The following is a 72,089-nucleotide window of genomic DNA, read 5'->3' as shown; positions in this document are numbered from 1 at the left end:
CGGCCACTTCGGCCGGCTTCGATGAGCATTCATTGTCCACTTCCAAACGATTAAGAAATTCCAGAGCGAACGTTTGTCGTGGTGGCAGGTCGGCAGGCAGCAGATGCTGACCATGGGCATTTTTGAATGGACAGCAATGCAGGCTGTTTCGTAGGCTTTTATGCTACGCGCTCGCAGACATGTCCAATGTTCGAGAAATTCCCCGTGCACTGCATGTTTTCACACCACCAATCGACCCCTCCTGCAGTGCTGTTGCCACATCTTCGACAGAAGTTGGATCAACTGCTTTCCTCTCTCTGCCACAATGTACTTCAGAAGAACCAGTCTTTTCGAATTTTGTAATCATTTTCTCCAGGCCCTTAATACAGTAGATTCAAATGGTTCAAATGGCTCTGAGCACTATGGGACTCAACTGCTGTGGTCATTAGTCCCCTAGAACTTAGAACTAGTTAAACCTAACTAACCTAAGGACATCACACACATCCATGCCCGAGGCAGGATTCGAACCTGCGACCGTAGCGGTCGCGCGGTTCCAGACTGCAGCGCCAGAACCGCGCGGCCACTTCGGCCGGCTTCGATGAGCATTCATTGTCCACTTCCAAACGATTAAGAAATTCCAGAGCGAACGTTTGTCGTGGTGGCAGGTCGGCAGGCAGCAGATGCTGACCATGGGCATTTTTGAATGGACAGCAATGCAGGCTGTTTCGTAGGCTTTTATGCAACGCGCTCGCAGACATGTCCAATGTTCGAGAAATTCCCCGTGCACTGCATGTTTTCACACCACCAATCGACCCCTCCTGCAGTGCTGTTGCCACATCTTCGACAGAAGTTGGATCAACTGCTTTCCTCTCTCTGCCACAATGTACTTCAGAAGAACCAGTCTTTTCGAATTTTGTAGTCATTTTCTCCAGGCCCGCAATAGATTCAAATTGTTCAAATGGCTCTGAGCACTATGGGACTCAACTGCTGAGGTAATTAGTCCCCTAGAACTTAGAACTAGTTAAACCTAACTAACCTAAGGACATCACACACATCCATGCCCGAGGCAGGATTCGAACCTGCGACCGTAGCGGTCGCGCGGTTCCAGACTGCAGCGCCAGAACCGCGCGGCCACTTCGGCCGGCTTCGATGAGCATTCATTGTCCACTTCCAAACGATTAAGAAATTCCAGAGCGAACGTTTGTCGTGGTGGCAGGTCGGCAGGCAGCAGATGCTGACCATGGGCATTTTTGAATGGACAGCAATGCAGGCTGTTTCGTAGGCTTTTATGCAACGCGCTCGCAGACATGTCCAATGTTCGAGAAATTCCCCGTGCACTGCATGTTTTGACACCACCAATCGACCCCTCCTGCAGTGCTGTTGCCACATCTTCGACAGAAGTTGGATCAACTGCTTTCCTCTCTCTGCCACAATGTACTTCAGAAGAACCAGTCTTTTCGAATTTTGTAATCATTTTCTCCAGGCCCTTAATACAGTAGATTCAAATGGTTCAAATGGCTCTGAGCACTATGGGACTCAACTGCTGTGGTCATTAGTCCCCTAGAACTTAGAACTAGTTAAACCTAACTAACCTAAGGACATCACACACATCCATGCCCGAGGCAGGATTCGAACCTGCGACCGTAGCGGTCGCGCGGTTCCAGACTGCAGCGCCAGAACCGCGCGGCCACTTCGGCCGGCTTCGATGAGCATTCATTGTCCACTTCCAAACGATTAAGAAATTCCAGAGCGAACGTTTGTCGTGGTGGCAGGTCGGCAGGCAGCAGATGCTGACCATGGGCATTTTTGAATGGACAGCAATGCAGGCTGTTTCGTAGGCTTTTATGCAACGCGCTCGCAGACATGTCCAATGTTCGAGAAATTCCCCGTGCACTGCATGTTTTCACACCACCAATCGACCCCTCCTGCAGTGCTGTTGCCACATCTTCGACAGAAGTTGGATCAACTGCTTTCCTCTCGCTGCCACAATGTACTTCAGAAGAACCAGTCTTTTCGAATTTTGTAGTCATTTTCTCCAGGCCCGCAATAGATTCAAATTGTTCAAATGGCTCTGAGCACTATGGGACTCAACTGCTGAGGTAATTAGTCCCCTAGAACTTAGAACTAGTTAAACCTAACTAACCTAAGGACATCACACACATCCATGCCCGAGGCAGGATTCGAACCTGCGACCGTAGCGGTCGCGCGGTTCCAGACTGCAGCGCCAGAACCGCGCGGCCACTTCGGCCGGCTTCGATGAGCATTCATTGTCCACTTCCAAACGATTAAGAAATTCCAGAGCGAACGTTTGTCGTGGTGGCAGGTCGGCAGGCAGCAGATGCTGACCATGGGCATTTTTGAATGGACAGCAATGCAGGCTGTTTCGTAGGCTTTTATGCAACGCGCTCGCAGACATGTCCAATGTTCGAGAAATTCCCCGTGCACTGCATGTTTTCACACCACCAATCGACCCCTCCTGCAGTGCTGTTGCCACATCTTCGACAGAAGTTGGATCAACTGCTTTCCTCTCTCTGCCACAATGTACTTCAGAAGAACCAGTCTTTTCGAATTTTGTAATCATTTTCTCCAGGCCCTTAATACAGTAGATTCAAATGGTTCAAATGGCTCTGAGCACTATGGGACTCAACTGCTGTGGTCATTAGTCCCCTAGAACTTAGAACTAGTTAAACCTAACTAACCTAAGGACATCACACACATCCATGCCCGAGGCAGGATTCGAACCTGCGACCGTAGCGGTCGCGCGGTTCCAGACTGCAGCGCCAGAACCGCGCGGCCACTTCGGCCGGCTTCGATGAGCATTCATTGTCCACTTCCAAACGATTAAGAAATTCCAGAGCGAACGTTTGTCGTGGTGGCAGGTCGGCAGGCAGCAGATGCTGACCATGGGCATTTTTGAATGGACAGCAATGCAGGCTGTTTCGTAGGCTTTTATGCTACGCGCTCGCAGACATGTCCAATGTTCGAGAAATTCCCCGTGCACTGCATGTTTTCACACCACCAATCGACCCCTCCTGCAGTGCTGTTGCCACATCTTCGACAGAAGTTGGATCAACTGCTTTCCTCTCTCTGCCACAATGTACTTCAGAAGAACCAGTCTTTTCGAATTTTGTAATCATTTTCTCCAGGCCCTTAATACAGTAGATTCAAATGGTTCAAATGGCTCTGAGCACTATGGGACTCAACTGCTGTGGTCATTAGTCCCCTAGAACTTAGAACTAGTTAAACCTAACTAACCTAAGGACATCACACACATCCATGCCCGAGGCAGGATTCGAACCTGCGACCGTAGCGGTCGCGCGGTTCCAGACTGCAGCGCCAGAACCGCGCGGCCACTTCGGCCGGCTTCGATGAGCATTCATTGTCCACTTCCAAACGATTAAGAAATTCCAGAGCGAACGTTTGTCGTGGTGGCAGGTCGGCAGGCAGCAGATGCTGACCATGGGCATTTTTGAATGGACAGCAATGCAGGCTGTTTCGTAGGCTTTTATGCTACGCGCTCGCAGACATGTCCAATGTTCGAGAAATTCCCCGTGCACTGCATGTTTTGACACCACCAATCGACCCCTCCTGCAGTGCTGTTGCCACATCTTCGACAGAAGTTGGATCAACTGCTTTCCTCTCTCTGCCACAATGTACTTCAGAAGAACCAGTCTTTTCGAATTTTGTAGTCATTTTCTCCAGGCCCGCAATAGATTCAAATTGTTCAAATGGCTCTGAGCACTATGGGACTCAACTGCTGAGGTCATTAGTCCCCTAGAACTTAGAACTAGTTAAACCTAACTAACCTAAGGACATCACACACATCCATGCCCGAGGCAGGATTCGAACCTGCGACCGTAGCGGTCGCGCGGTTCCAGACTGCAGCGCCAGAACCGCGCGGCCACTTCGGCCGGCTTCGATGAGCATTCATTGTCCACTTCCAAACGATTAAGAAATTCCAGAGCGAACGTTTGTCGTGGTGGCAGGTCGGCAGGCAGCAGATGCTGACCATGGGCATTTTTGAATGGACAGCAATGCAGGCTGTTTCGTAGGCTTTTATGCTACGCGCTCGCAGACATGTCCAATGTTCGAGAAATTCCCCGTGCACTGCATGTTTTCACACCACCAATCGACCCCTCCTGCAGTGCTGTTGCCACATCTTCGACAGAAGTTGGATCAACTGCTTTCCTCTCTCTGCCACAATGTACTTCAGAAGAACCAGTCTTTTCGAATTTTGTAATCATTTTCTCCAGGCCCTTAATACAGTAGATTCAAATGGTTCAAATGGCTCTGAGCACTATGGGACTCAACTGCTGTGGTCATTAGTCCCCTAGAACTTAGAACTAGTTAAACCTAACTAACCTAAGGACATCACACACATCCATGCCCGAGGCAGGATTCGAACCTGCGACCGTAGCGGTCGCGCGGTTCCAGACTGCAGCGCCAGAACCGCGCGGCCACTTCGGCCGGCTTCGATGAGCATTCATTGTCCACTTCCAAACGATTAAGAAATTCCAGAGCGAACGTTTGTCGTGGTGGCAGGTCGGCAGGCAGCAGATGCTGACCATGGGCATTTTTGAATGGACAGCAATGCAGGCTGTTTCGTAGGCTTTTATGCTACGCGCTCGCAGACATGTCCAATGTTCGAGAAATTCCCCGTGCACTGCATGTTTTCACACCACCAATCGACCCCTCCTGCAGTGCTGTTGCCACATCTTCGACAGAAGTTGGATCAACTGCTTTCCTCTCTCTGCCACAATGTACTTCAGAAGAACCAGTCTTTTCGAATTTTGTAGTCATTTTCTCCAGGCCCGCAATAGATTCAAATTGTTCAAATGGCTCTGAGCACTATGGGACTCAACTGCTGAGGTCATTAGTCCCCTAGAACTTAGAACTAGTTAAACCTAACTAACCTAAGGACATCACACACATCCATGCCCGAGGCAGGATTCGAACCTGCGACCGTAGCGGTCGCGCGGTTCCAGACTGCAGCGCCAGAACCGCGCGGCCACTTCGGCCGGCTTCGATGAGCATTCATTGTCCACTTCCAAACGATTAAGAAATTCCAGAGCGAACGTTTGTCGTGGTGGCAGGTCGGCAGGCAGCAGATGCTGACCATGGGCATTTTTGAATGGACAGCAATGCAGGCTGTTTCGTAGGCTTTTATGCTACGCGCTCGCAGACATGTCCAATGTTCGAGAAATTCCCCGTGCACTGCATGTTTTCACACCACCAATCGACCCCTCCTGCAGTGCTGTTGCCACATCTTCGACAGAAGTTGGATCAACTGCTTTCCTCTCTCTGCCACAATGTACTTCAGAAGAACCAGTCTTTTCGAATTTTGTAATCATTTTCTCCAGGCCCTTAATACAGTAGATTCAAATGGTTCAAATGGCTCTGAGCACTATGGGACTCAACTGCTGTGGTCATTAGTCCCCTAGAACTTAGAACTAGTTAAACCTAACTAACCTAAGGACATCACACACATCCATGCCCGAGGCAGGATTCGAACCTGCGACCGTAGCGGTCGCGCGGTTCCAGACTGCAGCGCCAGAACCGCGCGGCCACTTCGGCCGGCTTCGATGAGCATTCATTGTCCACTTCCAAACGATTAAGAAATTCCAGAGCGAACGTTTGTCGTGGTGGCAGGTCGGCAGGCAGCAGATGCTGACCATGGGCATTTTTGAATGGACAGCAATGCAGGCTGTTTCGTAGGCTTTTATGCAACGCGCTCGCAGACATGTCCAATGTTCGAGAAATTCCCCGTGCACTGCATGTTTTCACACCACCAATCGACCCCTCCTGCAGTGCTGTTGCCACATCTTCGACAGAAGTTGGATCAACTGCTTTCCTCTCTCTGCCACAATGTACTTCAGAAGAACCAGTCTTTTCGAATTTTGTAATCATTTTCTCCAGGCCCTTAATACAGTAGATTCAAATGGTTCAAATGGCTCTGAGCACTATGGGACTCAACTGCTGTGGTCATTAGTCCCCTAGAACTTAGAACTAGTTAAACCTAACTAACCTAAGGACATCACACACATCCATGCCCGAGGCAGGATTCGAACCTGCGACCGTAGCGGTCGCGCGGTTCCAGACTGCAGCGCCAGAACCGCGCGGCCACTTCGGCCGGCTTCGATGAGCATTCATTGTCCACTTCCAAACGATTAAGAAATTCCAGAGCGAACGTTTGTCGTGGTGGCAGGTCGGCAGGCAGCAGATGCTGACCATGGGCATTTTTGAATGGACAGCAATGCAGGCTGTTTCGTAGGCTTTTATGCTACGCGCTCGCAGACATGTCCAATGTTCGAGAAATTCCCCGTGCACTGCATGTTTTCACACCACCAATCGACCCCTCCTGCAGTGCTGTTGCCACATCTTCGACAGAAGTTGGATCAACTGCTTTCCTCTCTCTGCCACAATGTACTTCAGAAGAACCAGTCTTTTCGAATTTTGTAATCATTTTCTCCAGGCCCTTAATACAGTAGATTCAAATGGTTCAAATGGCTCTGAGCACTATGGGACTCAACTGCTGTGGTCATTAGTCCCCTAGAACTTAGAACTAGTTAAACCTAACTAACCTAAGGACATCACACACATCCATGCCCGAGGCAGGATTCGAACCTGCGACCGTAGCGGTCGCGCGGTTCCAGACTGCAGCGCCAGAACCGCGCGGCCACTTCGGCCGGCTTCGATGAGCATTCATTGTCCACTTCCAAACGATTAAGAAATTCCAGAGCGAACGTTTGTCGTGGTGGCAGGTCGGCAGGCAGCAGATGCTGACCATGGGCATTTTTGAATGGACAGCAATGCAGGCTGTTTCGTAGGCTTTTATGCAACGCGCTCGCAGACATGTCCAATGTTCGAGAAATTCCCCGTGCACTGCATGTTTTCACACCACCAATCGACCCCTCCTGCAGTGCTGTTGCCACATCTTCGACAGAAGTTGGATCAACTGCTTTCCTCTCTCTGCCACAATGTACTTCAGAAGAACCAGTCTTTTCGAATTTTGTAATAATTTTCTCCAGGCCCTTAATACAGTAGATTCAAATGGTTCAAATGGCTCTGAGCACTATGGGACTCAACTGCTGTGGTCATTAGTCCCCTAGAACTTAGAACTAGTTAAACCTAACTAACCTAAGGACATCACACACATCCATGCCCGAGGCAGGATTCGAACCTGCGACCGTAGCGGTCGCGCGGTTCCAGACTGCAGCGCCAGAACCGCGCGGCCACTTCGGCCGGCTTCGATGAGCATTCATTGTCCACTTCCAAACGATTAAGAAATTCCAGAGCGAACGTTTGTCGTGGTGGCAGGTCGGCAGGCAGCAGATGCTGACCATGGGCATTTTTGAATGGACAGCAATGCAGGCTGTTTCGTAGGCTTTTATGCTACGCGCTCGCAGACATGTCCAATGTTCGAGAAATTCCCCGTGCACTGCATGTTTTCACACCACCAATCGACCCCTCCTGCAGTGCTGTTGCCACATCTTCGACAGAAGTTGGATCAACTGCTTTCCTCTCTCTGCCACAATGTACTTCAGAAGAACCAGTCTTTTCGAATTTTGTAGTCATTTTCTCCAGGCCCGCAATAGATTCAAATTGTTCAAATGGCTCTGAGCACTATGGGACTCAACTGCTGAGGTCATTAGTCCCATAGAACTTAGAACTAGTTAAACCTAACTAACCTAAGGACATCACACACATCCATGCCCGAGGCAGGATTCGAACCTGCGACCGTAGCGGTCGCGCGGTTCCAGACTGCAGCGCCAGAACCGCGCGGCCACTTCGGCCGGCTTCGATGAGCATTCATTGTCCACTTCCAAACGATTAAGAAATTCCAGAGCGAACGTTTGTCGTGGTGGCAGGTCGGCAGGCAGCAGATGCTGACCATGGGCATTTTTGAATGGACAGCAATGCAGGCTGTTTCGTAGGCTTTTATGCTACGCGCTCGCAGACATGTCCAATGTTCGAGAAATTCCCCGTGCACTGCATGTTTTCACACCACCAATCGACCCCTCCTGCAGTGCTGTTGCCACATCTTCGACAGAAGTTGGATCAACTGCTTTCCTCTCTCTGCCACAATGTACTTCAGAAGAACCAGTCTTTTCGAATTTTGTAGTCATTTTCTCCAGGCCCGCAATAGATTCAAATGGTTCAAATGGCTCTGAGCACTATGGGACTCAACTGCTGTGGTCATTAGTCCCCTAGAACTTAGAACTAGTTAAACCTAACTAACCTAAGGACATCACACACATCCATGCCCGAGGCAGGATTCGAACCTGCGACCGTAGCGGTCGCGCGGTTCCAGACTGCAGCGCCAGAACCGCGCGGCCACTTCGGCCGGCTTCGATGAGCATTCATTGTCCACTTCCAAACGATTAAGAAATTCCAGAGCGAACGTTTGTCGTGGTGGCAGGTCGGCAGGCAGCAGATGCTGACCATGGGCATTTTTGAATGGACAGCAATGCAGGCTGTTTCGTAGGCTTTTATGCTACGCGCTCGCAGACATGTCCAATGTTCGAGAAATTCCCCGTGCACTGCATGTTTTCACACCACCAATCGACCCCTCCTGCAGTGCTGTTGCCACATCTTCGACAGAAGTTGGATCAACTGCTTTCCTCTCTCTGCCACAATGTACTTCAGAAGAACCAGTCTTTTCGAATTTTGTAATCATTTTCTCCAGGCCCTTAATACAGTAGATTCAAATGGTTCAAATGGCTCTGAGCACTATGGGACTCAACTGCTGTGGTCATTAGTCCCCTAGAACTTAGAACTAGTTAAACCTAACTAACCTAAGGACATCACACACATCCATGCCCGAGGCAGGATTCGAACCTGCGACCGTAGCGGTCGCGCGGTTCCAGACTGCAGCGCCAGAACCGCGCGGCCACTTCGGCCGGCTTCGATGAGCATTCATTGTCCACTTCCAAACGATTAAGAAATTCCAGAGCGAACGTTTGTCGTGGTGGCAGGTCGGCAGGCAGCAGATGCTGACCATGGGCATTTTTGAATGGACAGCAATGCAGGCTGTTTCGTAGGCTTTTATGCAACGCGCTCGCAGACATGTCCAATGTTCGAGAAATTCCCCGTGCACTGCATGTTTTCACACCACCAATCGACCCCTCCTGCAGTGCTGTTGCCACATCTTCGACAGAAGTTGGATCAACTGCTTTCCTCTCTCTGCCACAATGTACTTCAGAAGAACCAGTCTTTTCGAATTTTGTAATCATTTTCTCCAGGCCCTTAATACAGTAGATTCAAATGGTTCAAATGGCTCTGAGCACTATGGGACTCAACTGCTGTGGTCATTAGTCCCCTAGAACTTAGAACTAGTTAAACCTAACTAACCTAAGGACATCACACACATCCATGCCCGAGGCAGGATTCGAACCTGCGACCGTAGCGGTCGCGCGGTTCCAGACTGCAGCGCCAGAACCGCGCGGCCACTTCGGCCGGCTTCGATGAGCATTCATTGTCCACTTCCAAACGATTAAGAAATTCCAGAGCGAACGTTTGTCGTGGTGGCAGGTCGGCAGGCAGCAGATGCTGACCATGGGCATTTTTGAATGGACAGCAATGCAGGCTGTTTCGTAGGCTTTTATGCTACGCGCTCGCAGACATGTCCAATGTTCGAGAAATTCCCCGTGCACTGCATGTTTTCACACCACCAATCGACCCCTCCTGCAGTGCTGTTGCCACATCTTCGACAGAAGTTGGATCAACTGCTTTCCTCTCTCTGCCACAATGTACTTCAGAAGAACCAGTCTTTTCGAATTTTGTAGTCATTTTCTCCAGGCCCGCAATAGATTCAAATTGTTCAAATGGCTCTGAGCACTATGGGACTCAACTGCTGAGGTCATTAGTCCCATAGAACTTAGAACTAGTTAAACCTAACTAACCTAAGGACATCACACACATCCATGCCCGAGGCAGGATTCGAACCTGCGACCGTAGCGGTCGCGCGGTTCCAGACTGCAGCGCCAGAACCGCGCGGCCACTTCGGCCGGCTTCGATGAGCATTCATTGTCCACTTCCAAACGATTAAGAAATTCCAGAGCGAACGTTTGTCGTGGTGGCAGGTCGGCAGGCAGCAGATGCTGACCATGGGCATTTTTGAATGGACAGCAATGCAGGCTGTTTCGTAGGCTTTTATGCTACGCGCTCGCAGACATGTCCAATGTTCGAGAAATTCCCCGTGCACTGCATGTTTTCACACCACCAATCGACCCCTCCTGCAGTGCTGTTGCCACATCTTCGACAGAAGTTGGATCAACTGCTTTCCTCTCTCTGCCACAATGTACTTCAGAAGAACCAGTCTTTTCGAATTTTGTAATCATTTTCTCCAGGCCCTTAATACAGTAGATTCAAATGGTTCAAATGGCTCTGAGCACTATGGCACTCAACTGCTGTGGTCATTAGTCCCCTAGAACTTAGAACTAGTTAAACCTAACTAACCTAAGGACATCACACACATCCATGCCCGAGGCAGGATTCGAACCTGCGACCGTAGCGGTCGCGCGGTTCCAGACTGCAGCGCCAGAACCGCGCGGCCACTTCGGCCGGCTTCGATGAGCATTCATTGTCCACTTCCAAACGATTAAGAAATTCCAGAGCGAACGTTTGTCGTGGTGGCAGGTCGGCAGGCAGCAGATGCTGACCATGGGCATTTTTGAATGGACAGCAATGCAGGCTGTTTCGTAGGCTTTTATGCAACGCGCTCGCAGACATGTCCAATGTTCGAGAAATTCCCCGTGCACTGCATGTTTTCACACCACCAATCGACCCCTCCTGCAGTGCTGTTGCCACATCTTCGACAGAAGTTGGATCAACTGCTTTCCTCTCTCTGCCACAATGTACTTCAGAAGAACCAGTCTTTTCGAATTTTGTAGTCATTTTCTCCAGGCCCGCAATAGATTCAAATTGTTCAAATGGCTCTGAGCACTATGGGACTCAACTGCTGAGGTCATTAGTCCCCTAGAACTTAGAACTAGTTAAACCTAACTAACCTAAGGACATCACACACATCCATGCCCGAGGCAGGATTCGAACCTGCGACCGTAGCGGTCGCGCGGTTCCAGACTGCAGCGCCAGAACCGCGCGGCCACTTCGGCCGGCTTCGATGAGCATTCATTGTCCACTTCCAAACGATTAAGAAATTCCAGAGCGAACGTTTGTCGTGGTGGCAGGTCGGCAGGCAGCAGATGCTGACCATGGGCATTTTTGAATGGACAGCAATGCAGGCTGTTTCGTAGGCTTTTATGCAACGCGCTCGCAGACATGTCCAATGTTCGAGAAATTCCCCGTGCACTGCATGTTTTGACACCACCAATCGACCCCTCCTGCAGTGCTGTTGCCACATCTTCGACAGAAGTTGGATCAACTGCTTTCCTCTCTCTGCCACAATGTACTTCAGAAGAACCAGTCTTTTCGAATTTTGTAGTCATTTTCTCCAGGCCCGCAATAGATTCAAATGGTTCAAATGGCTCTGAGCACTATGGGACTCAACTGCTGAGGTCATTAGTCCCCTAGAACTTAGAACTAGTTAAACCTAACTAACCTAAGGACATCACACACATCCATGCCCGAGGCAGGATTCGAACCTGCGACCGTAGCGGTCGCGCGGTTCCAGACTGCAGCGCCAGAACCGCGCGGCCACTTCGGCCGGCTTCGATGAGCATTCATTGTCCACTTCCAAACGATTAAGAAATTCCAGAGCGAACGTTTGTCGTGGTGGCAGGTCGGCAGGCAGCAGATGCTGACCATGGGCATTTTTGAATGGACAGCAATGCAGGCTGTTTCGTAGGCTTTTATGCTACGCGCTCGCAGACATGTCCAATGTTCGAGAAATTCCCCGTGCACTGCATGTTTTCACACCACCAATCGACCCCTCCTGCAGTGCTGTTGCCACATCTTCGACAGAAGTTGGATCAACTGCTTTCCTCTCTCTGCCACAATGTACTTCAGAAGAACCAGTCTTTTCGAATTTTGTAATCATTTTCTCCAGGCCCTTAATACAGTAGATTCAAATGGTTCAAATGGCTCTGAGCACTATGGGACTCAACTGCTGTGGTCATTAGTCCCCTAGAACTTAGAACTAGTTAAACCTAACTAACCTAAGGACATCACACACATCCATGCCCGAGGCAGGATTCGAACCTGCGACCGTAGCGGTCGCGCGGTTCCAGACTGCAGCGCCAGAACCGCGCGGCCACTTCGGCCGGCTTCGATGAGCATTCATTGTCCACTTCCAAACGATTAAGAAATTCCAGAGCGAACGTTTGTCGTGGTGGCAGGTCGGCAGGCAGCAGATGCTGACCATGGGCATTTTTGAATGGACAGCAATGCAGGCTGTTTCGTAGGCTTTTATGCTACGCGCTCGCAGACATGTCCAATGTTCGAGAAATTCCCCGTGCACTGCATGTTTTCACACCACCAATCGACCCCTCCTGCAGTGCTGTTGCCACATCTTCGACAGAAGTTGGATCAACTGCTTTCCTCTCTCTGCCACAATGTACTTCAGAAGAACCAGTCTTTTCGAATTTTGTAATCATTTTCTCCAGGCCCTTAATACAGTAGATTCAAATGGTTCAAATGGCTCTGAGCACTATGGGACTCAACTGCTGTGGTCATTAGTCCCCTAGAACTTAGAACTAGTTAAACCTAACTAACCTAAGGACATCACACACATCCATGCCCGAGGCAGGATTCGAACCTGCGACCGTAGCGGTCGCGCGGTTCCAGACTGCAGCGCCAGAACCGCGCGGCCACTTCGGCCGGCTTCGATGAGCATTCATTGTCCACTTCCAAACGATTAAGAAATTCCAGAGCGAACGTTTGTCGTGGTGGCAGGTCGGCAGGCAGCAGATGCTGACCATGGGCATTTTTGAATGGACAGCAATGCAGGCTGTTTCGTAGGCTTTTATGCTACGCGCTCGCAGACATGTCCAATGTTCGAGAAATTCCCCGTGCACTGCATGTTTTCACACCACCAATCGACCCCTCCTGCAGTGCTGTTGCCACATCTTCGACAGAAGTTGGATCAACTGCTTTCCTCTCTCTGCCACAATGTACTTCAGAAGAACCAGTCTTTTCGAATTTTGTAATCATTTTCTCCAGGCCCTTAATACAGTAGATTCAAATGGTTCAAATGGCTCTGAGCACTATGGGACTCAACTGCTGTGGTCATTAGTCCCCTAGAACTTAGAACTAGTTAAACCTAACTAACCTAAGGACATCACACACATCCATGCCCGAGGCAGGATTCGAACCTGCGACCGTAGCGGTCGCGCGGTTCCAGACTGCAGCGCCAGAACCGCGCGGCCACTTCGGCCGGCTTCGATGAGCATTCATTGTCCACTTCCAAACGATTAAGAAATTCCAGAGCGAACGTTTGTCGTGGTGGCAGGTCGGCAGGCAGCAGATGCTGACCATGGGCATTTTTGAATGGACAGCAATGCAGGCTGTTTCGTAGGCTTTTATGCTACGCGCTCGCAGACATGTCCAATGTTCGAGAAATTCCCCGTGCACTGCATGTTTTGACACCACCAATCGACCCCTCCTGCAGTGCTGTTGCCACATCTTCGACAGAAGTTGGATCAACTGCTTTCCTCTCTCTGCCACAATGTACTTCAGAAGAACCAGTCTTTTCGAATTTTGTAATCATTTTCTCCAGGCCCTCAATAGATTCAAATTGTTCAAATGGCTCTGAGCACTATGGGACTCAACTGCTGAGGTCATTAGTCCCATAGAACTTAGAACTAGTTAAACCTAACTAACCTAAGGACATCACACACATCCATGCCCGAGGCAGGATTCGAACCTGCGACCGTAGCGGTCGCGCGGTTCCAGACTGCAGCGCCAGAACCGCGCGGCCACTTCGGCCGGCTTCGATGAGCATTCATTGTCCACTTCCAAACGATTAAGAAATTCCAGAGCGAACGTTTGTCGTGGTGGCAGGTCGGCAGGCAGCAGATGCTGACCATGGGCATTTTTGAATGGACAGCAATGCAGGCTGTTTCGTAGGCTTTTATGCTACGCGCTCGCAGACATGTCCAATGTTCGAGAAATTCCCCGTGCACTGCATGTTTTCACACCACCAATCGACCCCTCCTGCAGTGCTGTTGCCACATCTTCGACAGAAGTTGGATCAACTGCTTTCCTCTCTCTGCCACAATGTACTTCAGAAGAACCAGTCTTTTCGAATTTTGTAATCATTTTCTCCAGGCCCTCAATAGATTCAAATTGTTCAAATGGCTCTGAGCACTATGGGACTCAACTGCTGAGGTCATTAGTCCCATAGAACTTAGAACTAGTTAAACCTAACTAACCTAAGGACATCACACACATCCATGCCCGAGGCAGGATTCGAACCTGCGACCGTAGCGGTCGCGCGGTTCCAGACTGCAGCGCCAGAACCGCGCGGCCACTTCGGCCGGCTTCGATGAGCATTCATTGTCCACTTCCAAACGATTAAGAAATTCCAGAGCGAACGTTTGTCGTGGTGGCAGGTCGGCAGGCAGCAGATGCTGACCATGGGCATTTTTGAATGGACAGCAATGCAGGCTGTTTCGTAGGCTTTTATGCTACGCGCTCGCAGACATGTCCAATGTTCGAGAAATTCCCCGTGCACTGCATGTTTTCACACCACCAATCGACCCCTCCTGCAGTGCTGTTGCCACATCTTCGACAGAAGTTGGATCAACTGCTTTCCTCTCTCTGCCACAATGTACTTCAGAAGAACCAGTCTTTTCGAATTTTGTAATCATTTTCTCCAGGCCCTCAATAGATTCAAATTGTTCAAATGGCTCTGAGCACTATGGGACTCAACTGCTGAGGTCATTAGTCCCATAGAACTTAGAACTAGTTAAACCTAACTAACCTAAGGACATCACACACATCCATGCCCGAGGCAGGATTCGAACCTGCGACCGTAGCGGTCGCGCGGTTCCAGACTGCAGCGCCAGAACCGCGCGGCCACTTCGGCCGGCTTCGATGAGCATTCATTGTCCACTTCCAAACGATTAAGAAATTCCAGAGCGAACGTTTGTCGTGGTGGCAGGTCGGCAGGCAGCAGATGCTGACCATGGGCATTTTTGAATGGACAGCAATGCAGGCTGTTTCGTAGGCTTTTATGCTACGCGCTCGCAGACATGTCCAATGTTCGAGAAATTCCCCGTGCACTGCATGTTTTCACACCACCAATCGACCCCTCCTGCAGTGCTGTTGCCACATCTTCGACAGAAGTTGGATCAACTGCTTTCCTCTCTCTGCCACAATGTACTTCAGAAGAACCAGTCTTTTCGAATTTTGTAATCATTTTCTCCAGGCCCTCAATAGATTCAAATTGTTCAAATGGCTCTGAGCACTATGGGACTCAACTGCTGAGGTCATTAGTCCCATAGAACTTAGAACTAGTTAAACCTAACTAACCTAAGGACATCACACACATCCATGCCCGAGGCAGGATTCGAACCTGCGACCGTAGCGGTCGCGCGGTTCCAGACTGCAGCGCCAGAACCGCGCGGCCACTTCGGCCGGCTTCGATGAGCATTCATTGTCCACTTCCAAACGATTAAGAAATTCCAGAGCGAACGTTTGTCGTGGTGGCAGGTCGGCAGGCAGCAGATGCTGACCATGGGCATTTTTGAATGGACAGCAATGCAGGCTGTTTCGTAGGCTTTTATGCTACGCGCTCGCAGACATGTCCAATGTTCGAGAAATTCCCCGTGCACTGCATGTTTTCACACCACCAATCGACCCCTCCTGCAGTGCTGTTGCCACATCTTCGACAGAAGTTGGATCAACTGCTTTCCTCTCTCTGCCACAATGTACTTCAGAAGAACCAGTCTTTTCGAATTTTGTAATCATTTTCTCCAGGCCCTCAATAGATTCAAATTGTTCAAATGGCTCTGAGCACTATGGGACTCAACTGCTGAGGTCATTAGTCCCATAGAACTTAGAACTAGTTAAACCTAACTAACCTAAGGACATCACACACATCCATGCCCGAGGCAGGATTCGAACCTGCGACCGTAGCGGTCGCGCGGTTCCAGACTGCAGCGCCAGAACCGCGCGGCCACTTCGGCCGGCTTCGATGAGCATTCATTGTCCACTTCCAAACGATTAAGAAATTCCAGAGCGAACGTTTGTCGTGGTGGCAGGTCGGCAGGCAGCAGATGCTGACCATGGGCATTTTTGAATGGACAGCAATGCAGGCTGTTTCGTAGGCTTTTATGCTACGCGCTCGCAGACATGTCCAATGTTCGAGAAATTCCCCGTGCACTGCATGTTTTCACACCACCAATCGACCCCTCCTGCAGTGCTGTTGCCACATCTTCGACAGAAGTTGGATCAACTGCTTTCCTCTCTCTGCCACAATGTACTTCAGAAGAACCAGTCTTTTCGAATTTTGTAATCATTTTCTCCAGGCCCTTAATACAGTAGATTCAAATTGTTCAAATGGCTCTGAGCACTATGGGACTCAACTGCTGTGGTCATTAGTCCCCTAGAACTTAGAACTAGTTAAACCTAACTAACCTAAGGACATCACACACATCCATGCCCGAGGCAGGATTCGAACCTGCGACCGTAGCGGTCTCGCGGTTCCAGACTGCAGCGCCAGAACCGCGCGGCCACTTCGGCCGGCCCTTAATAGATATATTCGGAGCAACGCTTTTTTTTCATACCGTAAGAGTCCGGAACTTCTGCAGGACTGCTGGTGCACAGTCACCGTTCTCGTAAACGAGCTTTACCAGCAGTGCCTGACCCTTCATGGAGTCAGTCATTTGGGCGTTTCGAGCGCAATCTAAGGAATAGTCGTCTCTCGTCTTCCCCATGACTGTTGATGTGCATATTCTGATGCTTAAAGCGCCATCTATTGGTCAATTTTTGGTTTTTTCCATGACGTTTCCACCTACGTCAGTAATATGCTGTTCAATTTTAACGTCAATCTGAGCAGTGGTTCTCTTTCTACAAAGTTTTGAAACAAGAACCTTAATTACGGCCAACTCTTAAATCAATAGGCGTATGTACACTGAACTTATAAATAAGAAAAAGAGTTGTCGTATGCTACTCGTAGATGAAGAAAAATCATTACGAAAATCCTTTTCAGGAAGCTGCACTGAAATCGGTGATTACTAAGTTGCCTTCCGTACTTTGCAAAGAGGTCCACGTACTAGTCTTGACGGAGGCCTTGATGCTATGGAATTCATAGCAATGTCGCCAAAGTTCCAAACCGCTGCAACTCAGCAACCTACTGCGTTGTGTTAACAGGATTACTATTGTTGTCCCTTCGTGTTACTGGTGCGTTAGAGCTGCTAGTATACTTTGTGAGTCAGGTATAGTCTAGATTTTGTTCCCTCCGAGTGTCTAGCGCAGTGCAGAGACTGTGTGAAACCCCTACCTCTTTAGTAAACACCAACTTCTTCTGAGAGAGCTAGAATTTCCGTTCCGGTTGAAGATCAGGAAAAAAGAAGCGCTACCCACATACCGACGATCAGTTATCTTTAATCCGTCAGTGAATATTTTAATTTCCATCTGATCGTAGCATTCACGCGATTATATTGCAGATGTCCATTTTTTGAGAATTCATGTCCTCTCGTTACGCAAATAACTGTTCTTTTTTACGCCCAGACATCTTTCGGCAAGATTATTTCAAGATCAATTGAAGACATAAGGTCTGAAAATGAGTCCGTGATCATATTTTTCAGGTCCGACTTGATCGCACATTACCGGTTTCGGCTACGGCCATCTTCAGATCTGTTACTAGCAAAATCAGTGTTTAACTAAGTTCTATTTGCTGACGCTAAATCTATACAAGTCCTGGTGCTACATAAGAAAGATGAAAAGTGTTTACATGATTAATAGCCATGTATACCAGCCATACCTACCCTAAAATATACTGATGTATAAGCTAAACATGTAGGTACATACACTCCTGGAAATTGAAATAAGAACACCGTGAATTCATTGTCCCAGGAAGGGGAAACTTTATTGACACATTCCTGGGGTCAGATACATCACATGATCACACTGACAGAACCACAGGCACATAGACACAGGCAACAGAGCATGCACAATGTCGGCACTAGTACAGTGTATATCCACCTTTCGCAGCAGTGAAGGCTGCTATTCTCCCATGGAGACGATCGTAGAGATGCTGGATGTAGTCCTGTGGAACGGCTTGCCATGCCATTTCCACCTGGCGCCTCAGTTGGACCAGCGTTAGTGCTGGACGTGCAGACCGCGTGAGACGACGCTTCATCCAGTCCCAAACATGCTCAATGGGGGACAGATCCGGAGATCTTGCTGGCCAGGGTAGTTGACTTACGCCTTCTAGAGCACGTTGGGTGGCACGGGATACATGCGGACGTGCATTGCCCTGTTGGAACAGCAAGTTCCCTTGCCGGTCTAGGAATGGTAGAACGATGGGTTCGATGACGGTTTGGATGTACCGTGCACTATTCAGTGTCCCCTCGACGATCACCAGTGGTGTACGGCCAGTGTAGGAGATCGCTCTCCACACCATGATGCCGGGTGTTGGCCCTGTGTGCCTCGGTCGTATGCAGTCCTGATTGTGGCGCTCACCTGCCCGGCGCCAAACACGCATACGACCATCATTGGCACCAAGGCAGAAGCGACTCTCATCGCTGAAGACGACACGTCTCCATTCGTCCCTCCATTCACGCCTGTCGCGACACCACTGGAGGCGGACTGCACGATGTTGGGGCGTGAGCGGAAGACGGCCTAACGGTGTGCGAGAGCGTAGCCCAGCTTCATGGAGACGGTTGCGAATGGTCCTCGCCGATACCCCAGGAGCAACAGTGTCCCTAATTTGCTGGGAAGTGGCGGTGCGGTCCCCTACGGCACTGCGTAGGATCCTACGGTCTTGGCGTGCATCCGTGCGTCGCTGCGGTCCGGTCCCAGGTCGACGGGCACGTGCACCTTCCGCCGACCACTGGCGACAACATCGATGTACTGTGGAGACCTCACGCCCCACGTGTTGAGCAATTCGGCGGTACGTCCACCCGGCCTCCCGCATGCCCACTATACGCCCTCGCTCAAAGTCTGTCAACTGCACATACGGTTCACGTCCACGCTGTCGCGGCATGCTACCAGTGTTAAAGACTGCGATGGAGCTCCGTATGCCACGGCAAACTGGCTGACACTGACGGCGGCGGTGCACAAATGCTGCGCAGCTAGCGCCATTCGACGGCCAACACCGCGGTTCCTGGTGTGTCCGCTGTGCCGTGCGTGTGATCATTGCTTGTACAGCCCTCTCGCAGTGTCCGGAGCAAGTATGGTGGGTCTGACACACCGGTGTCAATGTGTTCTTTTTTCCATTTCCAGGAGTGTAGTATGTGCTGGAGATGATCAGAATGCGTCTGGTATTTATGCAAGGAAACTGAGGCTAGCGGAGAACTCTATAGTTAAAGTACATGATTAGGCAGTATCGCAAATGTAATGGTTAAAATGCGGTATGCGTAGTCATTAATTATAATTACTCCAACTTCACACGCCTCACACCATTACAGACCTTCCACCAGCTTGAAAAGTCTGCTGCTGACATGTAGGGTCCATGGATTCATGAAGCTGTCTCCATAACCGTACACTCCATCCGTGCGATAGAATTTGAAACGAGACTCCTCTGATCACACAAGATTTTTCCAACCAGCAACAGTCCAATGTCTGTATTGACGGGCCCAGCGGGGCGTAAAGCTTTGTGTCGTGCAGTCATCAAGGGTACACTAGAGGGCTTCGGCTCCAAAAGCCCAAATCGATAATGTATCGTTAATTGCTTCGTACGCTGACACTTGTTGGTGGCCCCAACATTGAAATCTGCAGCAATTTGTGGAGTTGCACTTCTGTCACGTTGAACGTTTCTTTTCAGTCCTTTTGGTCCCTTTCTTGTAGGATCTTTTTCCAGCCGCAGCGATGTCGGAGATTCGAAGTTCTACGGGATTCCTGATATTCACGGTACATTCCTGAAATATTCGTATGGGAAAATTCCCACTTCATAATTACCTCGGAGATGCTGTGTTCAATTGATCACGCGCCGAATATAACACCACGTTCAAAATCACTCAAATCTTGAAAACATGACCTTGCAACAGCAGTAACCGACCTAGCAACTGCGCCAGACACTTATTGTCTATAGGCATTGCCGACTGCAGCGCCGTATGCTGCCTCTATACACATCTCTGTATTTAAATACGCATCCCTACACCAGTTTCTTTGGATCTTCAGTGTATAACAGCACCATAGCGTACAAAGGATCGCACCGAAGTTCGTGCTACCTCCGCCTTTATGCTTATCTTCAACCTCCAACGTGTGTGGCATGGCAACAGTAACTTTTTCAACAATTTATAATGCAATTGGTAGTCTGCCTCTCCCAGGAACAAGTCCCAAATTTCCAGTTAATTTGAGCTTCCGAATCATGTTCTTCAACCCAGTGAAAAAAAAAAAAAAAAAAAAAGGTTCAAATGGCTCTGAGCACTATGCGACTTTACATCTGAGGTCATCAGTCCCCTAGAACTGAGAACTACGTAAACCTAACTAATCTAAGGACAGCACACACATCCATTCCCGAGGCAAGATTCGAACCTACGACCGCAGCGGTCGCGCGATTCCAGACTGAAGCGCCTAGAACCGCTCGGCCACAACGGCCGGCAAAATCCAGTGCAGAAAGAGGCTTTTTATGGCGTCGGTACTTGCGAAGTGTCTCAGCGCTACCGATGTTGTTTTGATAAGACAGCTTTACGAGTGAAACCCTGCTGGCCTCGTTCAGGCCCATGTTCACTGTCTGCAACTGTAATGCCCTCTGATGCTTGTGTTTCATCGCTACGTCGCCGTACCTACGAGCAGCGACACCTAACGTCAGGTCATGACACGAACATTACTAATAACGCAAATCCTGGAGCGCACAGTGTCAACATTATTCCTACAATGTTGGGTACCTATAGGGTAAGCATTTCTCCGTCTATACTGGTTCAAGTAGCAAAACGGTTCAAATGGCTCTGAGCACTATGGGACTAAACTGCTGTGGTCATCAGTCCCCTAGAACTTAGAACTACTTATACCTAACTAACCTAAGGACATCACACGCATCCATGCCCGAGGCAGGATTCGAACCTGCGACCGTGGCAGTCGTACGGTTCCGGACTGCGCGCCTAGAACCGCGAGACCACCGCGGCCGGCTTCAAGTAGCAAAATTTTAATATTAGATCTTGTAGATGTAGAGGTAGCTTTTAAACGATGCTATAGTTATTTTTCAGTGCTTTCGCAACATCGAACAGGAATATTTCTGACAGTGTGAGGAGAGGGAGAGGGTATGAAAGAAGAGATGTTAACACTGCGGCGTGTCAACGGCAGGGGACGTAGTGCACGCACGGCGGGCTGCATCCGTGCGGAAAGATGGTCTGACGTGCCGCTATTGGCTGACAGGTCACGTGAGCACGTTCTCCAGTCGCAGCACACCTTGTGTCGGCCGGCTGTGTTCGTGTTTTGAATCTGAATCTGTAATAGCAAAACTGGACGCCACGGCGCTGGGATGGTGCGGCCGGGCTTCGATCGGCACGCAGATAATTTGCCGGCACCCTGGGCAGCTGACCAGTGTTTTCTCTGGCCTCTGGCCATTATAATTGCAACACAATGCAGGCGGCTTACAACAAACGTCAGACTGTTACGAACTGTACCACCACATGCTTGGATATGTACACTGAGGTGACAAAAGTCGTGGGATAGTGATATGCACACATACAGATGGCGCAGCTATCATTTGTACTTGGCTGATTCATGCGAAAAAGTTTGTGACGGCAATTAACAGGCTTTGAACGAGGAACGGTAGTTGGAGCTAGACGCATGGAATACTCCATTTCGGAAATCGTTTGGGAATTCGATATTACGAGATCCACAGTGGCAAAAGTGAGCCGAGAATACCGAATTTCAGGCATTTCCTCTCAGCACGAACAGTGCAGTGGCCGACGGCATTCACTTAACGACGGCGTTTGCGTAGATTTGTCAGTGCTCACAGACAAGCAACTGTGTGCGAAATAACCGCAGAGATGAATGTGGGACGTACAACGAACGTATCCGTTAGGACACTGTGGCGAAATTTGGCGCTAATGGGTTATGGCAGCAGATGACGAACGCCAGTGCCTCTGTTAACAGCACGACATCGCCTGGGCTTGGACCCTGGACGATTGGAAAACCGTGGCTCGGTCAGGTGAGTCCCGTTTCAGTTGGTAAGAGCTGGTGGTGGGGTTCGAGTGTGGCGCAGACCCTACGAAGCCATCAACAAGGGCTGTGCAAACTGGTGCTGGCTCCTCAACAATGTGGTCTATGTTTACATGGAATGGAGTGGGTCTTCTGCTCCAACTGAACCGATCATTGACTGAAAATTGTTAGGTTCAGGTGTTTCCACTGGTTTGAAGAACATTCCGGACAGTTTCAGCGAATGACTTGGCCATCCAGATCGCCGACATGAAATGAATCCCATCGAACAGATATGGGACATAATCCAGAGGTCAGGTCGTGCACAAAATCCTGCACCGGTAGTACTTTCGCAAATATGGAACGCTGTACAGGCACGATGTCTCAATGTCTATGCAGAGGACTTCCAGCGGCGTTTCGAGTCCATGCCACGTCGAGTTGCTGCAGTACTCTTGGCAAGAGGAGATCCGACACGATGTCATGAGGTGCGTCATAACTTTTGTTACCTCACCGTAAATGATCAACGTTTCAGGGCACTGCAGAAGGTGGATACACCTTACAGGGTGTTTAAAAAAAGTGTCATATGTTCTTAGAAAAAGTAATATCGGTCAAAAGCAGAACCTCTTGATATATAGGCCTCATTCCCATCTCTGTATTATGTAGAATCCGATACTGTAGGCACCGTACGTGGCCACCACTATCCTGTCACATCCTTCCACATCGCAGTGAGTCGCGTACTATTTCAGATATACCTGATATTGCATCACATGAATTGGTCACACGCACCTGTAACGCCTGCACATTGTCGATGGGTTTGACATATACTTATGCCTTCAAATGTCCCCATAATCACAAATACAATAGTGTCAAGGCCGGTGAACGAGGAGGCCATGGACGGCCGGAGTGGCCGTGCGGTTCTAGGCGCTACAGTCTGGAACCGAGCGACCGCTACGGTCGCAGGTTCGAATCCTGCCTCGGGCATGGATGTGTGTGATGTCCTTAGGTTAGTTAGGTTTAAGTAGTTCTAAGTTCTAGGCGACTGATGACCTCAGAAGTTAAGTCGCATAGTGCTCAGAGCCATTTGAACCATTTTTGAGGAGGCCATGTTACCGAACCTCCGTGATCAGGTCATCGCGCATGAAACGCTGCAGTTAGGTATTGTAATACGATCTGTACAAAAGAAGGTCGTGCCTCGTTGTTATAAACCGCAGTCGTTGTCTTTCTACAAAGGTAACTTTGTCCAGGAGAGCTGCTAATTTATCGCGCATAAATCGGTGGTACACAGCACCTGTTAATCTGTTTACTCAAGTGTATGCCTATATCAATCTGTCACCGACAATTTATGTCCACACACTGTTATTGAAGCGATCCTGAAGCTCTTCTACATGACAGCTCGCAAGTGTGTACTGTGGTAATTTACTGTGTCGTCTCTTGTGACGGCCCACACCACCAAACTCTACACAATACCCGTCAGAAGTAAAAGGGCACATATCTCAACATGTATTGATAACCGGATTCATAATTATCTGAACATTTCTTAGAGTTTTGATCAATATTACCTTCTATAAGAATATGTGACACTTCCCTTTTAAGAGACTGTGCTTCAATCGCTAAAAATGGAACCCTTATAGGATCACTTTGTTGTCCGCCCGTCTGCCTGTCCGATTGTTCAGCCGGCCGCTGTGGCCGAGCGGTTCTAAGCGCTTCAGTCCGGAGCCGCGCTGCTGCTACGGTCGCAGGTTCGAATCCTGCCTCGGGCACGGATATCCTTACGTTAGTTACGTTTAAGTAGTTTTACGTCCAGGGGACCGATGACCTCAGATGTTAAGTCCCATAGTCCTTAGAGTCATTTGAACCATTCGACAGAATTTTCAAAACCCTTTTTTCCCATAAGGGCAAAAAGCTGAAATCTGTGTTATACAGGGTGAGTCACTAACTATTGCCGCCAAGGATAACTCCGAAAGTACGATAGGAGCTGAAAAGTTGTGGGACAAAAGTTGCATGGAACAACGGGGCAATAATATGACGTTGGTTTTTTGTTGCTAGGTGGGGTGGCTTCAGAGATATGAAGGTCAACTTTGTTCTTTTAAATGGGATGCTATAGTTTGGTACTTATTTTCTGGTAGCGACTATCGAGGCGAATTCAATGATGTGTAACAGTAAGGTCTTTGAAGGTCGTCGGAGGCCACAAAGGTGGCTAGAACGTCCATTTACAGAAGGTGTTCGAAGTGATGACCATTAGTGTGAATGCAGTGTTGCAATCTTCTTATAATGGATTGAGTGATATCCCTTATCACTTACGCACTTATTGAAGCACATGCTCTGACGATTCTCTCTCTTATAACGTGCAAATAGTAAATATTGACCTAATATGCCGTATCCATCTGACTCTCGTTTCAAAAGAGAACAGGAAAATGAGACAGGCAAAGGTAAAAATGAGTAGAGATCCGTGCGACTGTAAAAAGATCGATGCGCTAAGTATACAGTTGCCACCGTCATGCCTTACCGAAAGATCTTGCCGAGAATTCGAGAAAATTCTGGTCCAGCGTAAAATCACTAAGTGGGTCGAAGGCTTCCTCAGTATTTTCCGAATTTTATTATTTATCCACGGTGGGTCTTTTCCGTCCTTAATCCACTCACTCAACATCTATTTCTCCAGCGAGTGATACAATCCGTTTAAATTTTCCCATAAGTCAGAGGTGTGCACATTCTGCTTTTAACATGGCCGTGCTAGCCTGTTAGCCAGGCAGGCAAGCTGCTACGCGTTATCAGCAGAACGGGCAGGCTGTTTTACTCCCGTCCAAGCCAAGCTATGCCCATCCCAAGCACGCAAGGTCAAACTTACAAACATGTAACATACTCAAGGATCCCAAATGATGGCTTAGTAACTTTTTACACAATTTGCACTGCGAAACACCTACTGATTTATTTGAAGCTGCCTCATAAACGCTTTTCCCACAGCTTTTCCCACGCTTAACTTGTGCTCTGTTCTGTGATTTGCATACACTCTCCAATTCTTAATATCTCCTCAATCTCCTTTAAGTTTGGTTTATTCATTTTGCTACAACAACTGTCACGATAAATGTGCTGCAGTGAAAATTGCTACGGAAACATATAGCTCGCTCGTCACGTTGGATTGATAGCGCAACCTGTTGTGAGGTGCAGCAGACTGAACGAATGCTGTGAAGCTTTTCAGGCTAGCGGAAACCCAGTTTGGCCTGCTTTAACCGCTGTGGTTCACTATAGATGTACTCTTGTCCCTCCGCTGCGGCAAGTTGAGCTCCTTTAATGGCGACGACGAATATATGGGCAATCAGGCTGAAACGTAATTTGTACACCGTACACCGCAATTCCTCTACGTCCATCATACTGTAAATAGGTGATGAAGATGTATGATCTAAGTGGGATGATGAAAATTGTTTATCTGCTCTTTTTAGTAAAAGTACTGTTGTGGAAACATGATCTGGTGGCTGAAACGGGCAGGTACTGCAGGATGCCCAAAACGCTGCACCAAGGATGGATGTTGCGTTTTAGGCATCCAAGCCACGCAGTTCCCAGACGCGAGAAAAAGCAATACCTTGACTGGGGTGCTGCAATAGTGTCGGAAAACTTACTGTGGAGCGCTTGTTCTATATCACAAAGTGTGATGGAACTGGAGGAACGGATTTTACCTGTCTTCTGGAGGGAGGCTGTACTAAACACAGAGGTGTGTGAATGCGCTGCGGTTTTTGGTTGGCGATTTTGGCTATTGGAGTGTACTCCACATGGAATGTTTTCCAGAAATAATTGTAGAGTGACGAAGAAGGCGTTATTGGTTTGGCCACGAAGCGAGGCGGCTGTGAAGAAGGACTAGCTAGAGGATTCAGGCTGTGGCCATGAAGGAGGACGAAGTAGAAGTTCCGGGCCTTGGTCGTGAAGCAGGTCTCATCAAATATTCGTTGTTTTTTTTTCTTTTTTGGAAAAACGGATGAGAAGTTGACGATTATGCTTATTAGCGCTACTGATTATGTCAGAGTAATGGATGTTGTCGCACATGAAGAGATTCCATGTTATACGCTCCCGACAGTGAAGCCAAGATAGATCAAGGCTGTGCCGGCCGCGGTGGCCGTGCGGTTCTAGGCGCTGCAGTCCGGAACCGCGGAACTGCTACGGTTGCAGGTTCGAATCCTGCCTCGGGCATGGATGTGTGTGATGTCCTTAGGTTAGTTAGGTTTAAGTAGTTCTAAGTTCTAGGGGACTGATGACCTAAGATGTTAAGTTCCATAGTGCTCAGAGCCATTTGAACCATTTTTAGATCAAGGCTGTCATCAAAGCCGCCCCCAAATCTATTCCTCACGGCTATGTAAAAGCAGAATGGAAAAAGTGAGATATGCTTCCACAGTCGACAATTGGACCAAAATTCTAGGCTCACAGAAAATCGCGCTGAGGGAGTCGTTATCCTCACGGATCAGAGAAGCGCAGACAATTTTCCACATGGAGAGATTTCACAGCGTAGTTAGTACTGTCGAAAAATTACGCTCTAGCAGACGTATAGTCCAATGCTACAACTGTCGAGAATTTTATCATGCGGCACGTCATTGTAAAATGCCGACAAAATGTATGAAATATAGCCAAGGACACATCAGAGAGTAATGGCCACTACAACGGGGATCTGCAGCGGTCTGTCGCCACTGCAAAGGCAGCTACCTGGCCTGTTACAGAGGCTGGATCAAGTGTAAAAACACCAGATGTGTCTCCCACCATTGAAGCTCAAGGATATCGCCCAGAAGGCAACGTCCAACAACAACGAGCAGCCTCAAATCATCTTCGCACCACCGCGCCAATAACATAGCAACCAGTAAATCAAAGCCCCCACTTACGGAGCGACTCTCTGCCTCCTCCACACCGCGGCTCCATCACCCGCCTAACACTGGAGCTCCCAACGACAAGCATACCCATCGTCTGCACTTGTTCGGACTGGGCAGGAAAACAGGTCGCTGGCCAAACAGGAGAGGCATCCCGTGCTGGCTCAGAGTTATCAAAACTGGATAGATTTCGTACCTGTTGCTAAGCCGTAGAGAGCCAGCCGCGCGACCTGCTCTCTCTTTCGCCTTCTGCCCAGTGACACGCAAACCCACCTCTATCTGCCACTTACTTTCGAGTGAGGACGGACCGGTCAGATGTTGTGTATCTGAAAATACAGCGACACGCGGGTCACCAGAGTTTCCAACGGCACCAAAGGTGTCGCAGGTCTGGCCCCCAGCGCCCCGATGTCGCCTCAACTTTGAGCATTATCCAGAAGCATGTCAACGGTAGCCAGCGCAGCTTCCAGCTGTTTATGGACAGCAGCCAAGTTCTCCTTGTGCCCGCTCACAACAAGCACAGTACCTAGCCATATCGTACTGTGTAAAACGAGGTAAAAGTTCTCAAATAGCGCTACTGGGTTTGGAATGCACGCTAAATATAACGAGGAGAATAAAGAAACACTAAAAACTGCTCTGCAGATTTTACACTGCGCCCTGAGAGACAAGCTCTTAAACAGAAATAAATTTCTCTACTGAAGTGGATGCATCTACAACTTGTTACTAGAAACTCTGCTTGCCCGAAAGCTACTGCACGAGATAAGTATGCAAACTAGAATGTACCGATCACAACTGCATGCTGTGTACCAGCACGAGATTTAAACATAGTGGCGTGACTTGATCTGACAGCGAGTTTTTTTAAAAACGCAAACAACCAATCTTAGCAGAAATCACATATGGTGCAAGCACTTCCCCATATTAAATGCTTGTACCTCGATACAAATCAGCCACGAAATCACGAAATAATAGCAGACGTAGAAAGCTGCTTCTCGCTGTACACAGTCGTCTTCAGACAACCCGCTTCAGTCCGGAACCGAGCTGCTGCTACGGTCGCAGGATCGAATCCTGCCTCGGACATGGATGTGTGTGATGTCCTTAGTTTAATTAGGTTTAAGTAGTTATAAGTCTAGGGGACTGAGGAGCTCAGATGTTAAGTCGCATAGTGCATAGAGCCATTTGAACCATTTCTGACAGATTGAAGACGAACGAAGAGCAATTAAATCAGCTATGATAAAAAATTTTGCAAGGCTACGTCAGTCACACGTTTTAGTCTAAGACACCGTGATGTCCACATCTGCGATACATGATGCGAACCTATAGCAGAATCATATTCTAGCACGCCATGGGTATCGAGAGCAAAATATCTACTGTCATCGTTGGAGCTCTTTGCCCACCACTTAATAAGAGATCTGCCCTATCTGAAGACTGAGTGAGAATCTTCAAAATGGTTCAAATTGCTCTGAGCACTAAGAGACTTAACATCTGAGGTCATCAGTCCCCTAGTAGAACTACTTAAAACTAACTAACCTAAGGACATCCCATACATCAATTCCCGAGGCAGGATTCGAACCTGCGACCGTAGCAGCAGCGCTGTTCCGGACTGAAGCGCCTAGAACCGCTCTGCCACAGCGGCCGGCTAGTGAGAATCTTGCAAATGATGACACTTGAAATGTAGATAATATCTGTCGTGTATGGGGATATACAAATAAACTCACATTGTTAAGTCCAATGCGTCCAGCGTAAAGTGCTCCGGCATATACATCACATCCCCAGTAATTTTCAGGTTTGCTGTATTTACAAAGTTGCAGGAGAGGAGTAAGTGACTCAGAGATTCAAGGAGCACACAGACCATTTGTACAGTATGCTCTCATATAGAGTTTAGGGCAGTGAAGACGCTGACCCCTTTAAGAGGCCTGTGACCTTACTAGACAGGCAGCAGAAGTAAATAAGACCCTGATGTGTAGCGCACACTGACAGGTGTGTTGTGGGAGTCGTATCGACCTACTTTATTGAACTTTACTGCAGGGGCTACACATGCTGATGAACATGATCGGGGATCGATTGAGATGGATAGTGGAGGGCATGTGCAAAGCGAGGGTGAGAAGGAAATGGACAGAGACAGGGGAGGAGAAAGAGATGAATGAGGTAAGTCGAGATTGTAGAGCGATAGTGGGCAAGAGATAAAGGAAGAGGGGGAGATGGAGATGGAGAGGAGAAGGAGGAGGGAATTGTTGTTGGGAGGGGGGCGAAAGATGTGGTCTGAGAAAAGGAGTGGAAGGAATGGAGAAAGAGAGGGGCAGGAGGAGATGAAGAGACAGAGTGAGTGGGATGAAGGAAGCAGACAGGTAGAGGCGGGAGGATGATTTGCACCGACAGACGGAGGAGGAGGTGGGCACAGAGAGGGGACGGAGGAGGAGGTATGTTTAATATATGTGTCGAAGAATATGCAGGCAAATTTGCGAGGAAAAGACTAGTTAGCATTTAAAGTGTATCATAGAGGAAGACATAATCATCAGCAGAAGCTCAAATACCGCACCCACCACCATACCTAGCACGCAATACCTTTGGGTAACACACTGCACCAAACAGCTCAATAGGTGGAACACATTCCGAACGAGCCAAACGGAAGGTTGGCGAGTGTGACGAGGAGATGAACGTAACCAATCCGCGGCGACAGAGTGTGCGGCGACAGTTCAGTAAAGAGTAACCATGTAGAAGACGCCAATACGAGGCACACACCTATAGATCATCCGAGTAGTATCGCTGAAGTCAGTAAGCCTACGGACAAGCTGTTAACGGTGTCGGCACTGTATAACACGAAGAGGTCACGGTTTGTCTCCGTAGGCGAGCTGTCTCAAGGGGGGTAGGACGTCAAACGGGCCGACTTGGAGCAGGCGAGGCATCACAGGACATTTTAATTTCCACTGTCTATACGTTTACAAATAAATTCATAAAACTTTTTCAGCATGACCAGGAAGGATTCAGAATTTACACTCACAGCAGTGGAAGTTCGAAAAAATAACAAAATAAATTTTTTTACATGTGAAATTTCATCATTTTTTCACTTACTAATGGAAGCATTTGTTGCTATTGTAAGTAGGGTGTTTAGGTTTTTATGTTGGTAACGCCATGTAGCGCTCAGTATGAAAATCACTGACTGTGCTGTGTGCAGTCTGAGGCTGGTCGGCATTGTTGCAATATTCGCCATTGTAGTGTTGGGCAGTTGGCTGTGAACAGCACGTAGCGTTGCGCAGTTGGAGGTGAGCCGCCAGCAGTGGTGGATGTGGGGAAGTGAGATGGCGGATTTTTGAGAGCGGATGATCTGGACGTGCCGACCGCGGTGGTCTCGCGGTTCTAGGCGCGCAGTCCGGAACCATGGGACTGCTACGGTCGCAGGTTCGAATCCTGCCTCGGGCATGGATGTGTGTGATGTCCTTAGGTTAGTTAGGTTTAAGTAGTTCTAAGTTCTAGGGGACTGATAACCACAGCGGTTGAGTCCCATAGTGCTCAGAGCCATTTGAACCATTTGATCTGGACGTGTGTCCATCAGAAACAGTACATTTGTAAGAATGGATGTCATGAACTTCTATATATATTATGACTTTTGAACACTATTAAGGTAAATACATTGTTCGTTCTCTATAAAAAGTGATGTGTTGGCAGAAGAGCCAACACCGTGTTGCTAGAGGAGGCCGAAATGCATGCGTTTAAGCTCACGCAGACTGGCGTGAGGTCTGGAACAATTAAAGGAGTTGAGTCTACTAAATAAAGTACGGAGTTGCTTGAATACTTAACTTTAATCCATATTTGGAGAACATCGCTCTTGATGATACATTAATTATAATTTCAATATAAACTGGTAATGGCGCCTTGCTAGGTCGTAGCAAATGACGTAGCTGAAGGCTAGGCTAACTATCGTCTCGGCAAATGAGAGCGTATTTGTCATTGATCCATCTCTGGCAAAGTCTGCTGTACAACTGGGGCGAGTGCTACGAAGTCTCTCTAGACCTGCCGTGTGGCGGCGCTCGGTCTGCAATCACTGACAGTGGTGACACGCGGGTCCGACGTATACTAATGGACCGCGGCCGATTTAAAGGCTACCACCTAGCAAAGTGTGGTGTCTGGCGGTAACACCACAAAAATCTTTCATTTGCCTATCAGTAGTTAGTGCCTTCAGTAGTTTGAATCTTTTATTTAGCTGGCAGTAGTGGCGCTCGCTGTATTGCACTAGTTCGAGTAACGAAGATTTTTGTGAGGTAAGTGATTTGTGAAAGGTATCGGTTAATGTTAGTCAGGGCCATTCTTTTGTAGGGATTATTGAAAGTCAGATTGCGTTGCGTTAAAAATATTGTGTGTCAATTTAAGCACAGTCATGTATAATTTTTCTAAGGGGACGTTTCATATGTCGACCCTTAGCCGAGGATACCTCACTGGAATCTTCTGATTTTTTCTTGTGGTTTGTGTAGCTATTGTTTATTGCTAGCGCGTAATCATAGAGAGAATTTCCTTTGTAGTTGTAGTTTTTCATTGTTGTACAGTAAAACAGTTGTGGCATGCATGTAGATTTGCACCAAGTATTTCGCAGCTGCGCTTGCAATTAACTATATATTATTTTCAGTGCTATGTTAATGTGTTTTCTTATTTCGTTGTTCAAATTGTGCTTTTCTGTGTTATCGTGTGAAATATTGTGACAATAATGGCGTGTGAAAAACGTAACACTAGGCTCCAAAGTAAACTGAGAAATAATAGTGACGACGAGTGTAACTTATCAGCACATTGTGTAATTAATTAACAGAAATTCAAAGTGGTAATTTGGTAATTGTGCATAGGGAAATGGAGCTGGCGGCAAATATGGGCGTAGACAGTGAAACAATTAGTGAACAGGGAAGCATTATCGATCGATCGGTCGGCAACAGCTCGCCACAGGAATCCGAAATGACAGGAAACAATCTCGCAAATACTGTAGATTCAGGTTTTGGGGCCTCATCGCTTTCTCAAATGAGTCAAGACACATTTTCTGCTTGTCAAAATGTGAATGTTGCTGGTGAAAATGCACTGCCAAAAAGCATAGAGAAACAGATTCCAGACACTAATACATTATTATTGCAATTAATACAACAAATGGGACAAACACAGAAAAAGCTTCAAAAGTTAGACACAATGGAACAAAATCTTCAAAGGTTAGACACCACGCTTGAACAAACACGTGAAGATTTAACTACTGAGTTACATAAAATCGAATCGAAATGTCAAAAAGTCTGTAATGACGTAAAAACACAAATTTGTGAGCATTTCCAGCCTATTTTTTCGCGGCATGAAAATACATTACAGAATCACGAAGCAGCCATAAAAGAACTGCAAACTATTCTTCGTGAAAATCATGAGACCTTGCAAGCTAAGATTGACTCAGTTGCATCTACCGATTCGGTTACGCAACTTGCAAAAACTCAGGAAAACTTAAAGGACACAGTAGATACGATTTCAACACAAATGGACACTCTGAAACTTGGTTCAGAGAGACACACTGAGGAAATAAGTTCACTATCGGAGGAAGTAGCCGAACTTTCGGACCAGTTCACTAACTTATCTACAAAGGTGGGTGATGATCTGAATGACACAAGACCTGTACCCTTCACTGACACAGAAGAGTATGAACAAATTAAGAAATTCAAACAAAATCCGAATCAAATTAATACGCAACACAAAAGAGAAATCCGGGAAGTACAAGATCAGTTGGCACAAGTAATACAAGAATTACATATTTCAGAGGACAATCGCGCTCCAACACGGGAATAGGGACTTATAAATACGGAAAAGCCACAAAATAATATCACAGGGCACTTCGTGAATTATGAAAGAAATTGGCAAGGTACACCGAATTTTGAGATGGAACCGCCGAAACGACGTAACAATGACCGATATGCGACTCGCCGACACGATGATTTTGACTATAAGCTGTTCATTACTACACGTAAATTCAAAACATTTAAGAATTCTGGCACGACATTCATCCACAAGCGTGGCTTCATCAATTCTCTCATTGTTTTCCTCCCAACTGGTCATTAGAGCACAGATTATAGTTTATGTGTGGCTGCTTAGAGAATGAACCAGCTGTAAGAATGCGATCGGTCATTCACGATTGCCACAGTGAAGGAGAATTTTATCATGCCCTCCTCTCAACATATTGGTCTCAAGCCACACAAGACCGAGTAAAACATTGCATCATAATGATGAAACATTTCGAACAATCTGAATTTTCCAGTCTTGTGAAATATTTTGAAGACATGTTGCACAAGAATCAGTACCTGTCAAACCCTTACAGCCCCTCAGAACTCATCCGCATTTGCTTAATCAAATTGCCTCAACATTTACGACATATTATTTTGGCAGAAAGTTGCAAAGACGACATTGAAGCTTTTCAGGGACTCTTACAAGAATTGGAAATTGACACTGACAATCGCAGAACGCGGAAACAGGACCACAACAATTACAGATCACGTCCGTCACAATTCCGCGATGAAAGAAATAGTAACTGGACGCAAATCGTGACCAAAACAGACACCACCCGTATGACAACCGTGGGCAGAGTAGTAATAGTTACAGAGAAAGATCTCATTTCCGTAGTAATGAATACGACAGAGACAGTCATAGAAACAGACAATATGGAAGCTAGAACTATTATTATCATGGGAGACAGAATAACTTCAGACCAACGGTCCACCGTGCAGTGATAATTCAGGGAGAAATTCTCCACCACTTAACCGACAAGAAAGAAACTACAGGAATTACCGACATGACGACAGACGATATAATCATAACGACAGACCTGAATTTCATCAGAACTGGCGGGATTCAAACAGGGCTGGGCCCTCTTGGCAAGGTCAATTTGTAGAAGTTCGGCCTCCTAATCCCAATAACGACGCACGCCAACAAAGAGATAGCAGACAATGACTCGCACCGCAGGCAGCTACATGCGCCGGCTGGCTCAGAGAAAAATAACATAGACGCTAACCTTGAGACAAATTTGAGCATTCTTTACCGATGTACCATATACCACATGATAATTCCGTTGAAGCTGGAGCTCCGCATAGTTGGAAGAGTAAAGGTTTACACCACATTTCACATGTAAAACCATTTATTGAAAGATAATCTCCTTTTTAACTTAGTCTTTGCCATAAAATTTTTCACTTCACGCTACTAGTACAACTTGTCACACTGAGAAACTGTTAACATGCAAAAATGTTTTGAAGTTAACTATCCAGTCTAGAACCTAGGGAACATATTTAGACAGTATTTACGAGTGCATTGTTATAGTGAACAGACGACACAGTGTTATTGTGTGTGTACATTCTTGCTTGTTAGTTGCACGATTACGTAACGACTATAAGGCTTACATACTTAGAACATATACAGGTACTGCTAATGAGATTTTAATGCAACATTTTGGTTTACTTGAAAATACATTCTTTATTTGAAGTACTTTCTGTGGGATTAAAGATGACTTAGCATTTGGTTTCTTTGACAGCTACACGGTTATATCACGAAGCTACTAATGTGAGACACAATTTACATTGTTGCTTTTGCAGTGTATCTGTTTTTCTGAATTCTTCTGGAAAGTAAAACATGTTTTAGTAGTAACTTTTGTGGTATAGCTTCAATGAGACAGCCTTTTCCGTAGCACAACAATACATTACAGTACAGTACTTTCTTCATCACGGCAATAAGCATAATAACTACGATATCTATATGCAAAGCATTTCACTTTTGTTTATGATTTCAGCAGAACTATGCTTACAGAGGACGATAACTACGATACTTCCACAGAATTATCTTACAGCAAGACGCACATTTAGCGCTACAGGACACGCATTTGAGTGATTAATTTTGTACTTAAAACATTTATTTTTAAAGATTTTTTAATTACAATGATGCAAAGGTTTTCCGTGATACATTGCATTCCATTGCTGTAATCTGCAATACCTGAGGGTATAATTACACTAATCCTCAGGGGGGTACACGCTTACTTTGTGTACCATGTGTTTGGCAAGCACAAGGAGCCCTAGCTAATATGGTATTTGCTTATACAACTTTACACATCGGTACCATGTTTCTCTGACACATAATTACACAGCTATCTGATCATTTAACTGAGAGAGACAAACATGTCTATTATGTCAGTGACACATGTTTACGTAATTACACAGTTGGATAACTTCACACTTATGAAATTGTATTTTGTATGTACTTTGTGAACTGTTCGTATATTTTTCAGAACCATTGTGATACTATGAGAGCTTTGAATGATGTATTTGGTATGGGATCATGGTTTTTAAAGTACAGTTGAGGTAGATGACTTTATTGAAGGTGTTTAAATTATTGAAAGAAGCTGCAACGATTTTGAGATGTGATTGATCTGTTATGATGTTATTATTATGATGATGATGTGTATTATGCTGTTGAGGTATGTTTATGATCAATAAGCTGATGCTATATGAGGAATTTGATTATGCTATGTATCTGTTATGATGAAATATTGAAGATGTGTGGACGAATATGTATATGCGTAATAAGGTAAGGAATAATGAGTAGTGGTTAGGGACTCTGATTTGTGAAAAAGGATGTTGGAAACCAAGAATCATACTTTAACAGTTATGAAATGTGTGTACATACGTGAATGTTAGTTACCACAATGCTGACAAAACTTTTTGGACACTGTTATATATGAGATTTTGTTTCTACACACTTCTAATGTAAATTTCTAACCTTTGAATTTCTTTATTTTATATGAGACTGTCACTGTAGTGGAAACTGCTGCCGTAAATATTTCAGTAAAGAAGGTAGATGACCTTGACGTAATGTGCTGTGGAGACCCAGCTGAGAGACAATCACCTGGAAAAAAAGCCATTAGTGTGTGCCTTTCAGAGGCACAGGTGGAGAAAAAAAAAGAGGCCTTTATCCTTGCTATTGACATTTCTTTGTAGAAAACATCGCAAATACGACACGCCCAAACTTGAAAACATATGATTACACTGTCGAGCTCTTAATTTATGATATATACTAAAATGCTTAATGAAACGATGAGAAACATTTCACAGCTATTGTCTTGCTAGTTGAGACAAATGCCATATGGCTTGCTTTATGTATTTATTTACTCATTTTGTTTAATATCTAGTTTCTAGCTGCCTTGCAGCATTGGTTAAAATAAAATTTAATAGATGTACTAATATCAATATTTTCTGTCTACAGACCCAGTAAAGAATAATTTTCTGATGTACTTTCGTAGAAAAGAGAGCACAAATAGACATTTCCCTTCACAGGAATTACAAAAATAATTTTTTAACGGTTTGGTAACTTGTCTGCTAGAGTAAATTTTTGTGATGCATCACTCTAGTGTTAAGATGTGACATAGGTATTAGACATGGCCATCTTTACTGTACTATTTTTTCTGCTTGTGGGTTTGACATGTTTAGGTATAAGTTATTGCATTTCCTGCTGCTGTTTGCCAGGCATCTACTGAATTTTACATTGTATTAAGCTAGTTTTACTACTGACTTATTTTTCTTGTTGCTGCTCATTGCCTCATATAAGTTGTGTGTGTGTGTGTGTGTGTGTGTTGGGGCTTATGGGCGCTCAACATCGAGGCCATCAGCGCCCTGACACACATTAAAAGGAACGAATGTGGACAGACCTAATAAAACTGAAAAACACACTCAAAGAAAGCAGGAAAAGAAGGAAAATACTACATAAGAAAGTAAAACCGAAGGAAAGGAAAACCATAGCAACAAGAATGCCACAAAAAATTGTCATTGGTTGGCCACTTACATAAAAATTAGCAAATTAACATATTAGTTGTATTTGCTTTGCTAATTTCTATAATGCTGCTTGCTTTGAAAATTTGCATTTTTTTGTCATTGCTGTTTGTGTTAATTGTTTTGTGCTGCTGCATTGCCTCATCCCTTAGTTTATGCATCTGAGCTCAGTAGATTTAAGTTAGCTTAAGATGGGGTAGGATGTATAAGAGAACGAGTTGTGATGAATTGGAAAAAATGCATTGAGAAGCTATAAGAAAATGGTTTGGCCAAAAAACTATTTTGAAATAGGATATGAACAAAAAAGTAGGGTTTAGGGACAACAGGTTTATGTAGGATTTTCTTGGAAATAAATGATGAGGTAAGATAATGGAAAATAAATAATGAGGTAAGAAAAATGTGAACATATAAATACAGAAAGCATGCTTGGATAGGATTTTTTTGGTGGAAACAAATGTTGAAATAAGAGGAAAGATATATGGAATGAAGTTTTGGGTTGGACTGCAGTACTAAATGTCACACTGAAAACAAACCCTGTCCTGTCCTTTTGTATCATTCCGCTATCTGCTTGTGTACCCTTGTGTATTTGTGTTCTTCCTGTCTTTATGTGTTTATCTGATAAGACTTATGTTGTAGAATTTTTCTAATACTCAGTTACATTCACTATGATGAGGAATACTGTTATCCTCAAAGGGTTCAATCCCGCATCCGGCCATCCTCATTTAGGTTTTCCGTGATTTCCCTAAACCGTTCCAGGCAATTGCCGGGATGGTTCCTTTGAAAGGGCACGGCCGACTTCCTTTCCCATCCTTCCCTAATCCATTGAGACCGACGACCTCGCTGTCTGGTCTCCTTCCCCAAAAACAACCCAACCCAACCCCAACATTTCCCATGTGCCTTACATGAAATTATTTGTCTCAGCGTCATCCAAGTCACTTCAAAAAAATGGTTCAAATGGCTCTGAGCACTATGGGACTTAACATCTATGGTCATCAGTCCCCTAGAACTTAGAACTACTTCAACCTAACTAACCTAAGGACAGCACACAACACCCAGCCACCACGAGGCAGAGAAAATCCCTGACCCGCCGGGAATCGAACCCGGGAACCCGGGCGTGGGAAGCGAGAACGCTACCGCACGACCACGAGATGCGGGCTCCAAGTCACTTCGGTGGTTTTTAAACGTTAATGAGACTCAACCAGTATTTCCATTTGAACTTGTTTATTGTAATTCAGGCTCGGTCTCACTCCACAATTCTCGCTCCCCTCTGTTCTCCATCTCCCCACCCTTCCCTTGGTTACCAAAATTGCTATTCTTTGTGTGAAAATTGGAACACTTGTTGAGAAAGGGTTAACTGTGAAGTGGACTGTGCTGGTGGATTTACTCACAAAAAATAACAATTCTTTCAAAGCACGTTTAGCACGCTTCCTTTTTCCAGAATGTTCTAATTACCTATTCACGGCTTTCCACTGTTACAGGTAAGGTTACTTACAATCTCACTTACCTTCAGAAAGTACAAAATTTTGCAAAGGTTATCTGTTAGATGCGTAATTAGTAATAACAATTACTGAATACTTTAGGACTTAAACCCAGTGAAAACATTTAACACTTAAAAAGAACATTCAACGCTTTAACACTGTTAAAAAAATTAAAGCCTTAAGATTATAAACGAATGAATTTCTTTCAAATTTCGTTAAAAGAAACTTGATGTGAGCCCAGTTTTACAATATTCAGTTTGTTGATGAAACAATTCAGCGCACTATTTGTGTGTCTATTAAAGCACTATGAGCTTCCAGATTACACTTTTGACGGTCTAGCAGAAACTTACGAGGGTCACTCCAAAAGAAACGCACACTATTTTTCTTAAATCCATCTTTTATTCTACATGTTTGAAAGTTATACAGTGTGTCGATACATCCTTTAGGAAAAATATTTTCATTTCTCCACATAATTTCCATCCCTCTCAACTGCCTTACGCCATCTAGGAACCAGCGCTTGTATACTCGCACGGTACAATTCTGGACCAACCTGTTTGACAGAGTGCACAAGGGAGTCATCATCTTCAAACCTTGTTCTACGAAGAGAGTCTTCCAGTTTCCCAAAGAGATGATAGTCACATGGAGCCAGGTCAGGACTGTAAGGTGGGTGTTTCAGTGTTGTCCATCCAAGTTTTGTGATCGCTTTCATGGTTTTTTGACTGACATGTGGCCGTGCATTGCCGTGCAACAGCAAAACATCATGCTTTTGCCGATGTGGTCGAACACGACTCAGTCGAGCTTTAAGTTTCTTCAGTGTATTCACATATGCACCAGAATTTATGGTGGTTCCACTTGGCACGATGTCCACAAGCAAGAGTCCTTCGGAATCGAAAAACACTGTAGCCATAACTTTTCCAGGATAAGGTGTTGTTTTGATTTTTTTTTCTTGGGTGATTTTGCATGATGCCACTCCACTGATTGCCTCTTCTTCTCTGGTGAAAAATGATGCAGTCATGTTTCATCATCTGTCACAATTCTTCCAAGAAATTCATCTCCACCATTCTCGTAGTGTTCCAAAAGTTCGCTGCATACCGTTTTTCTTGTTTCTTTGTGAGCCACTGGGAACCAACCTGGCACAAACCTTTTTTAACGCCAACACTTTCAGTATTCTGCAAACACTTCCTTCCCCTATGCCAACGTAGCGTGACAATTCGTTCACAGTGATGCGCCTGTCAGCAGTCACCAATTTGTCAACTCTCTGCACATTGTCTGGAGTGTGTGCAGTAAGAGGCCTGCCGCTGCGAGGACAACCCTCAACCTCTTGTGGATGTTTCCCACTGTCTCGTTTTCACAGCACAGCAATTCTATGACAGCACGTTGCTTCTGATGAACGTCAAGTGTAGCAGTCATTTTGAAGACATGCTGTGACGACGCCACTCACGGGAACAGGTAGAACTAAGTTTGAAAACAAGCGGGAAGGATGTATCTACACACTGTAAAACTTTCACATATGCAGAATGAAAACTGCATTTTTACCAAAATAGTGTGCATTTCTTTTGGAGTGACCCTCGTTAAAGCCGTACCATTAATGAAGTGTAATTTAACTCCCTCTAAATGTGTTGTTGTGGTCTTCAGTCCAGAGACTGGTTTGATGCAGCTCTGCATGCTACTCTATCCAGTGCTAGCTTGTTCATCTCCCAGTACTTACTGCAACCTACATTCTTCTGAATCTGTTTAGTGTATTCATCTCTTGGTCTCCCTCTACGATTTTTACCCTCCACGCTGCCCTCAAATACTAAATTGGTGATCCCATGATGCCTCAGAATATGCCCTACCAACCGATCCCTTCTTCTAGTCAAGATGCGCCACAAATTTCTCTTCTCTCCAATTCTATTCAATACCTCCTCATTAGTTATGTGATCTTCCCATCTAATCTTCAGCATTCTTCTGTAGCACCACATTTCGAAAGCTTCTATTCTCTTCTTGTCTAAACTATTTATCGTCCACTTTTCACTTCCATACATGGCTACACTCCATACAAATACTTTCAGAAACGATTTCCTGACAAATATATACTCGGTGTTAACAAATTCCTCTTCTTCAGAAACGCTTTCCTTGCCATTGCCAATCTACATTTTATATCCTCTCCATCTAAATATTTTTACGAAAATATCACTGTTCTAGAATCTACCCCATTGCCCGAGACGACATACTTAGCCTGAAAGTGACCAGATAGTGATTACAAAATAATTCAAACAACATCCCTTGCTTGCGAGCAATACATACAGACGCACATTCTCCCTTTAAGCACAGTACCGACAAACTACCCACACCAATCGAGGTCATGGTCAGTTGAGCACAACTGACTTCAAACAATTGCCCTTACACGGACGAAGAGCAATTAAATCAGCTATAACCAAAAATTGTGCACGGCTAGGTCAGTCACACGTTTCAGTCTAAGACACCGTCATGAGCACATCTGCGATACGTTTGGTGCAAGCACTTCCCGAATGCGAGTCCAGTGTCGAACCACTGCGCCACCTCGCTCGGTGAAATGTTGGGAAATACCCCAAAAGTAGATGACAAACGTTGAACGTGTGACGTCACCAGACGACGTACTTCCCTGCACCTGCAGCGGTTGGGAATATTGGGCTGTCGGACCTGATCATCCCAAGCCAAGGCAATTATTCACGTCGGTTTGAATGCAGGTGTACGTGCACGACTTTAGAGGGTGGGGTTCAGGCTTCTAGTCTTGCACCTGGCAGATAGTTAGGCAGTTATGTGTTTACATCGAGGTAAGATTTACTGTTTTGTTTAGCGGTGTCGCGGTCTTTACTGGTTTGTTGGAAAGTGGGGTACAACAAAATCCTGCGTATTGCGCACAAGTAAATGATCATAAGGGTGGGAGTCTCTAGAGGAAAGGAGGCGTTCTTTTCGTGAATCGCTACTTAGGAAATTTAAAGAACCAGCATTTGAGGCTGGCTGCAGTACAATTTTACTGCCGCCAACTTACATTTCGGGGAAAGACCACCAAGATAAGGCATGAGAGATCAGGGCCCGTACAGAGGCATACAGGCAGTCATTTTTCCCTCGTTCTGTCTGGGAGTGGAACAGGGAGAGAAGATGCTAGTTGTGGTACGAGGTACCCTCCGCCACGCACAGTGTGGTGGATTGCGGAGTATGTATGTAGATGTAGATAAGCTTCCGAAGTGCGTCGTTACACGTAAATGACCGACGATTTCCTTACTAAATAAAGTCTGTAAACAGAAAAGATGGGACAAAAGGAAATCAACTCAAAATACGAACAGCTTTTTCCTGGTCACATCTGGAGAAATCACTAGTTCAACATTCGTCATCCACTTTTGCGGCATATCCCGCCACTTGCGGCCCCATGCGTCTTATACTAAACTGCTTATCTCAGCGTCATCTACGTCGCTTTCGGGGGTTTTAAATGTCAATAAGAATCGCTCTGTAAATAGCGGGAGTTAGACCTAGATGAAGAGACCTGCACAGTATAGTCTGTCGGTAAACTGAAGAGCGAGCACCCGAGTCCCCACTGTGCCTACCCTCCTACGTCACAGGGCGCTTCTACAGGCTGTTTCACAACGTAGTACCGGCCCTGCCGCTGCGCGCGCTTTAAATCTGTGAGGACGCCGTGTACAGATACGTCCCGGCTGCGTTTGTTTTTAGACAAATGCGTTAAGAGTATAAGGAAAACGAAAGACGATAGCTTCTTCGAAACAAAACATTATGAAGTAAATAATATTAACATACAAACGGAAGTCAGGATTCTACTACAAACATAGAACCGAATGCCTATTCATATGAATGTATGTTCCTCTATTCGTAAGACAAACCAGATTTAGTGCAATCAGTCTGTAGAATTTAAGGCTTGTTCTTACTTTGTGTTTCTACTAAAAGGTAGAAGTTTTCTTTGAAGGGCTGCATTAAAACTTAACAATTCTTGCAACATGAAGAGTGTTTAAAAAGTAACCAGAAATTTATAATTACGTGTGTTGTATTAGTTCGATTCGCATTGCTTTTTTTGTCATTGTCTTCGTAAACATGTCTGAAAAGTATTTCCAGGTAAATCCCATTTCACGCAATGTCTTGTGTAAAACATCTTTTTGCAACGAAAATGTATTTTTTGTTTCACGCCAGTGAGTAATTTCCGTAATGTGGGCATTATTTTTTGGTTTATGTAAAAGTCCTCCATCGTTTGTCGAATGACCGATTTTGTGAAACTGTCTATAACGATGGGTTTCCTCCCTAAATTATTCGTTTTCCTTCGCGGCGATTCCAGTAAACCATGCGCCTTGTTTTCGCGTCCCTTCCTTATGCGTCCTATTTTGGCGAGGCTGACGTTTGCATAAACTGCAGCCCTTTGATTGGGACTGGTAATATTAGCCAACAGTTCTTTTTGTGTTGCCTCCTTAACACACGCTGTAATAACGTTAGAGACGATCGAACGCTCGTTCTGCGCAAGTATCTTCTTGGTATTCTGCACATTTTCTTGCAATGTAGGGCGATTATTCATCACTTCCGGATATTCAAGTACGTCAGTGAGTACACAGAACTGACTGAGATCGACAACTAAGATCCCACGAACAGAAACGACGTACATCACTGCACGCCGAACTACACCGCTACATAGGTAATGGGCAACTGATTTTGGGTTGCCCTGTAGGCCAGTGGCAGGGTTCTTCCGGGAAAGGCCACTTCCCCCACCAAAAGCGCTGCTCGCTCTTGAGTTTACAGACAGACTATAACATGGAGACATGCATCAGGCCAGTATTTGCCCTGAATACCACGAAAAAACACAACTTTTTGCCACGAAAGGACACAATACAGCTTCGATCTCCAAGTAGTGGAAACGTGAAGGCCGTATTGCAGCTGACAGCTGTATGAAAGGAGTTTATGGGGGGACACGGTGAGGCGCAACGTTTGGGTAGGCGCGCCGTGTGGCGCGGTGGCCTAACTACAGGAGGGGAGGGTGCCGCGTTCCGCACGCGCAGGGCGATGCAATCGCCACCCGGTCGCCCTAGGACTAGGCAGCCCGTGCTATCTCGCCGCGGGCCCGCCGTGGGAACTGACGTCATTACGACTGCGCTTCCAGCAGCCTCGGCCGCAGCCGCAGTGTCCGCGGTGCCGGCACTCGGACGACGCCCCACCCTCCGGGGACCGGCCGCCGATTCCTTCCCACCGCTGCAGTGACGCGCTGTTGCGCACAGGGTGCTGAATTAATGAAGCATTCGAACGTTTGCTACCGTAGGAGCTGCGGTGTGCACACAAAAAGGGCGCGGAGCGGACGTCTGTCGGCGACGTGGTGCTGACGTGACGTGACCAAAGCACAGCGAAAAGCCGCTGGCAGCAGGCGCGGGGCGACTTTGCTACCAAAAAGAGGCTCAGAAAACACTTGCTAGAGCGATTCTTGAATATTGCTCGGCAGTCTGCGACCCTTACGAGGTTGGCTTAATAGAAAGGGATAGACAAAATCAATCACAGTATGTACGAGAGAGCTACCGAGACACATGATAAACTCCAGTGGCAAACGCTAAAAGAGAAGTGTTGTACATCACGTCGAATTTTATTGTTTGTTTTACGAAAGAGTAGTTCCAAGAAGAGTTTGCAGCAGCATGCTTCTTCCCACATACGTCTCGCGAAATGGCCACGACGAGTCCAACAGCCTTGCCTCTTTGGATACACCGGTTCTCGACAGATCACCGAAGTTAAGCGGACTCGGGAGTAGATCGTACTTACACGCCTACACCACTTGTTGCTGCTGCTTTCTCTTCGCCTTCCCACAGAGGGGCGGCTGCGAGGTCCCTGATGATAAGTCTGTGCACCAACGTCAGGGATTAGTTTCCAGTCCTCTCCGCCGTGTCTCATGAAGTGAAGCCTTGCGACACTGCTGACGGTGATCTGTCCGTCGGATGGGGACAATGAGCTCGGAGGCTCCCTTGCCGCTATTCGACAGTATCCCGGCACCACGTATCACGCTGCCCCTTGTCGCGTCATCATCCAACGCAAACATGACGCCACAGTACACACAACCGTTACAACACCTATACTTGCCAGACACACATAAATACAAACACTAGCACTTTGCGAAGGAAAGGTGTCATTGTGCGTGAAGGATAGAAAAAACCTTTCCAGTTAGGTTGCTGAACCTGCCCTGTGGAATCCCCCAGCCAACAACGCCATTTTACTATGAGGTTTGTCAACAGTCATCCTTAAAGAGCACCATCCGCAAATTGAATAAGCAAGGAGGTAGAAATGATAGTGGCACCTGAAGTACCCTCCGATACACACCGTAAGTGGCCTGTCGAACGTACGTACATACGTAGGTACATAGTAGTATCAAATGCGTCGTCCCCGTCAGAATAAGCCAGTCAACCATTGCAACTCATCAGAGTTCAGTGGCGAACAAGATACTTGATACACCCATTATTGTTGAAGAAAAATGAAGACATATGACATATTTGACGTAGGGAAGGAACTGAAAATCTATTCCGACCCTTACCACAATAATTACGGAATGTGTTAAAAGTGTTTCTACATAGTGTTAAGACAAAGTTTAGGACAACAGACAGAGGGAAACAACAGACTGGACCAAATGAGAGGGAATATCTAACCTCTTCCACACACCGTTAAACCAGCCCAACTGTGTTAATAGTCTGGACGTCACACATAAGAATAAAGGCACCACCGCCTTCTGATTCTGCCTCACCGAACTTCTACGAAATTTTATAAGACGCTTTGGTTCAAATGGCTCTGAGCACTATTGGACTTAACTTCTGAGGTCATCAGTCCCCTACAACTTAGAACTACTTAAACCTAACTAACCTAAGTACATCACACACATCCATGCCCGAGGCAGGATTCGAACCTGCGACCGTAGCGGTCTCGCGGTTCCAGACTGTAGCGCCTAGAACCTCTCGGCCAATCCGGCCGGCTATAAGATGCTTTGTTACGACGTACATATACAAGTAGCTTATTTGTAAAAGCGGACACAGGTCAATGTGGACACAACGTCTATAGGTGGTAATTTCAGAGCAGTAATTCTGGACGAGCTATGCAACAACAACACCTTGATTTTCTACGTAGGGTCACTCCTGTTGTCAGGTGAAACTTATAAGGGTAGTCTCTGTTTCGTCACAGACCGGGCGTTCTCATTCCACACAACTGTACACAGACTCGGTTCAAAAACGAGCTAAAAAATTCATTAGCAGACTGTCAGGCTGACAAAAATCATCAGAATGCGCATCTCGTGTGCTGACATGGAAATTCAGGACATTGTGTTGCAAGCTTTATAACGCTGATATTATCATTCAAGCTGTACGTGTATTACAAAGTTATATCTTGGATTACGCAGGTACATTCTACAGATCTCACTGTGCCAATATTATAACAGGAAAACAAACTAAGAAAAAATTTCAAGTATAACAGTAAACTCCGTATCTTAAAGAGTTTATTTGTGCATACTTTCCAAATCACTCTCCCATTTTAGTCATGGATCGATACTGCGTTCACTAAGCCCTCATAATCAGAAGAACAGTCGATTGTGATGCATAAACTTTTGTTTGTAAAAGTAGATAAAATTTTCTAGACGCTTCGCTTATGACAAGTGGTGAACAAACTGTTTCATATTTGAATTTATTTCGTCACATAAAACTGTTCTATGCATTTAGGCCTGGAACTCAGTCAGTTGGCATTTAGGCCTAGAACTCAGTCAATTGGTAGCCTTTATTACGGTGTGTTTCGTTACCGTCAGACAGCGCAGTGTCACATTTTACCTGTTAACGTCAACTTGAACGCCTCCTCTGCGTGTCATTTCCGAGCGGCACTCGAGCCTTCAGACCGGCGTGGCACTGACAGCGGACCGTCTGTTCGCCTCCCCTGTGTCCGTCACTTCATTTGTTACCGCGGGAGTGGCCCTAAACAGCGCCACGTCCCCGACGCGTCTCTGTAGACGTCCGCACCACCCCACCTGTATCTTCATCGCGCCTTATGGAAGTCAGGTATACCTAAAGACACATGCGCGGATTTTCGCGGACTGTAACGACTAATTCTTGCGATTATACTGCCGTAGCAAGCCGTAACACAAAATAAATATTATATAATAGAGGGCGACCATTTTTTTCGCTTTTAACGTTACCCATCGAAAAATGGAAACTGCTGGCTACTTAAAACAGAAGAAACGCAGTGAATTTAATTTAGACAAGTTCTCTTGTCAGGTGGACATGTGATCTGCCTACTTACTTAGCTCTAGTCATCATGTGCTGGATCAGTTCCTCCTCCCTTCCTAATTTACAAAATTTGTAAGGCTACATCAATTAATAGCAGTCTTACTACAGTACGAGGGGCGTTCAGTAAATAATTTCAATTTGAATTTGATTTATTGCTCATTTAAAGACATGTTGCCTTACATTTTATAACAGGTCGTTCATTTTGCAGCTTTCCGTGTGGATTACAAAACATATTCCATATTACAAATAGCAGCTACAATGGATGTAATAATAAATTAAAATTACTTCAGAAATTAGAAGAAAACACAAAATATTTTCATATTTTAAGAAGATACGATGGCAAATGATAGGAAAGACTTGGTCAGAAAGCCAGACTGCTCTGAAACTCTCGGAACTGTTACGAATCTTGTAGTTCTGGTTCGCTACAATTTAATTTAGGTTTTAATATTTCTAAACACTATTTACAAAAACACTATACCTATTACCTACATTGTGGGCAGTGTAGTGGTGTGTGAGAGTAAAGTATGTTGTTTCTTGGGGTTATTAATTAACCTACAGTTCCTATATTATGTGTCTTGAATTTTACCTTCTACAAACATCAAAAAAAGTTTTGCATCACTCCGATTCCCAGAACTCCTGAAGATAGACGTTGACTGCGGATATTGTATCACAGACAAGTCCCTTTGACTGTTCAGAGATGTAACTAAACCTGCCCAAAGATGTACACAACCATGCATGAGCAGCGCCTGTTATGCGGAGGGGTCCGACAGGCGATCCGTTCCAGTCATTCCACCAGGAAGGAGGTACATGGCTCGTGTTGTCTGTAGTTCAACCACGCCTAGACGGTCAATACAGCGATTCGATTGCATCCACATTGTTACTTTGCGCCAGGAAGGGCTCTCAACAAGGGAAGCGTCCAGGCGTCTCGGAGTGAACCAAAGTGGTGTTGTGAGGACATGGAGAAGATACAGAGAGACAGGAACTGTCGACAACATTCCTCGCTCAGACCGTGGGAGTGGATGACCGCTACCTACGGATTATGGCTCGAAGGAACCTTGACAGCAATGCCACCATGTTGGATAATGCTTTTCGTGCAGCCACACGACATCATGTTACGACTCAAACTGTGAGCTATAGGCTGCATGATGCGCAACTCCACTCCCGACGTCCATAGCGAGGTCCATCTTTGCAACCAAGACACCATGCTGCACGATACAAATGGGACCAACATGCCGAATGCACCGCTCAGGATTGGCATCACGTTCTCTTCATCGATGAGTGTCACATATGCCTTCAACCAGTGAGTTTCTTTTGGAGAAAAACGAGAGCATGGCAGATATTTATAGGCGCATGCAGAATATCAACGGAGACCTGGCAATGAATAAAAGCGTTGTGTTGGCTACTATGGGAGTCAGCTCCGACACATACATGGAAGCCCGTCTGTACAAAATACTGTGTGATTAATGGAAACTTTATTTCTAAAAGGAAAGAAACGTAACTTCTTGTTCCTGGCTTCCTGTGCCTCCTACATACAAGAACTTTACTCTCTATTACTACTCGCAGGCCGCAGACTAAGTACCGACTTCTACTACTCAGTACAGTCCCTTATTTACACGAGTTTCTTAATAATTTCCATCATACCTACCTACTGTAAGAATTGTTCAACACAATGAAGATGTCATTGCTCTTGCTCAGAGAGTAGCGTTTAACTACACCAAAAAGTACGAGTGTCGCTAAATAAATAATAAAATACTATTTTTCATTTTTTCCGAAAGCAGTTTGGTTTTATTCAGGATTTCAATACACCATATTCTTCTCCACTCTTTCGCCTACAAAACGCTGTTCAAGCCACCTTACTGGGAGGGCCTGTACGTCCGCATGGTACCACTCTACTGGTCGATGTCGGAGCCAACGTCTTGCTGCACCAGCAACCTCACCATCATGCACATACTGCTTCCAGTGGAGGTCAGCCCGCATTGCCTCATTGGACCAAACATGGAGGGCGGAAGGTGCTAGATCCGTGCTGTAGTATGAATAAACAAGAACAGTCCAACCAAGGGACCGATGGCCCTAGCAGTCTGGTCCCTTCAATCCCACAAACCAACCAACCAACCAAGTCCAACGAAGTTTTGAGAGCTCGTCTCAGATGTTGTCTGTGAAGTTCGTTTGGATTTTTATGGCGACGAACCGACTCAGGCTGTTAGATCAGTTTCCTGAGGGTAACGCAGTACACTTAGCACCTTAGGGAGGACATCAAACAGAATAATGCCTCCAGAGTCCCGTTAGACAGTCTCCATGGCTTAACAGTCAGGCTGGTGTGGCTTTGAAATGGTTCAAATGGCTCTGAGCACTATGGGACTTAACATCTGAGGTCATCAGTCCCCTAGAACTTAGAACTACTTAAACCTATATAACCTAAGGACATCACACACATCCATGCCCGAGGCAGGATTCGAACCTGCGACCGTAGCAATCGCGCGGTTCCGGACTGAACCGCTCGGCCACCGAGGCCGGCTGTGGCTTTGCATTTTTTCTTCGGAGGAGAGATGGTTGCCGCTTTGTTTTCGTTTCCAAGTGATGAACCCATGTTTCATCGGCTGTGACGATGTTTTACAAGAAAACGTCACGATCAGCCTCGTAACGCGCAAGCAATTCCACACAGATGGACCCTCATTGTATTTTATGGTCTGTTATGAGACGAGAAAACCCGGCGGGCACACACTTTTCAGTATCCCAACTGGTGGACGAGTGTGTCAGCACTTCCAATAGAGTCCAGTTCTACATCTACATCTACATTTATACTCCGCAAGCCACCCAACGGTGTGTGGCGGAGGGCACTTTACGTGCCACTGTCATTACCTCCCTTTTCTGTTCCAGTCGCGTACGGTTCGCGGAAAGAACGACTGCCGGAAAGCCTCCGTGCGCGCTCGAATCTGTCTAATTTTACATTCGTGATCTCCTCGGGAGGTATAAGTAGAAGGAAGCAATATATTCGATACCTCATCCAGAAACGCACCCTCTCGAAACCTGGACAACAAGCTACACTGCGATGCAGAGCGCCTCTCTTGCAGAGTCTGCCACTTGAGTTTATTAAATATCTCCGTAACGCTATCACGGTTACCAAATAACCCTGTGACGAAACGCGCCGCTCTTCTTTGGATCTTCTCTATCTCCTCCGTCAACCCGATCTGGTACGGATCCCACACTGATGAGCAATACTCAAGTATAGGTCGAACGAGTGTTTTGTAAGCCACCTCCTTTGTTGATGGACTACATTTTCTAAGCACTCTCCCAATGAATCTCAACCTGGTACCCGCCTTACCAACAATTAATTTTATATGACCATTCCACTTCAAATCGTTCCGCACGCATACTCCCAGATATTTTACAGAAGTAACTGCTACCAGTGTTTGTTCCGCTATCATATAATCATACAATAAAGGATCCTTCTTTCTATGTATTCACAATACATTACATTTGTCTATGTTAAGGGACAGTTGACACTCCCTGCACCAAGTGCCTATCCGCTGCAGATCTTCCTGCATTTCGCTACAATTTTCTAACGCTGCAACTTCTCTGTATGCTACAGCATCATCCGCGAAAAGCCGCATGGAACTTCCGACACTATCTACTAGATCATTTATATATATTGTGAAAAGCAATGGTCCCATAACACTCCCCTGTGGCACGCCAGAGGTTACTTTAACGTCTGTAGACGTCTCTCCATTGATAACAACATGCTGTGTTCTGTTTGCTAAAAACTCTTCAATCCAGCCACACAGCTGGTCTGATATTCCGTAGGCTCTTACTTTGTTTATCAGGCGACAGTGTGGAACTGTATCGAACGCCTTCTGGAAGTCAAGAAAAATAGCATCTACCTGGGAGCCGGTATCTAATATTTTCTGGGTCTCGTGAACAAATAAAGCGAGTTGGGTCTCACACCATCGCTGTTTACGGAATCCATGATGATTCCTACAGAGTAGATTCTGGGTTTCCAAAAACGACATGATACTCGAGCAAAAAACATGTTCTAAAATTCTACAACAGATCGACGTCAGAGATATAGGTCTATAGTTTTGCGCATCTGCTCGACGACCCTTCTTGAAGACTGGGACTACCTGTGCTCTTTTCCAATCATTTGGAACCCTCCGTTCCTCTAGAGACTTGCGGTACACGGCTGTTAGAAGGGGGGCAAGTTCTTTCGTGTACTCTGTGTAGAATCGAATTGGTATCCCGTCAGGTCCAGTGGACTTTCCTCTGTTGAGTGATTCCAGTTGCTTTTCTATTCCTTGGACACTTATTTCGATGTCAGCCATTTTTTCGTTTGTGCGAGAATGTAGAGAAGGAACTGCAGTGCGGTCTTCCTCTGTGAAACAGCTTTGGAAAAAGGTGTTTAGTATTTCAACTTTACACGTGTCATCCTCTGTTTCAATGCCATCATCACCCCGGAGTGTCTGGATATGCTGTTTCGAGCCACTTACTGATTTAACGTAAGACCAGAACTTCCTAGGATTTTCTGTCAAGTCGGTACATAGAATTTTACTTTCGAATTCACTGAACGCTTCACGCATAGCCCTCCTTACGCTAACTTTGACATCGTTTAGCTTCTGTTTGTCTGAGAGGTTTTGGCTGCGTTTGAACTTGGAGTGAAGCTCTCTTTGCTTTCGCAGTAGTTTCCTAACTTTGTTGTTGTACCACGGTGGGTTTTTCCCGTCCCTCACAGTTTTACTCGGCACGTACCTGTCTAAAACGCATTTTACGATTGCCTTGAACTTTTTCCATAAACACTCAACATTGTCAGTGTCGGAACAGAAATTTTCGTTTTGATCTGTTAGGTAGTCTGAAATCTGCCTTCTATTACTCTTGCTAAACAGATAAACCTTCCTCCCTTTTTTTGTATTCCTATTAACTTCCATATTCAGGGATGCTGAAACGGCCTTATGATCACTGATTCGCTGTTCTGCACATACAGAGTCGAAAAGTTCGGGTCTGTTTGTTATCAGTAGGTCCAAGATGTTATCTCCACGAGTCGGTTCTCTGTTTAATTGCTCGAGGTAATTTTCGGATAGTGCACTCAGTATAATGTCACTCGATGCTCTGTCCCTACCACCCGTCCTAAACATTTGAGCGTCCCAGTCTATATCTGGTAAATTGAAATCTCCACCTAAGACTATAACATGCTGAGAAAATTTATGTGAAATGTATTCCAAATTTTCTCTCAGTTGTTCTGCCACTAATACTGCTGAGTCGGGAGGTCGGTAAAAGGAGCCAATTATGAACCTAGCTCGGTTGTTGAGTGTAACCTCCACCCATAATAATTCACAGGAACTACCCACTTCTACTTCACTACAGGATAAACTACTACTAACAGCGACGAACACCCCACCACCGGTTGCATGCAATCTATCCTTTCTAAACACCGTCTGTACCTTTGTAAAAATTTCGGCAGAATTTATCTCTGGCTTCAGCCAGCTTTCTGTACCTATAACGATTTCAGCTTCGGTGCTTTCTATCAGCGCTTGAAGTTCCGGTACTTTACCAACGCATCTTCGACAGTTGACAATTACAATACCGATTGCTGCTTGGTCCCCGCATGTCCTGACTTTGCCCCGCACCCGTTGAGGCTGTTGCCCTTTCTGTACTTGCCCAAGACCATCTAACCTAAAAAACCGCCCAGCCCACGCCACACAACCCCTGCTACCCGTGTAGCCGCTTGTTGCGTGTAGTGGACTCCTGACCTATCCAGCGGAACCCGAAACCCCACCACCCTATGGCGCAAGTCAGTTGTGCGACGAGGTTTTTGATCGTGTTCCGAAGACCACCTCGAATGAGGGAATCCGCAGTTTCCAAGATTGCAGGCGTCACAGTATGCGGCTGGCCGACGTAGCGGAGATTGGGGTGGTTTGCGCGACCTCGTTGCGGTGACACCGTGATTTTTGTGCAGTCCTAAAACATCGAGTGCACACCGACCAGCGCTGCGCCGCGAGACGGTATCTAGAAGGCGCTGATCCACGCGCCAGCGGAAACAGTAAGCAACGCCACACCTCCAGGACGGCAGAGTTCAGCGCCCCCTGTCGACGCTGATCGCCCATCGCTGGCCGGCCAGTTTGGTCGCAGACTTACCCATACTACAGCACGGATCTCGCACCTTCCGCCCTCGTGTTTGGTCCAATGAGGCAATGAGGGCTGACCTCCACGGGAAGCAGTATGTGCATGATGGTGAGGTTGCTGGTGCAGCAAGACGTTGGCTCCGACATCGACCAGTAGAGTGGTACCATGCGGACGTACAGGCCCTCCCAGTAAGGTGGCGTGAACAGCGTTTTGTAGGCGAAAGAGTGGAGAACAATATGGTGTACTGAAATCCTGAATAAAACCAAACTGCTTTCGGGAAAAAAGAAAAATAGTATTTTATTATTTATTGAACGACCCTGGTACTTTTTGGTGTAATTAAACGTTACTATCTGAGCAAGAGCAATGGCATCTACAGTATGTTGAACAATTCTTGCAATAGGCAGATATGGTGGAAATTATAAATAAACTCATGTAAACAAGGGTCAGCGCTGGCCAAAACTAGAAAAAAATCTCCTATAAACGCACAAACAAGTACTTGTTGAGATACGATCAATTTTGTCCTATGGTAAAGATTCTCTGTTGACGCTGCACGAGGTCCTAATGATAGTACCACTCATTCTTGCACTTCCTCCAGCCTTCCTTAACACATAATGACGTCACCGTGTGAATACTGCAGACTCGCCTCGGATTTCGTGAGATGCACGGGACACAAGCTCCTGTAGCCCGTCCACGTGGCTGTTGGGTGTGCAACACGTCGCTGCCATTAAATGTCCACGCAACCTGAAACTTAAGACTGACCCGCGCAGAAAACCGAGGGTGGTAAAGAGCCAACTTCCCGCTTCCGGGACACGGAGAGGTTAGGTAGGTGGCCTCGGATCGAAGCCGCCCAGCGGACTAATGACTAGGGACGAATGGCCAGCCTGGATTTGGCTTTCAACCCTTTTCCCGCATCCGACTAGCTAAATACCGGGCTGGTACCCACATCCCGTCAGACATACAAGATACGCAAACATTTGAGTATGATTTGACGCTATACGCAGCAGATGGGGAAATTGTGTAATAAAATCCAGATCCCTGTTACAGCAGTTTAACTTTATATTTATTGTTGCGGATTCATTTCGGCTAGATCGCCATTTTCAGCCTGTCAGTGAAAGTTACATAACATGTTTTATTTTGTTATAACGTCGGTTAATGATATTTTCGTATATACAAATTTAATACTTAACGTCCATATATCATCAGTGGTCGCTGTCACACCCTATTGTGTTACAACGTGGTGTGGGTTTAGGACTCTTACGCTGTAAGCTGTTTTGTGATTTGTTTCTGTTTTTCATGGTTCTTTCTTGTAATTTTTGTAATTTGTCGGGATTTCCCGTATTTGAACATATTTCTTCATAGTCTACGGGCTTCCGTATTATCAGATTCATTGGGCGTTTTTATCCACTTTGTAACTATTTTTTACGTACATACAAATATGTTTCAAGCAATTAAATTTTGCGCATACGTTCAGAATTTGTTGAAATGTTGGACAGCGGAGACAACTGATTCGGTATCGACATTATGTCTATCGATTGTCTTCGAAATAGTCTACCGACACTTGGCGGTTAGACGTGACTTCGTTTCAGTGCCAGCGTTTACCGTGAATCGTTTTTCAAGGTTTTATGACGGGCAGCGAGGACGAAGCTCAAACAGCAACAAAAAAGAAAAAAAAGTATATATGTACATATCTTACGAACTGGGAAGCTTTATATTCGTGAACTGGACCAGCGCCATCAAACGCTTATAAAGCAATCAGCTCAATCTGCAAACTTGAGTTTAGCATCGCATAAGGCGGAAAGAACGATTGTGTACAGCACATGAATACTTCAGGTAATAAACTATTCCTATGTATTCTAAAAGAAATATGTCTTACTGTTCAGTGCGTAGTAATTAGTAATTGGCAGTTTTCTGAGATAACTTCTTGTATTTGCTTGCAAGTCTCAAAAGCAAAGCAAATGACGTACTGCTTCACCCAAGATAACTACTTTCTTCAACTCTCCTCATTTGAGCAAATGCCTAGCAAGCGACGAGGCGAGAACGATTGCTGGTGAACTTTCATTAGTCTACTACACATTACAACACATTCTAAGTTACAGAAGCTCGGACTGTGCGATCAAACTTTCAAAAAGCGTGTTCAGTGAATCTAATGCGTCAAAGAAAATATATTCAGCTGAAGTGATCACAATGGACGTATTGGCCCCAATAAATGTAAACGACTTTTTGGAAATTTTAAATGATCCCAAAAAGTGTAGCATGTTCTTTTCTTTAGCAACAGATACCTCCAGTCACCTAAACAGTAAAATGTTTCCAGCTGCAATACGATACTTTGATCCCCTATAGTGGTATTCAAAACGAACTGTTGGATGTCATAGAACAGGCAGATGAAAATGCAGTGGACGTCCACAGACTGTATAAGACTCACTGAACTCAAATAATTTGAACGTCGGTAATATATCATCATTCAGTCATGAAACTATTAAGTAATGAGAATGAAAATTCCTGAAAGACAGTTGTTTTCACTATGTGTTTCAAAATGCCATGAAACGTGCATGCATTGGTTTACAATAAGTAAATGGTGAAGTGTTACTATTGAAAAAATGTAGTCACTTTTCCTGTTCCACCAAGCGAAGGGAAACGTCAAAATCATTTTTTTAATTCGTTGATGTTGAACGGGCTGAAATCCTGCAACATGTAAATACTAGAGGTTATCTCTCACATCTGCTGCAGAAACGCTTTTAAAACATTGGGAGCCTATAAAAAGCTGTTTGAAGAGCGTAGATGATTCAGACTGTCCTAAAGTTCTGAAAAGGAATTTCTGCAATGAAAATACGGAAGTAGACACAATTTTTCAGGCATCTATTAGTTTCTTTGTGAATATTGGAAATATTTTCATTCAAAAAGCAAAGTATTTGGAGAATTCCGATTTTAATATTATCGAATCTAATGAAGCTGTGCAGTAAATAATTAATAAAGTTAGATAGAAAAGAAAGATGAATTTTTTGGTAGTGGTACCCATAAACTGTAAGACACTGATCTTGATTGAAATTTTAAATCTACTAGTGAGAACATATCGTATGACAGTTGACCTAAGATGCTATACGCGTACAGTTGCTATAGTATATTGATGTATTTCGGCTGTGTGTATGATCTTTGTAATCCACGTGTCTGTGGGTAGTTTTTATGTCCATCCGTTATCTTTGGCCAGCAATCGATAAAATTTTGTGTTAAATGCTTGTGTTTTAAGTCCATTTGTTCATTTAAAAAGTCATCAGGGTGATGTAGTGTGTGTATGTAGATTTCTACCTCTTTAAGTACGTTCATTGTTAGACTTTTAGGTAATATTTGTAAAATTTTCATTGTTAACTCCGCTCATTGTGCGTTGTGGTTATCGTTTTTTAAGTGATTGAAGAATGTAGAAGGATTATTTTCGCTAATTCAGGACAGACATCCGGCTACCCACTACCATTAACATTGCCAAATTCGAAATAACCCGCCTGCGCTGTGGGAACACGGGAAAGGCTAGGAAGAAAAAGAAGAAGAAGAGGAAATCTGTGATTAATGACAGGTGAACGGGAAGGCCATGCTACTGCACCGCGACGGATCCATTACTCGTCAAACGTTTGATTTGGGAGCTGTCGTACGACTCGTAGAAAATTGGATGGTGCCCCATTAAGCAGAAACCACATCCACTGTCTTTCACCGAAGGTAACGTTCCCCAATAGCGCGCGTAATTTATCACGCGGAAATTGATGATAAACAGCCCCTACTCATTTTCCCGGTAAAATGTATGGTCCTCTGCCTCTCACCCAGAATGATGTAGCAGTCGTTTGTGTGTAACAATAGCGTAGCAGCACAGTCAGAGAACTAACTACGCAGACAAATACAATCAATGAGAAATGAGCAATGAACGTCAACAGGAGACAGCACGCACAAGTGAACACTGAAAATACTCGACGCAAGTACAACGGCCCAAATGTCAACAAGTATGTATATACAGACATATGTTCATAGGGACCCCTCTTCCTAACTTTGGCCATTACTTTAGCCTGTAACAGAATGGGACCCTTCTTTAAAACAGCCTGAATATTTAGCGAAGTAAATTTGACGTTAAAGAAAATTTAGCATCCTTCATTCGTGAAGCTCTAACAAATACGCTACTTAAACTTAATTTTATCAAGGGGAGAAGTATTTAAGTCATTTGAAATACAAACTGGTGCTAGACAAGGAGACGTTTTATCATCTTCACTTTTTAACTGAATTTCAGAATAAAATGTAAGGATCTAGAATTTCAAGCTAAGCAATGACAAAACTGAACCAATTATTCGGAAAGGAAAACAAACAGAATTAAGGTAAACTGCATGGCTGTTGCTGAGGATTTTTCAATACTTTCAGAAAATCTGAGGGAAGCAGTTTCTACAATAACCCTCCTGGGAAGAAAAAGCGAATACAAATGGTCTCAAAATTTCAGCTTAAAAAGTGAAATTCATGACATACATAAAAAATGCACCAAAATGTATGGAAAAACAGACAGGCGCAATAGAGTGAGTTAGTAAATTAAAATATCTTCGAAAACCTATAAAGCTGATTGCACTAGAAATATTTGCTGTATATTTAGGAGTTAATAAAATGGAAACAGCATAATTTGACAAAAATTTCTACAACAATGAAGGGATATAAGAAAATGATTAACGATGAACTATAAGCTGGATACGAACTCCACCACTGCCGGTCCCAAGTCCGGGGCCTCATTTCGCAAGTGATGAGGAAGGAGGAGGGGGAGGAGTAACACCTCGTTAAAAAAACCTGGGTCCATCTGGCTCCGGATGGTAGCACCCTGTAAGGGCCCATGCCTAGGGTTACTAGGTGAAACCTGGTCAACGGTCTCAAAGGCGGAAGAGGAAGTTCAGATTCCCAACGGCGGAGAGAGCGGAAGAACTACCTCCAGGACTCACAATCTTGGTTGTACATTTTGTGGCCTTTGGGCCACACCCAAAATAACTTTCATCAATCATGGAAGTGTGTGATGTAAACTATTTTACCCCAGGTGGACGATCCACCGTACGCCAGTACGTCAGCACACATTCGGATTCTGGGGAGTCTGCAACATTGCACAAAGACAAGTCGGAGTGTCTTGGAATCTCATCCAAATTTCAATATAGGCAATCAACGTACCTAGCAACTTTCAATGCAAACTCATTGTTGAAAACTGGAAAACTAAAACATATAACAGATACGCTAAAGAACCACAACATACTCATAACAGCCATTCAAGAAACACGATACACGGATACAGATACTTTCGATTCCGAAGGTTTTAGGATATACAAAGGGAAAGTGGGACCGAGAGTAATGAAAAATGTACCACATCTTGGGACAGCCTTTATAATCAAAAAACAAATCTTGAACTCAATAGTTGGCTTTGATTCCTAATCAGAAAGAATCTCAAGTCTTACATTCACAAGCACAAACAAAATCTACACAATTATCAATGCACATGCCCCTATAAACGAGGATAACAGGAAAAACAAAGAAAAAGTGGAGGTCTTTTGGAATCATCTAGATGACATTATTCAGAAAATTCCAGATAAAAACATCATCATTCTTCTTGGAGATTTTAATGCACAGATTGGTAAGGAAAAAAGATATAAGAAAATAGTTGGAAACTATCCTGCACACAAGAGAACAAACAGAAATGGTGTGAGACTAATAGTACTTTGCCAAGCACACTATTTAGTTCTTAAATCCACAGCTTTCAAGAAACTACCACGAAGACAAAAGACATGGGTATCCCCAAATCCTAGCCTTGGGGAATTTCAACTTGATCACGTGGCAATCAAGAAGATTTCTAGCAAAGAAATCATGAGCGTTAGGGTACTCAGGGGTGCAAACTTGGATTCAGACCATTACCTTTCTAAAATTAAGTTCAAAGTCATCCCAAACAGGAAACGCAGCATGAAACAAATTAAGGGTCGGAAGTATAGCACAGAAAAGATATTAAAATCAAATAAATTCACAAAAGCAACAGAAACCATTCAGACACAAAGCTGGGGGGATATCAAGGAAAACCTCATTACTACAGCTGAACGGATAGCACCTAACAAAAAAAGTAAAAAACATGCCTGGTGGTCGCTGGAATGTGATGCCCTCATTGAAATAAGAAAACAGGCATGGCAAAATTGGCAATCACAGAAAACAGAAGAAAGTAGACTGAATTTCATTACAGTTAGAAAACTGGCAGATAAAAATATAAAAAGGATTAAGAAGACACATGAAAACAAAACTCTCCTCGAAATTGATGAAGAATTTGCTAAAAACAACACAAGGAGCTTTTACAGAACTTTCAAACGAAGGTTATCAAACAAAGCACCCACCCTCCAATTTCGAGATGTAAATGGGACCATCGCTCACATCAACACGGAAAACTGCAAAATACTAACAGGCTACTTTGAGAAATTCTTGACTTGTGAACCCATCCTTGAAAAATTTGAATCCATTCCAAACAACCGTGAGAAGCCGGATTCAGAACCACCGACGACTGAAGAACTACAGAAGGTCATTTCAGAACTTAAAAACAACAAGGCGTACGGAGAAAATCAAATAGTGGCCGAACTATGGAAAAAGGCTGACAAAAATGCAGTTACATCCCTAAAGTGTGTTTTCGATCAAATCTGGAAAGAAGAAGAGATCCCCGCAGAATGGAGAACAGCTCTCATCCACCCTATCCACAAGAAAGGTTTGAAGACAGACCCCAACAATTACAGAGGAATATCACTGCTGGATATAACGTACAAGATTCTTTCTAAAGTCCTTTTGAACAGGGCAGAGCCGCAATTGGATCCGCAAATCGGGGAATACCAGGGAGGTTTTAGAAAGGGTAGATCGTGTTCGGAACAAATACTAAACCTCAAAAACATTATGGCATACCAAAAATCAAGGGCAAAGACATACGTAATCTCCTTCATTGATTTCAAAAAAGCATATCATTCGATTGATAGAGAATCTCTGTTATCAGTCCTGGAAGAAATGGGTTTGGTTAAGAAAACAACTAATATTATAAAAGCGACCCTTACAAATACATTTTCGAAAGTTAAATTTATGGGCGAACTATCGGAACCCTTTGAAATAAAAACGGGAGTGCGACAGGGTGATGGGCTCTCACCGTTGCTGTTCAATTGTGCGCTTGAGAAAGTAGTCAGGGAGTGGAACACAAATATTAAGAGTGGTATAAGACTGGGTTGCAAAAAGAAGAACCTTAAAGTAAATTGCATTGCTTTTGCAGATGATATGGCCCTGTTTGCTGAAACAATGGAAGAAGCACGGGAGCAAATCCTTGAACTAAATAAACAAGCAGCTAAAATTGGTCTTCACATCTCCTCTGAAAAAACTAAGATATTGACAAACATCAAGCACTCATGTAAATACCTCAAAGTTCAAGAACAGAAGATTGAAATAGTAAAAGAATTCAAATATCTCGGAGAATGGATTACTTGGAATGCTGGGGAAAGCAAAGCAATGGAATCCAGAAAAAATAAACTTGAACTGGCCTTCCAACTAACAAAAAATACATACAACAAAAAAATCCCTTTCATGGGGGTCCAAAATTACACATTACAAGACAGTGATTAAGCCAGAAGCACTGTATGCAGCAGAAACACGTAACATGAATTTCAAAGGCCAAATGGAGAAACTTGAGGAAAGGAAAGAAAAATTTTAAGAAAAATCATTGGACCAAAATTTCAAGACAATAAGATTATATACATCAAAAATGAAACTCTCTACAAGAAAACTGAAAAACTTTCATATTCTATGCGAAAAAGGAGAATAAATTTTTATCGTCATTTTCTCAGAATGAATTCCAACAGATTAACCAAACAAATCTTTGACTTCTTCCGTAACCGAAAAACGAAGCGCAACTGGTTTAAAGAAACTGAGAAAGACCTAGTGGAATTAAATATTTCAGAAAATTCACTTATTGATCGAACTGCTAAATTAATTACTAAAGATGAAAACATAAGGTTCCAAGACAAATCCACACAAATGTCCAAATCCTTCATCTCGGAAGAAGAGAGGAGAAGAAGATCAGAAAGAATGAAGAAATACTGGGCCCTAAGAAAAGAACAACGCACAAAGAAATGATTGATCCAGCGTACCCCAAAGAGGGTGAAATGAAAGAAGAAGAAGCTGGATACGATAGATATACTTGAAAGTCAGATTATTAGAAAAACAATGGGTGCAATACAAACTGCAAATCGTTGAAAAATCATAAATAACGAGGAGTTTTAAGAAAATGTATAGAAAATATCATAAATAATGACAAAGCGAAGATCTTCTTTAGATACCTCTGTCGAATGAATGAGCATGCCTAACGAAACAAATATTTCTACAGAGTGTTTCAGCGTTCATGTAACACACTTCTAGAGGCTGTAGAGGGGACTTAGATCAAGTTTTATATAGGAGCCCATGGCCGAAAACGTCATCCACCAACGGTACAGAACGTAACAGTTATAGGCGCCGGAGCTTGTAAATGTATGTATATACTGGCTTATTCCGTATGGTGTTACAACCATTCAAGGATGATAGAAAAGATCAATTTGAGGAAGGTGTCAGTGTACCTCAAACGAAGAAGTCCAAAGTTATAATCAAAAACCGTTCTGATGCCTCTGAAAGTGGAATACATGTAATGGTACTGTTGTCACTAATATTGTAGGGTAGGAAACTTTCCGAGGTGGTAGTATGGACCAAAACAAGAAAAAATGTCGACTAAACGTGGGGCTGGCCTCTGTGGGCGAGCGGTTCTAGGCACTTCAGTCCGGAAGTCAGGTTCGAATCCTGCCTCGGGCATGGATGTGTGTGATGTCTTTAGATTAGTTAGGTTTAAGTAGTTCTAAGGCTAGGGGACTGATGACCTCAGATGTTAATTCTCATAGTGCTTAGAGCCATTTCTGAAGCAAACTTGGGCCCTAAAGTTCGTACCTTCAGAGATATAGCACTTGTTTAATAGAGGAGATGTGTTTCACAGTAGCGAAGATGAACAAGGTCTCATAGCTCCTCAGGTATGTATTTTAGAGGCCATTTTCACTGAAAAAGTTCCCCTTGTTTTGCTCCATAATAGCAACTGTCAAAGTTGCCTACCCTACAATCTTACCAACAACAGTGAACCGTGGATTTAAAGAATATTCTTAAAATTTTATTTTATTTGCTAGTGATTCATCAAGAACATTAACACATTTAATCACACTATGTGAGCGTGGAAGTAGTTGCCAGGGAGTAACTGATGAAATCATAATCAAATTGCTTTTAATAAATGGAAATTTTATTCCTAAAAGCGTTTTTTTAAAAGAAACAAATTTAAAATTATAAGTAGAAAGCACCCTCTAAATATCAATTTACAATTTATTCAGAGGCAGGAAGAACCAATTTTTTGAGTGTATGAGCTTTCGGGCTGAGAAACTTGCCGCTCCCTTTTGACACGGTCGTATTCACGACCGCTCACAACAACCTCTGAAAGACTACACTGGTGCAAATCTACAACACACCAGATTACTTTAAACCAAAAGTTTTAACAATTCACACAAACACACAAACTATGTACACCGTAGGAGGGATGGAAATGGTACAAAACACTAAAATTCAAAGATTAACTTGCCACTGAATGTGCAACTTGATTTTAACTTCTAAGAAAAAGTCTTGCGGTGGAAGGGTGGCAACTTTATATACTAAAATGACCATTTAAATAAAAGCCCATGAAATGCAATCTTATACAAAATGATACAAAGTTGGCCAAACGCGTTAACATGCTCCACAGTACACATATACCGCCTCTCAAGATGATAGGCAAGATAAAAACACATTTCAGGAATTAGGCCGTTACACTCCAAGGAATGAATTCGTTAACACACCGAATCCGAGAAACATGACAGAGGCAGCTACTAACGTACGGCAGATTGATAGGGAGATTACCGAACAACCCGAACCGCAGGTTGCTCTAACCCGCCCCAACTCCACAAGGGGAAAAACGGACCACCCAATTCATAAATAACCACCTTCCCGCGGTGGGCAAACGGAGAAGAATGGTGGGACGACCCCAAAACAAAGCGGCTGGTGACCTCACCAAGAAAACAAGTAGAATTTAACAAGTAAATGAAACAACATATAACCAATCACTTAACTTTGCGATTTCTGACCTTCCGCAGCACCCCCAAATCGCTCTTCCGAAGCGTCCTCTGCCAGCCGCTTCAACGGACGCAGGAAGGCGCACCGATCTCCCGTCTCACGGCGTCGCAGCTCGCACCTGCCAGACCGATGTCGTGGGTTGACTCCGGTTGCTCTCGTGTCCGCCGCGAAGTCTTTCTACCCCTCGCTATACGGCGCGGGCCACTGGACTGACGTGGCGACCTCATATGCGCCTACGCTCAAGGCGGACAAGTCACCTTGTGTCTCAGTGCGCGACCGACCAACCGATCGATCCAACCGCCAATGCCCATTGCCTGAGCAACTTGAGCAGACTGGCGGCCTAACGCGCAGATTCAGATGCAGGAACTAATCCCCGAGCGGGCGAGTTGAAAGACTCTCATTTATCCAGCTTTAAAGATTGATCCGAACGAAAGACATACTAACACTCCGGACGACAGACACTAACTGCCCCACAAATCCGGACGAGAGACAGACTAGCAAGCTGGGGACGAGAGACTGACCCCAGACTGACTCCAGACTCACCCAGACTGACCGACTGGCGAGCTCAAAAAAAAAATGGCTCTAAGCACTATGGGACTTAACATCTGAGGTCATCAGTCCCCTAGACTTAGAACTACTTAAAGCTAACTAACCTAAGGACATCACACACAACCATGCCCGAGGCAGGATTCGAACCTGCGACCGTAGCAGCAGCGTGGTTCCAGACTGAAGCGCCTAGAACCGCTCGGCCACAGCGGCCGACTGGCGAGCTCATAGCGCGCCTTAAATGCACGTGAACAGGCAACCTTTCCCCTTTCCCACCAGAGGGAGACAACAAAGCTGCGATTGCCACAGCGGCACCACCGCCAGAAACGGAGGGCGACTGCTGCACACTACGCGCTGCGGCGCTCTCTTCAAAACAGCAATTTTTTTACCACGGCTCAAACAGTACCAGAACATTCATTCTACTACCAGAGGTATCAGAACCGTTTTCGATTGTAACTTGGGACTCGTTCGTTTCGGGTTTACTGCTTGTTCTTACCTCACTCTCGACATGTAACATCATTGATGATGTGTAGCATCTTTGACAACGATAGTCAGTTACATTCTCATGATGGCCTTGAAAGCAGAAAACCGATTAACAAAACAGATTAATGCTGAAACTTCCTGGCAGATTAAAACTGTGTGCCCGACCGAGACTCGAACTCGGGACCTTTGCCTTTCGCGGGCAAGTGCTCTACCAAGGTTCGCAGGAGAGCTTCTGTAAAGTTTGGAAGGTAGGAGACGAGATACTGGCAGAAGTAAAGCTGTGAGACCGGGCGTGAGTCGTGCTTCGGTAGCTCATTTGGTAGAGCACTTGCCCGCGAAAGGCAAAGGTCCCGAGTTCGAGTCTCGGTCGGGCACACAGTTTTAATCTGCCAGGAAGTTTCATATCAGCGCACACTCCGCTGCAGAGTGAAAATCTCATTCTGGAAACATCCCCAAGGCTGTGGCTAAGCCATGTCTCCGCAGTAACCTTTCTTTCAGGAGTGCTAGTTCTGCAAGGTTCGCAGGAGAGCTTCTGTAAAGTTTGGAAGGTAGGAGACGAGATACTGGCAGAAGTAAAGCTGTGAGACCGGGCGTGAGTCGTGCTTCGGTAGCTCATTTGGTAGAGCACTTGCCCGCGAAAGGCAAAGGTCCCGAGTTCGAGTCTCGGTCGGGCAAACAGTTTTAATCTGCCAGGAAGTTTCATATCAGCGCACACTCCGCTGCAGAGTGAAAATCTCATTCTGGAAACATCCCCAAGGCTGTGGCTAAGCCATGTCTCCGCAGTATCCTTTCTTTCAGGAGTGCTAGTTCTGCAAGGTTCGCAGGAGAGCTTCTGTAAAGTTTGGAAGGTAGGAGACGAGATACTGGCAGAAGTAAAGCTGTGAGACCGGGCGTGAGTCGTGCTTCGGTAGCTCATTTGGTAGAGCACTTGCCCGCGAAAGGCAAAGGTCCCGAGTTCGAGTCTCGGTCGGGCACACAGTTTTAATCTGCCAGGAAGTTCCATATCAGCCCACACTCCGCTGCAGAGTGAAAATCTCATTCCAGATTAATGCTGTAGAACAGAGGTCGTGAAACTGCGGTCTGCGGGCCGCATTCAGCCCGATCAGTTATTCGTGCGGTCCGTGGTTCTCAGCCGCATTATATAATACGAGGATGGTTTGAAAGGTTCACGGAACGGAATAGAAAAAAGTACTTACGTCACTGAAACTTTTTTATTTTTCAGTGTAGTCTCCTTGTAGATTAATGTACTTGGTCCAACGATATTCCAGTGCCTTGATCTCATCTCGAAAATGAGTTTCCTCCAGGCCTGCAAAACAGTTGTCAACTCCGGCTATCAGTTCTTCGTTTGAAGTGAATCTTCGTTCAACAAGAAAAGCTTTTAGCTTTGGGAAGAGATGGAAGTCTGACGGAGCCATATTAGGTGAATAACGTGGTTGTGGCAACAATTCATACCTTAGTTCGTGTAATTTTGCAATGGTGACAGCACATGTGTGCGGGTATGCATTGTCTTGCTGGAAAATGACATTCTTCCTTCCTAAACCCGGTCTTTTTAGAGTATATTTTGTTGCAATTTGTCCAGGAGGTTAGCACAGTATTCAAATGTTCAAATGTGTGTGAAATCGTATGGGACTTAACTGCTGAGGTCATCAGTCCCTAAGCTTACACACTACTTAACCTAAAGTATCCTAAGGAGAAACACACACACCCATGTCGGAGGGAGGATGTTAAGTGCCATAATGCTCTGAACCATTTGAACCATCACCACCTTGCACAGTGCCTGGTTAACAACTTGGGAACATCGTTTCGTGAGGTCTGCTCACTACTCTAACCCTACCATCAGCTCTTACCAACTGAAATAAGGAATCAACTGACTAAGCCACGGTTCTCCAATCGTGTACGGTCCAACTGATGTGGTCACGATCTCAAGAGATGCGCTGCAGCGATGTCGTGCTGTTACCATAGGTACATGCGTCGGTTGTCTGTTGCCTGCCGGCCGATGTGGCCGAGCGGTTCCAGGCGATACAGTCTGGAACCGCGCGACCGGTACGGTCGCAGGTTCGAATCCTGCCTCGGGTATGGATGTGTGTGGTGTCCTAAGGTTAGTTAGGTTTAAGTAGTTCTAAGTTCTAGGGGACTGATGACAGCAGTTGTCCCATAGTGCTCAGAGCCATTTGAACCATTTGTCTGTTGCCACAGTCCATTAACGCCCAATTTCGCCGCAGTGTCCTAATGGATACGTTCGTCATACGTCCACATTGATTTCTGCGGCTATTCCACACAGTGTTGCTTGTGTGTTAACACTGACAACTTTACACCATTGCTCTCGGTCGTTAAGCGAAGGCCGTCGGCCACTACATTATCCGTGGTGCGAGGTAATACCCGAAGTATGTTATTCTCGGCACACTCTTGACATCGTGGAATTCGCTAACGTTTAGCGAAATGGAATGTGGTGTATGTCTAGCTCCATTTACCATTCCACGTTCGAAGTCTCTTAACTCCCGTGGTACGGCCATAATGACGTCGGAAACCTTTTCACTTGAATCACCCGAGTACAGCTGACAGCTGCGACAACGTCCTCCCCTTTTATGCCTTCTGTACGCGTTACTACCGCCACCTGTGTATGGGCGTGTCGTTATCCCGTGACTTTTGGCACCTCAGTGTAGGTAGTCGTCGACATGAAGGCACGTTTTCTGGAATGGCTCCTCTCTGAGCAATGCTCGCGGAGACGAGATTGCCTCGTCCGACCAGAGGCAACAACTGTCAGAGGGCGCGAGCGACCATATGTCTGGTTCATTCCGACGGCAGTTCCGGAGGGTGGCGCGGGGGGGGGGGGGGGGGCGTCTGATGACAGAGCAAACGGTTAAACACGGCGTAGCCCTTAGGCTGGGTGGGCAGGAGTTTTAAAGCAAAGCAAACAGCGCGCGGGCGCGCACGTGGTGCTCCGGCCGGCCGGAGCCGAGCCTCCGCAGCGACTGGCTGGGAATTAGCGGCTCGGGCGCCGCGCGCCCACCCAGACAGACAATGCGGCCTGATGACTGTGGGAAGGCGCGCCAGGTGGCGGCGGCCGGGGACACGCGCCACCAGGGCCAGGGGCCAGAACAGCGCGTCACGGTGCGTGGGCGATAGGCTGATTAGCGCGGCACGCGCCCTGCCGACGTGAAATATCCGCGACGCCACCGAGCGACGTCTCTGTTAGTTAGGCTAAATGGCGGCAGTCTCTCGACGGTAACAGCGCAGATAGGGTGTAGTGAGTCACGGCTGTGCGTCACAGCGCGCTGATTCTCGAAATGCCAACTTCTCACTGCACGGAATGCTCTTGTGTTCACCAAACGTAGGTGTGGGATCACGTATCGACATCAGCCCACGGACGTCATAGCAACGGAATTGCAAGTTTCCAGCTAATGCTTACCGCGGCTGCCCGTGATACAGAGGAGCCAATGGAGCACGCGCGCTGAGCCACGCCTCTGGCGACCCCGTAGCCCAAGTTCCCTCTACCGCCACAATATAGTAGGGCCGGCGGCAGCAGCTCGGCCCGCTCGTGCTCGAAGCCACCTTGCTACAGGGAGCTACACAGTCACTGCCTGGTCGCGGATCTGTCTTCATCGTTCGCGTTTTAGTAGAGAGGCTTTTCCTTGTGGGCTTCTGATAGCTGGACTCTGTTTCTTGTAAATAAGTTTAATTTACGTCTACGGTCTCAAACTTTTTGTTGACAATTACCGGTTTCGGTCTTTAATGACCATCATCACTTCTGCAGCAAAAATGGGAAAAACGTAAATACACTCGCAAACACTATACCACTTAGGAACAATACACAGAACATAATGAAAAGTAGTACTGACAAAATTTACATTTGTGATCATTAAATATGAAGAGGCATACCTGTTTTATAAAAACAAAGTCCTGATGTAATGCAGCCATAGTGGCATCGTCAAATGTTAAATGCGGAATCAGCACCAGCATCGTCAAATATATATAAATAACATCACAGGCACGAGTCATGTTGTCAGTAAAACTACTGTATAAAACAAGCTGCCGTACAGTAGCCACAAGATGTTTGTGTTGTACGTTCACCAGATGTCTCTAATGTCGGCATGCACTAGTTTTCAATAATTAATTGAAATTTGTACTGAATCTTCATACACTAGGAGACATACAAGTTAAGAAAACTTCCGTTTGTTGTGTTATCTTGTTCTCTAATCATTTTTGCACTTGTCCAACTTTCCTATGACGAAAGCCGCCTCACCACTCTGTTGCTCACCTCTCCTGGCTGTTGTGTACTATTTTGTATGCAACAGTAGGTGCCCAACAAAAAGGTACCAGGACGCGAGCCCCTGACCCAGATATCCGCAGCTAAATGGAAGTGGCCTGCTTGTACACTAGCAGTGAGAAGCGTTCAGTATGTAGGGTCTCGTACCACAAGGAAGCAACGGAGACAATCTTCTTATGGGTGGCTACTATCCTCTTTCTACAACACAAATGCACATGTGGATTAATACGGTTCTTTGTTTACATGGACTGGATGTTTTACTTAACTTCAATAGAGTCTATGTTTTGTGGTACAAGCTCATCAGTAATAGTCCTCTTGCAGACTGATGTAAAATACTAGTCCTTCTGTAGTCACTAATTTTGTCGCTGTGTGTGTAAACTGACAGACGCGAAATTAGATGAGTTAGTTCAAAATGGTTCAAATAGCTCTGAGAACTACGGGACTCAACCTCTGAGGTCATCAGTCCCCTAGAACTTAGAACTTCAAAACCTAACTAACCTAAGGACATCACACACATCCATGCCCGAGGCAGGATTCGAACCTGCGACCGCTCCGGCCGGCGTAAGGGTTAATTTTGGGAGATTTTGATAAGCTTACGGTGGTTCGTTTCCTAAATTTTGAATGAGAAAGTGGGTCGAAGTTTGTGTTGTTTTGTAAAATTTTGTGGATTTACTTTGAGTAAGTGTGTAATGGTGGGTTGACCTACGAAGTCTCTAATGTGTGAGTTGGGGACGTATCTGCCAGCGCTTGAGATGACACGGCAAACTTTGTGCTGGAGACGTTGCAGTCGGGATAGTGCTCTGTCTGGCGCCATAGGCCAAACCTCCGAGCCATATGGGATCACTGGAAGTATGAGCTGGCGCCAGAGGAGAAGTTTACACTGCATGGTTATTCCGTCGCCTTTCAGCAGGGGATATAACCTACAGCTGCGGTGGTGAGGTGACTGTTGCATGTTAGGTATCTATTTCGAGGGCCAGGTAAGAAACTAAATTTCTCCAAGTTAACTTTCTGCCGTCAGTGATGAGTTGACGATCAGGGAGCTTCATCTGAGGAGTGAAATAGATCGCCTGGCACGTGGCAGCATTGATCTTTATTTTCCAGCGATTGCACGACTGAGTTATCTTTTCGAGATGTTGTTGGAGGTGGTAGTGCATAAGAAGGAGGCTGCTACTGCTTCTCTATATTGCGGTGTCACCCGTGCAGAGAGAAATCTCTCCGCCAATCTGCCTATGGATGTCATTCGTATATATGGTACAAAGGACGGGACCTAAAACCGAACCTTGCGGGACTCCTACCGGAATCTGCCATGGCAACGGAGTGGCAGCGCGGTTTGAGGCGCCATGTCACGGACTGCGCGGCCCCTCCACCTGATGTTCGAGTGGTCCCTCGGGCATGGGTGTGTGTGTTGTTCTTAGCATAAGTTAAAGTAGTGTGTAAGTCTAGGGACCGATGACCTTAGCAGTTTGGTCCCTTAAGAATTCACACATATTAGAACGTTTTTTGAATCTGCCATGTCTGGCTGGACTTGTCTTCTTTCCATACGAAGAACCGACCTCCTGTAAGGAAGGAGTCCATGATCCAGATTATGTGGACTGGACACCTGTCTGATCTAGTTTGCAGATTAGGCCATCATACAAGACGCGGTCAAATGCTTTTTCCATGTCCAGGAATACTGCTCGTGTTGCTTCTCTCCTTGGCCTGGCCAGGCAAATATGTTCTACCAAGCGAAGGGGCTGCTGGATAGTGGAACGCTCAGCGCGGAATCCAAACTGTTCAGGCATAACGATACTGTTTTTAGTCAGGAACTGACGGAGGGGTAAGATGATTATTAATTCTAATAGTTTACTCAGGCCATTTAGGAGAGAAATGGGCCTGTAGCTTTCTGGAAGGAGCAGGATTTTATTGGGTTTGGGTAGGGTGATGACCTTCGCTGCAGTGGAAACGCCGTTTCCCGTCAGATCACCGAAGTCAAGCGTTGTCGGGCTTAACTTCGATGGGTGACCGCCCGTGTCTGTTGGAAAGCGGGTTGCACTCAGTCTTTGTGAGGCCAATTGATTAGCTACATGATTGAGAAGTAGCGGCACCGGTGACGGAAACTGACAGGCTCCCGGGAGGTCGGTGTGCTGACCACATGGTTCTCCATATCTGCATCAAGTGACACCGATCGGCTGAAGATGGCACGGCGGACGGTCCGTACCGGTGGGCTTTCCGATGCCTACTTGGAAGAAGTTCTAACCATGTAAGAGTTGTAGGACCATCTGAAGGTTCTCGGGATCTAAGACTGAGATTAACAGGTATTTATTTTACTGACAAAAATGTCAGTAAAAATTACCAGGAACAAAGTTTTCTATAGCTCAAACTAAATTACAGAATAACGCAAACACCGTGCGGAAGCACCAAAAAGTGTGGAAGACTGTACGGAGAAATCGAAGCAAAATCTGTTCATCGGAGCAGCTCACGAAATCAAAATACAACAACATGCCACAAATTATTATAACCAAACTAAGCAACACAAGCTGTGTGGTGAAGTAAGCAAGAAACGAGCTGCTCAGAAAGTGGATGGCGATACCGCAATACCCTATTTTCCTATGTTAAAAATATGTTCCTAATTGTCGTTATGTAATATTTCTGGCTTATTCAGCCATCATATTAGGCTCCAAGAAGCTGTTCCCAGAGCAGTGGAGATGCAAGAAGTACACTCCCGGAAATTGAAATAAGAACACCGTGAATTCATTGTCCCAGGAAGGGGAAACTTTATTGACACATTCCTGGGGTCAGATACATCACGTGATCACACTGACAGAACCACAGGCACATAGACACAGGCAACAGAGCATGCACAATGTCGGCACTAGTACAGTGTATATCCACATTTCGCAGCAATGCAGGCTGCTATTCTCCCATGGAGACGATCGTAGAGATGCTGGATGTAGTCCTGTGGAACGGCTTGCCATGCCATTTCCACCTGGCGCCTCAGTTGGACCAGCGTTCGTGCTGGACGTGCAGACCGCGTGAGACGACGCTTCATCCAGTCCCAAACATGCTCAATGGGGGACAGATCCGGAGATCTTGCTGGCCAGGGTAGTTGACTTACACCTTCTAGAGCACGTTGGGTGGCACGGGATACATGCGGACGTGCATTGTCCTGTTGGAACAGCAAGTTCCCTTGCCGGTCTAGGAATGGTAGAACGATGGGTTCGATGACGGTTTGGATGTACCGTGCACTATTCAGTGTCCCCTCGACGATCACCAGTGGTGTACGGCCAGTGTAGGAGATCGCTCCCCACACCATGATGCCGGGTGTTGGCCCTGTGTGCCTCGGTCGTATGCAGTCCTGATTGTGGCGCTCACCTGCACGGCGCCAAACACGCATACGACCATCATTGGCACCAAGGCAGAAGCGACTCTCATCGCTGAAGACGATACGTCTCCATTCGTCCCTCCATTCACGCCTGTCGCGACACCACTGGAGGCGGGCTGCACGATGTTGGGGCGTGAGCGGAAGACGGCCTAACGGTGTGCGGGACCGTAGCCCAGCTTCATGGAGACGGTTGCGAATGGTCCTCGCCGATACCCCAGGAGCAACAGTGTCCCTAATTTGCTGGGAAGTGGCGGTGCGGTCCCCTACGGCACTGCGTAGGATCCTACGGTCTTGGCGTGCATCCGTGCGTCGCTGCGGTCCGGTCCCAGGTCGACGGGGACGTGCACCTTCCGCCGACCACTGGCGACAACATCGATGTACTGTAGAGACCTCACGCCCCACGTGTTGAGCAATTCGGCGGTACGTCCACCCGGCCTCCCGCATGCCCACTATACGCCCTCGCTCAAAGTCCGTCAACTGCACATACGGTTCACGTCCACGCTGTCGCGGCATGCTACCAGTGTTAAAGACTGCGATGGAGCTCCGTATGCCACGGCAAACTGGCTGACACTGACGGCGG

This window comes from Schistocerca nitens, chromosome 6, assembly GCF_023898315.1.
Source record: "Schistocerca nitens isolate TAMUIC-IGC-003100 chromosome 6, iqSchNite1.1, whole genome shotgun sequence".
NCBI classification, from domain to species: domain Eukaryota; kingdom Metazoa; phylum Arthropoda; class Insecta; order Orthoptera; family Acrididae; genus Schistocerca; species Schistocerca nitens.
The sequence above is the reverse complement of the archived record's forward strand: the minus strand, read 5'-3'. Positions refer to the sequence as shown.